The sequence below is a fragment of the Rhinichthys klamathensis genome, unplaced genomic scaffold, assembly GCF_029890125.1.
Source record: "Rhinichthys klamathensis goyatoka isolate OS25496 unplaced genomic scaffold, OSU_Roscu_1.1 h1tg000176l_1, whole genome shotgun sequence".
Classification (NCBI taxonomy): domain Eukaryota; kingdom Metazoa; phylum Chordata; class Actinopteri; order Cypriniformes; family Leuciscidae; genus Rhinichthys; species Rhinichthys klamathensis.
Window position 1 is genome coordinate 10,450,483 of NW_026606705.1, and position 63,171 is coordinate 10,513,653.

The 63,171-nt window shown below is 40.5% G+C and overlaps 5 protein-coding genes across 8 annotated transcripts; 4 read left to right on the plus strand and 1 right to left on the minus strand.

Moving 5' to 3' along the window:
* Positions 1-6,591: 6,591 nt before the first annotated feature.
* On the plus strand, positions 6,592-10,400 carry LOC130092352 (islet amyloid polypeptide). 2 transcript variants are annotated; one of them, XM_056260194.1, is made up of 4 exons: positions 6,592-7,344; positions 7,540-7,592; positions 9,354-9,488; positions 10,161-10,400. In XM_056260194.1, the coding sequence occupies exons 2-4, from the start codon at positions 7,558-7,560 to the stop codon at positions 10,333-10,335; spliced, it is 345 nt and encodes a 114-aa protein (XP_056116169.1). In that variant the 5' UTR covers positions 6,592-7,344; positions 7,540-7,557; the 3' UTR covers positions 10,336-10,400. The 2 variants fall into 2 exon arrangements, with proteins under 2 accessions (XP_056116169.1, XP_056116168.1); XM_056260193.1 differs by having other exon boundaries at positions 6,594-7,344; positions 7,488-7,592.
* A 5,770-nt stretch (positions 10,401-16,170) lies between these two features.
* On the plus strand, positions 16,171-22,726 carry pyroxd1 (pyridine nucleotide-disulphide oxidoreductase domain 1). Its single transcript, XM_056260414.1, has 12 exons — positions 16,171-16,387; positions 16,469-16,549; positions 17,137-17,256; positions 17,333-17,461; positions 17,666-17,739; positions 18,000-18,169; positions 18,911-18,996; positions 19,940-20,042; positions 20,144-20,256; positions 20,889-21,011; positions 21,138-21,275; positions 22,356-22,726. Exons 1-12 carry the CDS (start codon positions 16,316-16,318, stop codon positions 22,602-22,604), a joined length of 1,458 nt encoding a protein of 485 aa, XP_056116389.1. The 5' UTR covers positions 16,171-16,315; the 3' UTR covers positions 22,605-22,726.
* A 595-nt stretch (positions 22,727-23,321) lies between these two features.
* Positions 23,322-26,074, minus strand: LOC130092353 (protein mono-ADP-ribosyltransferase PARP11). 3 transcript variants are annotated; one of them, XM_056260196.1, is made up of 7 exons: positions 25,882-26,074; positions 25,693-25,807; positions 24,651-24,726; positions 24,345-24,417; positions 24,097-24,233; positions 23,853-24,010; positions 23,322-23,771 (listed from the first exon to the last, which is right to left on the minus strand). In XM_056260196.1, exons 1-7 carry the CDS (start codon positions 25,996-25,998, stop codon positions 23,518-23,520), a joined length of 930 nt encoding a protein of 309 aa, XP_056116171.1. In that variant the 5' UTR covers positions 25,999-26,074; the 3' UTR covers positions 23,322-23,517. The 3 variants fall into 3 exon arrangements, with proteins under 3 accessions (XP_056116171.1, XP_056116172.1, XP_056116170.1); XM_056260197.1 differs by lacking the exon at positions 24,345-24,417 and having other exon boundaries at positions 24,097-24,294; XM_056260195.1 differs by having other exon boundaries at positions 24,097-24,417.
* Positions 26,075-26,989: 915 nt separating this feature from the next.
* On the plus strand, positions 26,990-32,569 carry LOC130092368 (E3 ubiquitin/ISG15 ligase TRIM25-like). Its single transcript, XM_056260210.1, has 6 exons — positions 26,990-27,594; positions 29,978-30,073; positions 30,152-30,385; positions 30,662-30,793; positions 32,374-32,444; positions 32,542-32,569. The coding sequence occupies exons 1-6, from the start codon at positions 27,001-27,003 to the stop codon at positions 32,567-32,569; spliced, it is 1,155 nt and encodes a 384-aa protein (XP_056116185.1). The 5' UTR covers positions 26,990-27,000.
* A 4,376-nt stretch (positions 32,570-36,945) lies between these two features.
* LOC130092355 (transcription initiation factor TFIID subunit 3-like) lies at positions 36,946-39,059 on the plus strand. The gene is made up of 3 exons (XM_056260198.1): positions 36,946-37,126; positions 37,787-37,893; positions 38,542-39,059. Exons 1-3 carry the CDS (start codon positions 36,965-36,967, stop codon positions 38,654-38,656), a joined length of 384 nt encoding a protein of 127 aa, XP_056116173.1. The 5' UTR covers positions 36,946-36,964; the 3' UTR covers positions 38,657-39,059.
* The last annotated feature ends 24,112 nt before the right edge of the window (positions 39,060-63,171 follow it).

The following is a 63,171-nucleotide window of genomic DNA, read 5'->3' on the forward strand; positions in this document are numbered from 1 at the left end:
CCAATTGGGCAGCGTTTAAATGCCACGGTCTACCTGAGCATTGTTTCTGACCATGTCCATCCCTTTATGGCCACCATGTACCTATCCTCTGATGGCTACTTCCAGCAGGATAATGCACCATGTCACAAAGCTCGAATCATTTCAAATTGGTTTCTTGAACATGACAATGAGTTCACAGTACTAAAAGGGCCCCACAGTCACCAGATCTCAACCCAATAGAGCATCTTTGGGATGTGGTGGAAGGGGTTGTGTTCCACGGGTTGTGTTCCCTGGATGTGCATCCCCCAAATCTCCAACAACTGCAAGATGCTATCCTATCAATATAGGCCAACATTTCTAAAGAATGCTTTCAGCACCTTGTTGAATCAATGCCACGTACAATTAAGGCAGTTCGGAAGGCGAAAGGGGGTCAAACACAGTATTAGTATGGTGTTCCTAATAATCCTTTAGGTGAGTGTATACACAGCCAACAAAACAATAAAGCTCTTGGTCTTTACAAGAGGTATTTTGGATAGCCTGGAAATGTTATATTCAGTCCATATTTCTATTCCTGATAGAAAATTAGACTTCTGACCTTGACTGACCCATCAACGAGAGTTGTTGAGGTAATGAAGAGGATGTGTTCACCATCGCAAGTACCCATTTCATTAGCAAAGAGGCCACAGCCTTATTATCTTTGTGGGTAACATTTCAGTGAGCGGATAGGCTGGGGTCAAAGTTGATAATCACTTCGATTTTATCAACCGATTGGCTGTGAGTAGGACCCTTACAAAAAATATATAGTGTTTTGGCAAACCTCTCTGGTGAACTATTCAACATAGCTGGTTATAGTAATGGGGAAAAATTTCAGATGGAAGGATATATTTCAGTGCTTTTGCGTTTGTAATTATTGTTAGTCCGAGAAACGTTGCATCCTTTTTGCTAGTAGCAGTCAGGGTCGTAGGCAGGGTTTTATAATCACAGAGGTCCCAAATTTGACCTAGTTTAGGGGATTCAAGGTCATGCTCCCCAGAGAAAATTTTGATTTCTCTGATCTATGTGCATTATTTCAAGATGTTTGAAGGACAAAAAATGGATAAGAAATAGCTTTAAAACCATGTCAGTGGGCAATAGATTATTTGTCAATACCCGCTATCTCCTCATCTCCATCACTCTTTCTTTTTCTCTCTCAGTCTCATCATCTTGCCCTGTTTCTTCCCCTCCTAAAGCTGAGCTTTGACTGAGTCTTTCCATTTTCATCTGTCAGTAAAAAAAGTAAAGATAGGGTCAATTGATAGTTTTATTAATCCAAGTTAATTTACTGAAGGCTACGAACGCTAGGTAAATAAGTTTATTAAATTCATTCATAATATGTACACATTCATTATTAATCTTATCCCTAATATGATGAAAACGGCTACGTTAATGTTTCTTGTCCTCTAACATTTACAGTTACAAATTATTAGATTACATGAATCATATACATTATAGGCCTATTTTCAATTAAAAACGGTGAAATTAGACAAACTTTATTAGTTTGCCTGATTTTTTAACATTCTATCCTAAAACAGCTATCAAATATAAAATGTTTGGTTTAGCAACTTGCATCTTATCTCGCACTTTATGACCGTTACCTGAAGCCGATTCAGTTCCGCCCCCGTCCACTTCTTGTTACCTTCAGGACCGCAACATTTATGTTTTTTCCGCTCCCGCCCGCACATCCCAGCAACACGCTCCCATTACATAATTTGTAATTAAAAGCATCTACATTCACAAACCTCTGTTAATTTTAACAGAAAAGCAAGCATAAGCAACTGCATGTGTGATTGGCGTTGCACAAAGCGTTCAAAGATCACTAAAAAGCTGTCACTCGGTTTAGTTAATCGCAATCTCACACAGTTATATTCAATGAAGCTGACTGCACATTGAATCTTTCATAATGTCTAAGGTTTTTTTTTTTTTTTTATTAGAAGCGTGCAGAACTCGGCACTAAACAAAAACTTAGGTGTTTTGAGCGGTGAGTGGATTCTAACCTCAAACATGTCTGATTGGCCATTGCATTCAAGAATTCAACAGATATGTTTGGGATTGGCTACATTGCTCAACGCTGCAAAAACGTGTTGTAAATGGAGTATTTGAAGCTCTCCAGAACGCAAACACAGATACGCAATGGATTGCATGCCAAATCTATTTCACCAATATGCTATTATTATGGAGAAAGACCATCCTAGACCAGCAGCTTTTCCCTCTAAAAGCAATCAGAGCAGCACACTCTGCCTATGTTTGCACCTGTAAATCATATATTTTAGTTGTTCTTGTTGCTTTTGTGCAATAGATGAATAACACTTTATTTGTTTTTAGATATTTCGGGAGTCCCACAAATCAAATCATTTTATTTTCCCGCAACACGCACACACGAGTGTCTCACGAGGAGCACCTGCACTCGCCTATTACATTTTTGCATCCAGGTTATGCCCCCTCAGGGAAGAGACCATGGCACCACTACAACATGCTTCATGTCTTCTTCAAAGCCTCGAAGAGACTATGCTTATCCTGCCACCTCTGTTTTGAGGAGCGGTATTCTCCGGCTCGGTTACTACCAAATCTCCTCTCAGCGTAGCTACCAGAATGTGGCGCTCACCTTCTCTTCAAAGCATGCTTCACCTCTATGCATCAATCCCACCACACTAGGAGTGTGGTTTCTTCTTAGTGCTAGCTAAGGTGCGCCCTTCTGAGGTATTTTGTGCCATGGCAGGCCAGTCTTTTCAGCGCACATTCATAGATTTTATAGTTTGGACAATGATTTAATAAAGAAAGTTACTTCAGAGATCCTTCCAGAGGCTAACAGGCTTGTGCGTACTTGTACCACACAACATTATTGGCTGAGTATCGTCCAGTCTTAAAGCTAACAGACATTCTCCAGGGATACACAATGTACAAATATATAAATTTTTGTAACGGTAGGCCTTTCAGATTTACTGTTATTAGCTTCTGAAATTTGATTAGCTGCAAGCGGCCATATTTCTTGAAGAACCCAAGTCATATTATAGGATATGTTAGGATGTCCACCAAAGAAGACGCATACAAAATTTCAACTTCGTGGATCATACGGTTACGGACTTATAACGTTTTTTGTAGCCCTGTTGGTGGAATTATACGAAACTTGGTGTGCGTCCTCAGAATGTAATTTTGTCTATGTGTGTCAAGTTAATCTTGGATATTGAGGCTATAGGTTAACACATAAAATTGGATGTTGCCTCACCAATTAATTAACTTAAATTAACAAATCGAATTTCTTTTGATACATATTTGCCAGCACTGTCCCTAGCTGCTGTGTGCCTATTTTGGTGAAGATCGGACCAACGGCCTTAGAGTTAGAAAAAGTAGGTTTTTAAGAATTACCACCCTTTTTTTGTAGCCCTCACCTGAGAGATACCTTTCAACAATAAGATCATGTTGATCCTCCGTAAGCCATAGGTCTCAAACTCAGTTCCCAGAGGACCAAGTGAAGACAGGTAAGTACTACTATGAGCATGATGATTAGTGAATTCTGATCACAGCCACATATCCAATTATAAAAAGTGTGTGCACACTTATGGTGTCAGGGGTTGGCTGTGTATATAATTCAAGAAAGATGCATGATGCAGGATGAATGAATAATAGGCATCAACTTTTATGAACACGAAGAACGAATGCATACAAAAACTAACAATTTCAACGAGAGACAAATAACCGAGGAAGACATAAGGCTAAAATACATAGGTAATCAACAGAACTGGAACAGGTGATGAATAGTTAGAAACTATGACAACAAATGAATGACTAGAATTCAGGCAGTGACAAAGACAATGAAAACTAAGATTAAAACTAAACAAGAGTGAAAAAATAAACATGACTGTGACATGGAGTTAGGTTAACTTAAGTTGTTTTTATATTTTTTTCTCTAACATGTGTCACTTTGGTTTTCAGTGGCATTGCATGGGTTGTAATATCTACATTGAACATGCAAAATGATGATCTATAGTTTCATTGGTGGACCACAATGGGTGTCATTGCCATCTGTTATTTCTCCAAATCCCTGACGGGGGCTTACACCAAAAGCACCATCACTCAGATTGAGAGGCGGTTTGAGATCCCAAGCTCCACTGTAGGTACTGTATCATCGATGGCAGTTTTGAAATGGCTGAGTTGAGATGTGTCGAGCTGCATTGAAAATGAGGGCAGAGGTTCACCAATTAGATGAGTACTTATACCAGTGAGTCACACCACTGTGCTGCAATGTGACTGAATTACTGTTCATTCTTATGCATACTGTTCATGGTGCAGAGACTGATCGTTTATTGTATGCCATAAATCTTAACCAAACATAATAGGTTAAATAAAGACAGATCAATTTGCTTGCAGGTAATATTGGTCATTGTTGTGGTAGCTACTTCAGCGCTAATTTTCACAGACCCAAGATCATTGGAGCAGGGATCCTGCTGATGGGTAATGTCTAGGTTACTAATGTAACCCCTGTTCCCTGAAGGAGGGAGCGGTGACGTTATGTCAGAATGACTGATAAATTGAAAACAACTGGCAGTGGGACGTGTCCGGAAAGGCAAACAGGTCTACCTGTGTGGCTCAGAGGCGTCTTCGAATCAGCTGGACCACCTGGAGGTGGAGTCTCCATTCTCCTGTGATGGAAAGCTGTCGTGCGAACTCGTCGGCTGCACAATTGAGCTTGCCCGGAATGTAAATGGTGTGAAGCGACTTCAGATGCTTCTGACACCAGAGGAGGAGATGGCGGGCAAGTTGTGAAATGCGACGGGAGCGTAGACCACCCTGATGGTTGATGTACGCAACGGTCGTTGTGTCGTGCGTCCGGACCAGCACATGCTTGTCCTGTAGCAATGGTCTGAACCGGCGCAGGGTGAGTATTACTGCTAGCAACTTGAGGCAATTGATATGCCACTGCAGTCGAGGTCCTGTCCGAACTCGAAAATGCATTTCTGCATTAGCTTCTTGACCGCCTTTCTTGGGTACAATAAAGGAAGGGTTGTAAAACCTGGACTTTATATCGGCTGGAGGGACCGGCTCTATCGCCAGTAGGACTGCGATATCTGCACGTAGAACAGGAGCATCCTTGTATGCCTTATGTGCCAGTAAACCGGATGCCACTGGAGCTGGGGGGACATGAGATGAACTGATTCGCATAGCCGAGTCTGATCGTCCGAGTGAGCAAGCAAGACGGGCTGTGAAAGCACTAGCCAGACACCGTGCAAGTGGAACCAGTGGGACTACAGATGTACTCGCAATGGGGCAGCGAAGTGGAGCACAGGGTGGGAACCAACTGTGCGGTGCAACACTTACCTGTCTCCATGGTTCCCATGAGGGAATGGCAGGAGACGCATGAGAGGGCGTTGCATCCTCGAACCGCAGACTCCTGTCTACTGCCGATAGAAGAGGGGGATGAGAGTGGCAAAGCATAGCGTCACTCACTGTCAACCGACGCTCTTGGGACCCAGAGATTGAGGAAACAGCTCTTCTGTTGAAAATTTGCGTACCACTGACCGTGAGGCCAGCGACGGAACATAAATTTGACAAAACAAAAGATTCTTCGCCCGGGCCTTCTCTGGGGGAAGAGCAGCTTCCTCCATCTCCAGGTTGCCCCTCCTGGTCGCCCTTTCACCTATCGCGAAAGCTTAAATGAGCTCCACGCTTCTTTTTATACCCGTGTCACTGGGAATGGTTTGCAATGCAAATCTTAATGTCCATTGGCTTGTTTTTTTACCACTCGAAGGTGATTGGCCTCTCAGGCGAGATCCCGACACATCAGTCGTTCTGATGTAACATAAAGGACAAGGAACTGTTAATGGCTTTTCCTTATTTCATTACGGGACAGTGAGTTTAAAAATCTATTTATAGCTATAGCTAAATAACAGAATAGCTAAATCAGTTTGTATTATGATTGAACAGCCTCACAAAAAGGTCTCACAAAGAAATTAAAAACATGCATATCATAAAAGAGGTGTTTTCGAGTATGATAATGTGTGAATTGCATTTTAATGTAATTTTGAGTTAAGTAATACATGAGACAAAAAATAGCATATTTATAGCTGTCTAAACATGTGCTCATATTTGAATATTTATACTTTATATGTAGAAGTGACGTCTATTCCACCTGTGGCTCTGGGTATGTACAGATATGTATTAATCTGTAATCTGCAGTTTGATGCAATGGGTGGTTTGAAGCACATGGTGGCGGTATATTTCAAAGAAATCTACATTTTACAACAGTCCTTACCATCACGTTGATTTAGACAACAGTGGGTGATATTGTTAGGCCAGCGTGCAACATGTCTGGCACAGTTCTTGTACTGCACCTACAGTATACTCTATATTAACTGTGTAGTAATATCATAAACACTGGTAAAATCATGTCTTCATTTATGGTTGGATCAATGTAAGTACAAGTCTACAAAACAAATGGCATTTGTTATGATAAATTGCAGCTCAAAACATTTGGAAATGATCATTTGGCTAACTACTTGAGTACTGAATGTTCTAAAAGACACTACAGAAGTAACAAGAACACCCTTTAGCAACCACATAGCAATGTGTTAAACACATTCAGAACACCAACAGCATAGCAACGCCCTGGTAACCATACACAAACATGGAAGCAGAGAGTTTTGCTATCCCTACATAACTTTTTTATTCAACTTTATCCAGTCTGTTAGATTTCATACCATATCTGCTGTAGATGTTGGTGGGTTTTGGCTGAAACTTCTTTTTGTTCTCTGACTTAAAATAAAGAGTGAGTCATTTCTACTTGAATCCCTGGGAAAGGGAAAATATTGAGCTACAAGTTTTGAACAAAGTCTGGCTCTTTTAAAGCATATTAAATGAACAAGAACACAAAGGAAAACCAGGCCTGACCCAACATCTATAATATTTTGAAGAAGTTTTTTCTAGGTACGGCATTGATTTTTTTCCAGAAACAATAATTAACGAGCAAAATATCCTCATAAAAGTTTTTCCATTGCAGGAATGGCTTTTTTACTCAAAGTCATTTGATACATTATGACGTAAAGGCAATTGATGAGGATGTCCACTACGAACGTCATGACAAGCGTCAACGCCGCTTTTGACCCTTTCTGTGAGTTTGAATTCTTCAAGCTAACCCCCCTCTCCATATACCCCTGATCTCTGCTGTAAATTGAGAGCTATATTTGGAGGAGTGTGATGATGTCACAAGTGGTTGAGGGTAGGAGCCTATAACAGAGCGAATGGAGCGAGTGAGTGTGTGAGTGTTTGTGTGAAAAACAGAGACATCGCCAGCACCTTCTGGAGCTGCTGTCCACTGGTTCGAAACTGCTGGAAGTGAGTATTGTTACTCTTTCAATAAAATATCTGGAAACTTTTTGTAGGCTCAATAACTCTTCTACTCATCTGATCTGCATCTCATCTGAAATCCAATTTTACTCATGCTTATGCTCTTTTTTGTTCCATTTCTACTGCGCAAGAACATTGAAAGTATTGCAGTCTGCCATGCATCATCTGAAACTGTCCTCCCAGGTCCTGATCTTCCTCGTGATGCTGCATTGTGTCGCCACAGTCCCTCACAACAGGTATGTCTTCTAACTCATTGTACAAAGCCAAAATGTTAGGTGTCGGGATGTATTTTTGATCTGATTTTTGATCTTTTTTTTTAGGATTGCCCCTGAAATTCATTCATGTGTGTAACCTAATGTAGTCAGGCTGATTTAGAATAATATAATATAATATTATAATACAATAGATAATATCTTTCACTCAAATTAAGTTCATTCAAATTATATCATAGGCTGGCATTTTATCTGACAAACGTTTTAAAACGTAGTCTATTGAATGTTTTACTTTTTAGAATAAAGGAATTACTGAATATTTCATTTGATAGAAATTCAAATATTACATATATCCTATTTACGTAATAGATTTTTGTCTAATGAGTACAACGATAACAATAAAAAAAAAAACAACGGTAACCTAAAATGGTCACATCTAACTAATCTGGTTTTAAGTCAAACCAATATTTAGGGGTTAAATCAGGTAGAAGTTTCTCTTTAGGATAAAACTGGCAGGTTATGTCTTTTTACAATTTCTGTGTATATGAAGATATTAATAATCATCCACAACATTATTTGTTCCATAATGATAACAAATTTGGACAAACTATACTAAATTGAGGTTTTTCATGATTTTAAGAAGCTTCTGATCTTGTGCTTTAAGGGCAAGAGTGTACATGCTGTGCATAAAGTGCAACACATTCCTGGATCAACATCTTTGTTGATCCTGTAACAACATTTCAATCAGATATGAGTGACCAGTTTACAGTTCACTGTGATTTCGCCAAGTAAGACATGTTCCTGGATCATCATAGTTTGCGGACATAACCTGCAAGAAAGTAGTATAATATCAGCAATTAGTTATAATTTATTAAAATTAATTGATCTCTTATCGCTATTGGCCAGAATTTCAATGGAGCACCCTTAAATTAATTTAAATTCATTTTTAAATACATTCATTTGACGGGATACTGAAAGAAAAGCAAAGTGTGCAGAAATGGTGGCAACTTTGAAGAAGCCAATCTAAATAAAAAAATGTTAACGCGGCAACTAAATAATTCCCATAATTCTGTTTGTATTATTTTATCGCTTTGATGACACTAATATTATAAAATGTGGGAATTATTGATAAGAAAGATTAAGTATCCAACTATTTACTGGTAAGTACAAGTAAAAACGTACAGCTGTATTTCTAGTTGATTTGACCATTAAATTTGACTTTGGTTGGTGTCTAAATGTAGTCAATTGATATTGATTTTTTAATGTGAATATTAAATTAAATTAATTTAATAATGTAGGCTGATGTTACACTCCTAAAATGTAAGGTTCTTTATTAGTATTGATGATTCCACAAAGAACCTTTAGCATCCCTGGAACCTGGATGTTACAAAAAAGGTTCATTATAGTGGAAAAATATTCTTTAGATTTTTTTTCATATTCTTCACACTAAGAAAAATGGTTCTTTTAAGAACTGAAAGATTCTTCTATGGCGTCATTAAAAAACCAACAACGTATTTTTAAGAGTGTAATGGTATCACACCAAACAGATTTTAGGTTACCTGACAAAAAAGGTTCATTTGAGAGAGCAAATTATTTGGTCTATCTTTGAGATGAAACACCTGTGTTGCAAGTGTATAGAAGTGTGTGAGAGTGATATGACCAGCGGGACCAAATGATCCACTTGCAACACATCTCCACTTCAGAAGATTGTAATAGTCAGGGAGAGTGGCACTCTATAAGCAGTTCTTGATGAGATGGTGCTTTGTGGCCTCTTCTTGTCGACAGGTACTCCCTTTCGTCCAATGAGCAGCCGGATGACTTGCAAGAGGCCGATGGATGGCTGGTTGCAGATCTATCTGACAATCCCTTTGTGAGTTTTACAAGGCCACGGCCCCCAAGGGGTCTCAGTGCAGTGAACAGGTACTTGTGCTAATTAATTGCGGCAATTATGTTTAATTGTTTAAGATGTTGCCATTTTTTTAGGTAGTACCATCAAAGTACGTTTATACCATTTCGTAATCGAATTTGCTTTAGCTTTTTTTTTTTTTTGGGACTATTTTCATTGATTAATGTTATTTAGTCATTATTACCCGTTATGCCTCAGTCACATTTAGGCTGTTACTTAACAAATTTTCATTGTCGAAATTCAGTCATTTCAATTGGAATCCATGCAATCGGACGAAAATCAGGCGAAAAGGTCTTGCAACCTGCACTAACAGAAAGCTGCTTGGATTGAGAGTGACTTCTGTATGAGCTGTGATTCGTATTTCGTACATCACTACACTATTGATAAACGACAATGGACCTTATTTGCCTGCGAAGTCTGAGTCTGAAGTTTGAAGTTGCGGTAGTCTTTTATTCCCTATTGTGAAGTATATCCAATGGCTTCTTGAACAAGACAAATGTTGGGCGGGATTTGATTTTGTCAATAGGGAATTGATTGAATCTTTGTAGTTTGTAGTTACCTCATGTGAGTGACTGGTTGCCCCACACACACGCCAGTAAATGTCATCAAAAAAAATGTAAGGTAATTAATTGTGAGTTATTTAGGCATATGACTAACAACTGAATACCCTTTTCTTACCTATACAGTCATCACATGGAAAAGAGGAGGTGCAATACAGCTACCTGTGTTACTCAGAGATTAGCAGATTTTCTCATCCGATCCAGCAACACCATCGGCACCGTCTATGCGCCAACCAACGTCGGATCCAACACTTATGGAAAGAGAGACCTGCTCCAGTCACCTATTTACTTGCCCCTATAGTTCAATTGGCAACGCAATCGGGGGCTCGTCCGGGATTTGATCCGGGGAACCCCAAAGCGAGAATCATTCCCCTATAGTAAAATAAATGTAATATGTATGATAATGATGGAAATTATTCTGTTTTGTATATGATAGCATTTTTTTTTCTTCTTTTTTTTTTTTTTTTTTTTTTTTTTTTTGTGTACACAAAAGCCAGTGCCTTTTGGTGTAAATTGTTTGCAGCATTTTCAGTTTCTGGTAAACCTTGCATGACAATAAGGTTTTCAGACAACATAGTGTTTTTCAACACGGTATCATGATGGCCAATGAATTAAATGTATTATAAAAAGCACATGAATAGCAAAGACGAATTGACATATTGTTTTGATTTTTTTTGTAATAAAAGAAAAAAAAAGGATAATACACTTCTCTGCTCATATGTCATTACAATAAGGTCAATAAACCTGTAGTCTACAAGATTTCTTTGTTTATTATTGCAGGCCAGATTTCGAAGCAATACAGCAAGAAAGACTTATCTTTTAAATCTGCCATTTTAAACCACAGTCATTCATTTTTGTTAAAGATTCGCATTATATATAACCCTCAACAGAAACTGATCAAGTACCATGTATAGCAAATGTGGTTAAATATACCATTAGCCATTCGAACTCTGTCTGACACCTTCTGATTGGATGTGGAGCTTCGCTATATCTCTGTTTTGATGAGCACACATATAAGTTAATGCACACCAACATCAAGTGGTTGTATACATTGATTACTGTAGGCTATTATAGCCATAAAATACACTCAATTTGTGCACCATTATAGGTCATAATAGACCTCTGACCCTGACTCTAAAAGAGTCCTTGCTTATAACACATGTGCTGATGGTAAAACTGAGGAGGTACAAAAAAAGCATTGAAAACAGTAACAGAAAACAGTTTGGCTTTTGTACCTTGACAAAAATGTACCTTAATTTGAGCTTACATTTCGCTCAAAGCTAAAGCTAAAGATCTAGGACAAGACTTTGACCTGCTTAACGAGCATCTTGTTTCTGTCCATATTTTCTTTATCAGGAAATCGGTCAGTGGTGAAAGTTTTTGAAAATTGCGTATTATAGATTAGCACTATTGCAAAAATTTTATTGTGTCTTTAAAAATATGAAAAGGAGGTAATTTTCTCTTTTTAATCCATATAATGCATATAATTGGACTATTGGTTTCTGCTCTGATGCTGTGGAATATGTGGAAAGGTCCCATGCAATATGAATGTATTTTAAAAATTCAACATTTGATTTGATTCCTGAAAACAAATTTACAAATATAATTTTCATAATAGCATTGCTAATTGCAGCTAATTGAGAAAAATATTTGTGGGTGTACATGCCAGAGATATAAATTTTTTTAAATTCTTGTTATACACACACACACACACTCACAAAATAAAATGAAATAAAATAAAATAAATGCACCATTGTAACAAAAAAGTAGAGTGAAAATGTTGTTTAAATATTGTAGCCAACTCTAAAATAAAACATCTCTGTCATCATCAGTGACTATCATTTTGTCCACATGTTTGAACTGGCAATCACATCAAACTATGCTGTTCATGCAGTCGCACACATTCTGTGGTTGCTCTGATAAAAAGACGTTATAGAGTCTGAAATAGATGAAATACATAAATGCGGAAGGGTCAGCCGCAATACACATGAATCAATCAAGCAGAAAAATACTTCAGTGGCATTTCAGATAATGATGCATCATCAGCAACAGAGATGGACAGGTAAGGCCTAATGAAAGTTTCAGCAATACATTTTCACACAGTCCCTTTCCCATTCACAAGATGGGCATCTGTAATGATCAAATAAATGTCATGAACATAATTTGTTTAAAATACTAAAAGTATTGAAAAAAATACGACCATGTTTTTGTGGTCATAATATATATATATATATATATATATATATATATATATATATTGCTAGTTTGTCAAATATGTGTGAGACGTAGTTACACGTTACTACATGTTCTTGTATAGTAATAACAGGACATTATGCATAATTACAAGTAATTAACCCTCAACCAAATCCTAATCCTACCCTAACCCTATAGTAAGTACATGTATAATTATTATTACTCAGTACTTAAATACATAATTACACTGTAACAATGACACCTTAAAATAAAGTGTAACCCCAAACCCTAACCATAAATCTATAGTAAGTACATGTTGTTAATTAATACTCAGTACTAAATGTAACTATATCACTTTAAAATAAAGTGTAACCAAATGTGCATTTAAAATGATATCACAATGTTAACAATCTTAAATATATGCCTCATTTTCTTTAGGAAAAATATAACAATATATGTTTTTTTCGGGTTTGGGGTGAAATATGACCTGAATGTGTTTTTATGGGAATCCACATGTGAAGCACTTCATATAATTTCCTCTTAAAAACAACATCCTAATCATCCTGACGTTGTAACGAAATATGTTTCTGTCCCAGTGTGACATCATTTCTATTCTGATCTAAGCGTATCAAACAGCGTATCAAACAGGGTGATTCCTGTATTAATAAAACAGGAAATAATAGGATTGGCTGCGGTCACGGATAATTTGGCGGTTGATATATCTGTCACAATGACGTCGGTGTCCACAAAGAGGTTAAAGGCCAGCCGCTGTTCAGTGCGGTTAATATGGCTGAGATACAGGGCCATCAGATCCATTACGTACACAGACAGAGGAGATGAGAGCTTGAGTTCCAGTGTGACTCATTTAATCTGGATAATTAACTTGTACTTTTTAATTAGGCCAATGGAAAGTTACTTAGTGTGTCATTTTGTCCAGTGCAACTGATGTTTCATATCTCATCCCTGCTTTCTTAGTGGAACATTTTATTTGTTTGGAGGTTTTACTTTCAGAAAGTTTCTTTTATTTAAAGGGATACTCCACTTTTTTTGGGAAATAGGCTCATTTTACAACTCCCCCAGAGTTAAACTGTTGAGTTTTACCGTTTTTGAATCCATTCAGCCGATCTCCGGTTCTGGCGGTACCACTTTTAGCATAGCTTAGCATAGCATCATTGAAGTGGACAAGACCATTAGCATTTCTCAAAAAGAAAATGACCAAAGTGTTTCGATATTTTTCCTATTTAAAACTTGACTCTTCTGTAGTTACATCGTGCACTAAGACCGACGGAAAATGTAAAGTTGCGATTTTCTAGGCTGATATGGCTAGGAACTATACTCTCATTCCTGCGTAGTAATCAAGAAACTTTACTGCCGTACCATGAGTGCAGCAGGCGTAATGATATGACGCAGCTGGGGACTATTTTCAGGCTGTATGCTAAGCTATGCTAAAAGTGTTACCGCCAGAACCGGAGATCGGCTGAATGGATTCAAAAACGGTAAAACTCAACAGTTTAACTCTGGGGGAGTTGTAAAATGAGCCTTTTTCCAAAAAAAGTGGAGTATCCCTGTAAGCATCAACTTTGTCTCGTATATGTTTCTCATTATATCTCATCCCTGTTGACGAGCACTGATCACCATCATTTGTTGAGTTCTGGACGCTGGTGTCTTTACCAGGATTTCTAACTAATTTAATCAGCATTTTAAATAGAATAATTAAGACGAATATAATATACTTTAAGTAAGGGATAATCTACCTCCGGTCGGTTGTTATCGCAGAATAAACCCCGACAGGATGATCAGGACCCCGTCGCGAAGCGTTATTACACACGGCTACTTGCCACATTTAGTAAATAATTAGACATGAAATATGATCTGAGTAGAAATATTTTAATAGCTCTTTAAAAGAAAGCAGTTGCTAGCCCGGCAAGTTCAAACTACTGTAGACAGACATTTAAGGTATACGGTACAGTCATACCACTTATTACACGGCATTTCGCTACATAAATAATTACACAGACAGCAACATAGTGTCAACAGACTATTAAAAATGTACTTTGAGGTAAAACAGTTTGCCATTATGACAAATTCCACTTTTAAAAGTTTTCAAGTGTGTTAAAAACTACTCTAGTACACTTACGTGGCCTTTTATTTAATTTAATTATCTTTACGTATGTTTTTTTTAAAGATTTGAAGTATACAAGTGCACATAGAATACAAATATTTACAGTTATTTTCCCCAAGAGCTTACTTGTACAGCTTAACTTACTTTCAGCAGGTGCTTGTGTTTTTCTTAGTGCCGTCAAACCGATTACTCGTGATTAATCTCATCTATCATGAAAGTATGTTATGTTATGTAAGTGTATGTCACACTTTCATGAGAAATGAGATTGCAGTGAGCTCAGTTACAATGGAATATTGGCCTAAAGAATAAACAGCACGCCACACATGCAGTTCATTAGGTTAAAACAACCTGGGCATATTCCGAGAAGAGAATATGACCATGTGAACTCTCCTGTCCAGTGAACTTACGTTATCCTCATGTCCAGGGGCAGCTGTTCCTGTCTGGATCAAATGTGGGTTGATGTGGGCCAAAGTTTTAACATGTCTAAGGGGCATATCAACATATCAACATTTAAGGGGCATGGCAGTGTAGGCAGTAATTCAGATAACACTTCTGTGTCCGTGTATGTTATTCTGATCATTTTTCTCTTGTTTTGACACATTTGACACTCTTGGTTTATTTTCAGTCAGTGACTCATGAAAGCAACACTCTTCAGACATAAAAATCAGAGGACATTACATGTATTATACCGGTCACGGATATATGTAATTACCTGCAGCACTCACGGCAGCGCTGATATAACAACACTTGCTCGTGTGTTATTGCTATTAACATATGACAAATCATAATAAATTTTTTATATATATATATTTTTTTTTTTTTTTTTTTTTTTTACAATAGTCATACAATTATCCAACCAACCCCAAAACCACTGTCCCATCCCAAACCAACCTGTCGCAGTCTCGGACTCTGATATTATTTTGTGTTTTCCTTAAGTTCCTGCTGTTTAGGTTTCTGACCATGTCCCTGTTATGGTTACTTATGATTATCAGCTGTGTCTTATTTAGTTCAGTATCTCCCTCATATGCTCCCTGTTCTGTTCAGTCCTCTGTCTGTTCTCCTATGTCCATCATTAAAGTCATATATGATCAATATTTTGATCATTCCTTTCTCGTGCGTGTTGCCTGCTACACGTTACACAACCCAACTCACATTCACCATAAATGTATCACAGTCTTCAAACATCAAAATGTAATCAAAAATTTATAACAAGTTACTGTCGCTTTTGAAAAAGAAGTAAGCCTACATTTTATACTTTTAAAAATAATTCTTATTATGGAAATAATAGACTTTAAAATAATATACCTAAATGCACACTGAATGTAATGTTTTCGTAAACTTAATTGCATGTTATTTAAAATTAATTTAAAATGTATTATAGTTTAAAATTGATATTAAATGCAGTTAGTTGACCTTAAGAGTGCTTTCTTTTTTGACCAACTTAAGTACATGTTTGCACTGTAAAAATTATATAATCAATAAGCTATGACAACATGGTTTGCCCTTTAAGTGGCCCTTTTTAATTATTATAATCAGCACGTATATTTTTTAACGTATTTTTTTATTTAAAGTTGGCTACAGGGCACATTCAATTCAATTGAACACGTCTTTATTCCACAAGGGTTATCTTTATTATATCAATAAGTGTGCGTGAACAGCGGGAATGAACAGGAATTCATATAGGGCTCACTAACAGTGTACCTCGCATATCGTAGCGCAGACTGTTTGACCCTCGACGCTCTCTGTAGTCAGCTGAAAGAAGGTAAACACGGAAGTCCAGTCTGTCTAAATATAGTCGGAATGAGATTGCTCTTTATTCGTGTCTTTTTAAGTGGTTAATATGATTCTAGCTGAGACAGAGATCACAAGATATCGAGAAGGAGTCAAGAACCGAGCAGCTCAATAGTGGTTTCGTTCAGCCTGATATAAGTTCGTAGTTCGAGATCCAGACATGTGCTGAAGTTCAATGGCTTCAGATAAACAAGTCACATTTGTCATCGTAGGTGGAGGAATCGCAGGTGTAACTTGTGCAGAACAGGTATGAACACAATAAAAAACGACAATCGATGATCTAATGGCTGATATGTCTGATAATTGTATAATCTCATAACTTTTGCAGATCGCATCGCAGTTCCCATCAGATGAAGTTTATCTTCTGACAGCCTCTCCCTTAGTGAAGACGGTTATAAATTTCAAACAGGTTTGATTTTTCTCATAGACATTTTGTGTGTGTGTTTTTTTTTTCTATTAGCACTTAAAAAAATAATTGGCCTACTCAATTTCAGTTAAAGGGTGTGAAAAAAAGATAAAATGTGACGAATCTAATACAAATGTGTTCATACTTCCTAAACCAGAAAACTTATGGAAATATTAAAGCCTACTTTGAAAGAATATACTTATTATTAATATATTCAAATCATTGTCACTTGTGAAAAGGACACTTAAAAAAAGAGTACTTAATTTGGAAATAATATTCTTTAAAAGAATATGCATAAATTCAAACTGAATGTAATGTTTTCAGACGCATGTCATTGACAATTTCATGAAAATGTATTATAGTTTAAATTTACAGTATATTAAATGCAGTTAGTTGCTTTTTTTGACCAATTTAAGTACTTAAAGTACGCGTTTATATGTCATTTCATAATTATTTCTGTTGTCTTTGAAATGGTTAAAGTGTACTGACAAACTATACTTTAATGTAATTTATCCCTAAACCAATAATCTTTATATTGAATAAAAAAAATAAAATAAAAAGTTATCTGTCAACTACCTTTCTCCATGTAGGTGTCGAAGACCTTGGAAGAATTTGATATCGAGGAACAGCCATCTAGTGTTTTAGAAGAAAAGTATCCCAATCTGAAAGTCATACAATCTGCAGTCAAACTCCTGCGAGCTAAGGAACACGTATGTTAAAACGCACACCTTGTGTCTTTTTCTATATTCAAATCTTAATATTAAATCCCTCTCTCAATTTCTGCAGCTTTTACAAGCAGAGAATGGCCAGACGTTCCATTATAAAAAGTTGTGTCTCTGCAGTGGAGGCAGACCCAAGCTTCTCATCCAAGACAAACCTCATGTGCTGGGCATACGAGACACAGACAGTGCTCAGGTACGCTGGAGCTCATTAATAATGAATATAGGCTACATTATATGGACAAATGTTTTGGGGACACACCTCTTAATGACTGATTTCAATCACACCAACTCCAAATGAATGTCTATGTATTTAGAAGGCGATGTCATTACAGTCTCTTTTTGTGTAATGTTCACGTGTCGCAATGCTTTTGTCTATATAGCTTATCTATTTTCACAGGATTTTCAAAAGCGCTTATCAAAGGCTAAACGGATAGTCGTCATCGGCAATGGAGGAATCGCGTTAGAATTGGTGTAAGTATCTGTATCAACCCTAAAACTGATTAACAATAAAGAATCCACACAGAAAACACACTAACAGTACTTTTATCCAAAGGCTTCTGAATAAATGCTTGAAATGATTTATATTTTGGTGATTTTTCTGTGAATATTGTGGAAAATAGTAACAATCAAAGGATGATTAGGTGTGTCCAAGCTTTTGTTTGGAAGTCTAGGTCCAAATAGAGATTTATTGAGAAGGATCTTCTATAATACTGGCTGTCTGTTTGCTGTAGGTATGAAGTCGAGGGTTGTGAGGTGATCTGGGCTATAAAGGATAAAGCCATAGGAAACACATTCTTTGACGCGGGAGCCGCTCAGTTTTTCATTCCCTCACTGGAGGCTGAAAAGAAAGACAGGTCATTGCCATGCAAGAGGTCACGCTACACTACTGACAAGACCGGAGGTATGAATTCACCTTACACACTGCTTTACATTCTCACACACAGTGTGCACTGCTGCCCTCTTCTGCCAGTTTTGATGGAACGTAAGGATATGAGTGCTACTGTTATAAAGTAAAGGGCGAAAAAAAGCCTGTTTTCTCGCTAATAAAATACAAATTGATTTAATAATTAATACAATTGAATGAAATGTGCACTTAAAGTTGATCTTTAAAAAAATCACACACCAATAATTACATTAAATCTCACTATTGTCAACTCAGATCTTAAAATCAAAGTTTTATTCTGTTATATACTATAATGAACATTATAACGTTTCACTTAAATTCACTGATTTTAGTTTTGTTTTATTTTAAATTTTTTTAAGGGTACGTTTACGCAACAACGATGCATTTTTGAAAAGGCGACAAGTTGTCAAAACGGTCCCCGTTCAAATGGATCAGTGTATACGACTAAACATGCTGTAATATTCATGCCCGGCCAGTAGTTGGCGATGTCACTTTGTAAAGAAACACTACGCGCCTGTAGACTGAAAGCGTAATACGCACATGCATTACGTCACCGTTTTCACAAATTCACACTTTTTGTAGTTTACACGGAGACGATAGAGGTATCGTTTTGAAAAACTTGCACTTTGAAACACGTTTTTCTTTGAAAAAAATATTCTGTTCTCACATCTACTTGCAATAAAAAAAAACAATTTAAAGGTCATGAAAATCTGAATTGCGCATGTGTATGTTTCATAGCAGGCCCCAGTGGGGCTTCAGGGGAGCTTGGCAGTGCTTTGGGCCCAGATTGGCATGAAGGGATTGAATTTAGAGGAGCAGGGCAGGTTTGTATACATTTTTTTGTTTGCTTTTGTTCATTAGCCACCTTAAAGGTGCAAAAACGCAAGTCTCTGAGTTTTTGCAGAACTACGCCCCCTCTGGCGACAAGCGAAACTGCAACCAGAGTCGTGCACGCTCATGGACCACACGCATCTTTTATTGGATATGTTTTATGTTTCATGTTGTACTATTCTTTCCGAACACAATTCCTAGTTTATGAAACTGTTACTAACAATGGTAGTAAAACCAATTCTGATTGTACATGTATCTAGCTTACGCTAAAGCATTACACATTTTACGCATCGTCATTTGTTGTCATACATAGATTGGCCGTATCAAACATTAGAGACTGGGCTATATCTTACCGTTTTATCAAGAGAAAAGCCAACTGAGGATCCCGTTTGAGACCAAGAGCAGACCGGAGATCTCTCCATTTGTTGAATGCCTTCCCGAGGTTGACTCTCGTCTTACTCCGACGCCTGTCTGACTCCAATTTGGACCTTTTGGTGGCACTAGACAAAAATTTTCTTTTCTTTACTTTACGTGGAGTTTGCGTTGGGGTTTGGAATGGACTACGAGCCGGTCTCTTTGAATCCATCTTCTACCTTTGACGCACGAGTTGTCTTCGCTGATGCGGAGAATGGCGGCGCCGGCGAATACACAAACCTGCGAGACATAGCCTGGTGAGCGTGAACGCGCATGACGTCACGCCCAGTCTCAGATTCGAGCCCGAATCCCTCTTATATATTTTACTGTACAGGATTATAGAGGCAATCTCAGTGCGCAGAGAAGGGCTCATTTAGCCCATCAGGTAGTTCTTTAAGCATGTATAGGATAGAAAAACAGGTATTTTTAACATGAAAAGTTGCGCAATGCACCTTTAAAATGGTGAAAATAATCTTTTGTCACTTAATTCTCATTCTTTCTTTCTTTTTTTTCATCTCTCAGAGTTCCAGCGGAGTCCATATAGAATACGAGTGTGAGGTTGATGAGATCTTCACACAACAGGAGTTTTTGCAGTCCAAACTCAGCACAAAGAAATCTGAATTAGGTTATTCTAAATAAAATCATTCAGTTAAACAAAAATGAACCCTCAGTGTTTTACAGCTAATATATATATATATATATATATTTTTTTTTTACTTTCCATAGGGATGTGGCCAGCTTATGTCCAGTTAAACAATGGGAAGGTTTATGGCTGTGATTTCGTTGTCAGCGCAACCGGTGTCGTGCCGAACACTGAACCTTTTCTCCATGGCAACAATGTAAAATAAATATGCATCTGAATTGACACATTTATTTCACTTTTCAATTTTAAGTATATATATATAGTATTGTCTAATTATCCTTATTGGTAAATATTGGAATTTGTTCATTAAAAAATTAACTTAAAATGAATTTATAAATAGTCACTTGCTACATTTTCGAGTAATAGTAAAATCTTCAAAACCACAATATTTTCAGTCATTTAAATTTAGATTTTATCATTATTTTTACTATTATTATCATAAAATGTGCAAAATAGTAGTCATAATCAGTACGTGTCTATATTCGATTTTAGGACGTAACTGACTGATAGCGAACTAAAATATAATGATTATATATAAAATATTATATAAAACCTGTTCCCTCCTTCAGGGAACAGGGGTTACATTAGGTAACCTAGACATTAATCTTTAAAAACAAAATGCTCTAGAATTTGAATTATTGGTTTGGTGTTGTCAGTGTATACCTAATAAAAAGCATATCATATATATGCCATGCAAAGCAATGTACCTTTTCTACTTTTGTAGGGTACATTTTGGCAAATTGAGCTACTTGTCTCAATGAAATAGCATGAATAGCAAGTGGCCCATTTGTTATATCCCTTATGCATTTAATATTTTCCCCATTGTAGTTTGATCTTGCAGAAGATCATGGTCTGAGAGTGGATGATCACATGCGGACGTCCGAACAGGATGTGTATGCGGCTGGTGACGTGTGCACTGCCGGCTGGAAGCCCAGCGCTCTCTGGCAACAGGTATATATATACTTATACCTGATACTTGTTATAGACACAATGGTTTACGATTCTGGGTCAGTGATTCTCTTTACTGTAATGCACTGAAGATGAACTTCTCTAAATCGTCTCTCCTGTTCCGTGAAGATGCGATTGTGGACTCAGGCGCGTCAGATGGGCTGGTACGCGGCGCGGTGTATGGCTGCAGATGTGCTGGAGGAGCCCATAGAGCTGGACTTCTGCTTTGAGCTGTTCACACACATCACCAAGTTCTTCAACTACAAGGTGAGTACTTCTGTTTATGTCTGCTTCTTCAAAAATGTGTTCTTTTCTTGTTGGTAACTCCCCTCTTTTTTAAATTTCATATATTTTCTCATTCTTAGACTAAATGACAATCTGAATTTGAGAATTTAAGGTGAGTCCGAAATGGAATGACAGAAGGAATTTACTTCATTAAAATGTACGCAGAGGAAACTTTATATGGAAATATCGGAAATATCAGTGAAAAAGACGTTTAAAAAACTTCCACTACTTCAGTTGTTTCAGGCCATATTCACACTATTGTTTTTATGGAACCCATTCAAAATAAGTATTCAATAATAATTATTCTTATTGATTTTTTTTATTGTATTAAGTTTTTAAAATGAAACAAATCAATACAGATATACATACTATATTAGGAAATACTATAGTAATACGACTTTTGTACTATACAATACAATATGAGTTAATAGTAACAATAATATTATCAATAATAATAATTATTATTAAATTTAAAGGAACAACCGTAAAATTGCAGTACTAATATTTATATCTGTCTTAATTTCTTTGCTTTCAAATGGTTATTTTTGGTGGAAAAGCACAGGGAGTCATCAAAGCTTCACATTGCGTCCCTGAATATGTAGAACTGATTATTATGAAATAGAAATATTTTAGCACATAAATATTTGAAATGTTAAATGTTCATAATATGGCAATATGACAAAGCTTTAAAGAAATCAAACAATTTATTTGAATGTGAATAACTTCTTTAAGGTGCATGTATAATTGACTTATATGTATATATTATATAAATAAAAAAATTAAGATATTTAAATCATTGTAAAATATTCATCAGTTGTTTTTTTGTAAATCCTTCATTTGTTGTCTCATAACATGTTAATGGGTAATTTGCAGTTACATGATTTTTTAAGTAATTTTGTAACCATTAATTTATTATAATAAAAATAATATTATAATACATAATTATGCAGCGTGTTTGCTAGCTTTCTCAATTAATGAATGAATTGCACAAAAGTAGTTGTCAGTTTTGACAATCCATTTAGCACGCGTTTAATGTCTGTTGTTTGTCTGTTTGTTTTTAAGGTGGTTTTGCTAGGGAAGTTTAATGCTCAGGGTTTGGGCTTTGACCATGAGCTTCTTGTGCGCTGTACAAAAGGGCAGGAGTATGTAAAGGTGGTTCTGACCGGGGGCCGAATGGTGGGGGCCGTCCTTATCGGAGAGACGGATCTGGAGGAAACCTTCGAAAACCTCATTCTCAACCAAATGGACTTATCCCGATATGGCGAAGAGCTTCTTAATCCTAATATTGACATTGAAGACTACTTTGACTGAATCTCTCTGGTTAGCCAATCACAGAGAGATGAGTAAGTTATATTTTAAAGCACTGTGTGAATTCTGTTCCACAAGCAGCACCAAACAGAATTGCAAAAATGATAAGATTTGTCCCACCACAATCTTTAGCCTTTGGATGAGCCAATACTGTCATGCTGGACTTCCGTTTCCCGCAGAAAATACACATTGTGGATTTAAAAGAGTAGTTCACCCAAATGTGAATTTCGTTATTTACCGAACAAATGGTTTTGTTATTAACTGATTAATTGAAAAGATCCAACTCTAGTTCCAATTCATTGTATTTGCATGGAAAAGATTGACTGGTACATTGTTCAAAATTTCTCAGTTTTGCATTCCACGAAAGAAAAAAAAAAGTCACACGTGTTTGAAGCGACTGTGAAAGTGAGCGAGTCATTCGGTCGAAATTGATATTTTTGGTTGAGCTTTTCTTTTAAGGAAAAAAGAACATTTAGAAGTGAATGCACATTGAGATAGTGGAAGAAAAAACATGACATTGAGGTGATAAGTAATATACGTTTATTTGATTCTTGATTTTGGAAGTAACTGTCCCATTTTTTGGGGGATATGTGTCTCCCAAAATGAACATTTGGTGATCAATTCTGTGATTGGATTGATGATGTGAATAAAATCCTCTTGATTTCATCAAGATTGTGAAGCTCTGTTCTCTCTCAATTATTTTATTCTTGGCCAAAGCGTAGCAGGAAAACAATTCTTCATGTGAGGTTCTGATGCGTTTACTGTATCTGGATGAAAATAAAACAGCAAAATACCTCTAAAATGCATAAAATCCCAAATATTTCCCCAAAGATTCCTTTATATATACTACATTCTGGCATTTTACACACATTTCACCAATTCTTCAGCATTCATTGTTGCGGTGATACGTTTATCTTCAGCGATATTCAAGCACATACTCGGGATATATCTGATTGGAATCAAAGATAACAAAAATCCTTGGACCGATTGCATCATCTACACAACTATCATGTATGTTTTCATCCTGGTCATCATCGGGTGTACAATAATCTTGATGGCCTGTTTTGTACTTGCCGACGAGAACACGGGCGACCAGCATTACTTTGGTACTTTGGCTGCCGTTTTCACTATATCTGGTAGCTAAGGATGCGTGTTTCGCAAAGTAGGTTCCTGCAACAAAAAAAAATCAGTTGTTATTATAAACTTTCTTTGAAATGTGAGAAGAACTTAAAAAAATATCAGAACCACCACCTTTCCCTAATACGTGTCCCCGTCTCCTCTTGTCTGATAGTCTGCAATTGAAATTAAACGTGCAAATAGAGTGCACGTTTTTCGCGCTTGTGCCGTGAAACAGCATTTGCTCTTCGATATCTGATTGTCCTTTTATCCTCATCAACTGGGTTTTTTTCCTAGGAATCCAAAAATGCAGGCAAAAATTTAGGGTTTTTGTGATATTCACTAAATGGTCCTAGATGGAGCAAGACATTCTTATTACCTACAAAACAATTCCCAAAGATCCACGTTTTGTATTCTGTTGATGGATACGATCATGGGATCACGCAGTAAGCCGACATCCCTGACATATCTCTCCATCTTCTGATATTCGCTGCTCTCTTTTCTCAGAGAGATTAACTGATTGGGATAAGAGAACATTTTCAAAGAGAAAGTCACCACAGTTCCCACAACCCATAGACTGTAAAAAAAAGAAAAGAATGTAGCACTATGATAAGCACTTCCTGTCACCTGATAAGGTTTTTTGGGATCAAAATCCTCCCAGTGTGCTGGTAGAGATTGGGAAATGTCATCGCATTTGCATCTGTCACACAAAACATACATCTTATAAGGTTGGCTTCGCTTCGTTTCGTTGAAAAAGAAATGGAATGGATGCACCACGAAGTATTACTTTCACCAAAATTTCTCTAAATTTCTACAGTATATCTATTGCTTTTTATGATTTCATTCCCAAACTGTTTCTTTTTGTCAAATGTGTTGCTTAAAACGTGTGGCTTAAGTGTCCAAATACTGAATAATGAATTAAAAATATCTCACCTGAAGCCAATCTCAGTCAGAAATGAGCGTTTAATCTTCCTTGTTTTCCCAGTTTTTAAGTTGGACTGTGTCCTTGCTAAATTTGAATACATATTATTAATTAAAAATAAAACAATGACTGATATTAGTTTAGATATTGATATTCGTACACATTTATGAGCAGTGTTGGGGGTAAAGCATTACAAGTAACTCGAGTTATGTAATCAGATTACTTTTTTCAAGTAATTAGTAAAGTAACTCATTTTAAATTTATAACTAAATATCTGTTACTTTTTTCAAATAAGTAATCAAATAAGTAAAAAATCAGGAGTAAGTGCAGAGGCGTTGTTAAAACATGATAGTTATTGTAGTTCTAGACTAAATGTGAGCGTGCATTTACTCATCTCACTTGCACAAAAAAAGATTCAGTATTCCTCAAAATGAATAAAATCAGAATACTAAGCAAACCTGCAATAATTAATGTTAAATGAAACATACATTTTTATGCATATAATTTTACTTTATTGACCAATGTACTTGCTTCTGACCTTCGATGATTCAGTTAAACCATAAGCAAAATTTACTTTAGATTTTTTGTTTTTATTGGTGAAGTAAGTTAAACTTTCTTCTACTGCAATCCAGCTGAAAGGTTTGTTTGAGCGGCGCACTGTACACACGTGAATTTGCATTTTCTTCAGACTTATTATTTACATTTTGGTGTGAAAGGGCCTTTACATTTGCCCAAAATGTAACTTTTTTGTTATTTAAAAAACCCGAAACAAGCCCAGGTGAGTAACGCTAAAGTAAAGTAACACGTCACTTTTCTTAAAAAGTAACTAAGTAATGCACAATATTGTAATGCATTACTTTTCAAAGTAACTTTCCCCAACACTGTTCATGAGGTCTGTCAAGGGTGTATAATTCAACAAGGCTATGTAGTTATTTGATTTACATTATATGTTGCTACTACTACAGTTAGTATTTCTAAATTTGTTAGTTGAAAATGTCCTAAAGTTATCCCCCCTAGATATGAATAAGGTTATCATCTGTAGAAACTGTTTACCTGCAAAGTTGATCTGTATCTGAACTCCAGCTGCAGTCATGTTTATAACCCCTTGTGGGTTTCTGAGGTAATATCTCTCCAAATCATCACTGAACATAAAGTTTTCTGGGTCATCCTACAACAAACATTTGTAATATATTATGAAGGCTATCAGTTGCAATGGAACACACTGTATAAATAAGACATTACCTCAACTCTGTGCCAGACACCACAATTTGCTTTGTAATACCAGTACCATTGCGTTTCAGATGTGTCCATATATTCCACTTTATCCTCCAGTGTCAAACCAGCAAACTCACCTAACATTGTTAACAGGTAAAATGAACTACAACATGAAACAAGTGGTTTTAATTGAAAACTCAACTAGAAACCCATATTTCTAGGCTGTAAAAAACCCCCAGAGTTTATCAATATAAATACGAGACGCATTTTTAAAAAGACACAAACTGAAAGCAAACGGCGCACACATCGAAATCTCACATCGTTATTATGCACTTCAGTGACGTGGGAGTAGCAGAGAAATTGAAACTTAGTGGTAGAATGTGAACAAACCACACCTGGCGATCATTGTAAACATTGTGAGACCAAAGTCACGTGAAAAGTTGTAAATAGCATTACGCGTTTAAGTGCGTCATATCTCGGAGAGTATTTATTGTATTTTGGCCGAGGGGCTTGTCTCGATTTTTCTGATTGGTATCTCGGCATTTTTAAGTTTATGCTATGAAACTTTGTAAAATAATCAACTGCTCCAATTCTTGAGACTATCTGCAAAACATAAAATATATGCCTACATTAATTAAGGCTTTTTTTATTACTCGAATTGATTTATATATATATATATATATATATATATATATATATATATATATATATATATATATATATATATATATATATATATAAATGTTTGTTTTAAAAAATAAAGCAAACTAAATTAACCATGGCTTTAGTAAATCATAATAAAGAGATCACATTAAAAGGGTACATTATATTAGATATTAAGTCATACTTATGAGATAAAAGTCCAAATGATGGTATAAAAAGTAAAAACTATAACATAAAAAGTCGAAATTAGAATATAACAAATGATAATTATGAAATCAAGTCCAAACGTAAAAGTATAGGCTTCCATAGACGTTTATAGCATACAATCATTGGCAGAAGTAGAAAATAGTGTTTGAGACTTGAGCGCCCTCTATCGGCTGGCTGCAGTTCTGCACCCTCACAGTTTCACTTTCCCAAAGACGAAACCAGGAAACTCATCAAATCACGGAAAGAGATTACTGAGCTTCTTTACGTCTCGGTAAAATGGCAGAAGCCAGCATTTCCGTGGCTCAGGACCAGTTGAGCTGTTCAGTTTGTCTGGATCTACTGAAGGATCCAGTGACCATTCCCTGTGGACACAGTTACTGTATGCACTGTATTACAGACTGCTGGAATCAGGAGGATAAGAAGGGAGTTTACAGCAGCTGCCCTCAGTGCAGACAGACCTTCACTCCAAGACCTGTCTTATGTACAAATGTGGTGTTTGCTGAAATGTTGGAGAATCTGAAGAAGACAAAACTCCATGCTGTTGTTCCTGCTCACTGCTACGCTGGACCTGGAGATGTGGAGTGTGACATTTGCACTGGAACAAAATGCAAAGCCATCAAGTCCTGTTTAGTGTGTCTCAACTCCTACTGTCAAAATCACCTCGAGCAACACGAGAATTTTTTTAAAGGTAAGAAGCACAACTTGATGGATGCCACCAGCAAACTACAGGAGGTGATCTGCCATAAACATGTTAAACTTTTGGATATCTACTGTCGTACTGACCAGCAGAGCATTTGTTATCTGTGTGGAATGGATGCACACAAAAACCATGACACTGTAACAGCTGTAGAAGAGAGGATGGAGAAGCAGGTATGATGAACACATTCTAATGCAAACATTTATTTTAGCTGTGTTGTGGCGATCGTACCTCAAAAATAAAGCCACTAGAGGGAATGTGAGGTCATCTCCAACGCGTGATGGTGCAAAATAATCAGGTCTGCCATGGCATGCGGTTAACACTTTATTTTGTACATAAAACTACTTGAAAAACCCCTGCTGCTTGCACTTCTGAAGCAAGTTGAGTTCGTACATCAGCAAAAGACAGTAAACACCATACTAACTGCAGGACACACCAGAATCCATCAAGCCATCAACACACATGCACACAAGCACGGTTGAAAAACTGTGAGCTTCCTCAGATCCTAATTCCCTGCCGCCATTCACCTGTAACTTCCTTATATAGTCTCCATAAGTACTGTGATTCCCCCGCTTATGCCCCCTGGTGAGAATGAGAAGGTGACGTCACGCGTATCACTCCGCGTTGCATTGTGGGAAGGATTCGCCATCTTGGTAGGATACGCTATCCGTTGTCATGGTTACTTCGACCGTGAGACCGAGAGAAATAGCGACAGAAAGAGAGCAGCTTGATATGTGTTTGCATTTTTGCGATAAGGGACAGTTTCTTGGGAATAAATGAAGAAGGGGGAAGCAAAAGGAAAGGGGCTCTATCGGGAGAGACTAAATAACAACACCAAGCAGCGTTAGAGAAACTACTTGACATCAACATGGACCCGTACGACCTGCTACAGAATGGACGAAAGACCCAAAGCACTACCACCTTTCACATACGCTGACATAGTTAATTACCTGGTTTGTTTATGGTATCAGTGACTTACGTTACTGCCTACACAATGCAAGAGTTCAGAAGGTTTAAGTCATTAGAAGCTGAACAAGTCTGCTGCGGCTGGGTGCAAGACTTAGAAACCCCCAAACTTGTAACGTTAAACTGCGAGAGTTCAGTCATACTTGATGTTTCAGGCCTCATTCATATGTGGAAATAAATCTGATATGAATCAGATACGTGCATTTGCACCTGCCGTGCAACGTTAAGCGAACAGTTCGGACATTCCCCTGTCAATGCGAATCGTACGTCATTAAAAAAGTGTCTTTTTAAAACATTTCGCGGTACAGATATATCTATAACAAATGCTAAAGCAAAGCTAAAAGCTATGCACTTTCCCCATAGACTTTTGGAAAATCGCAAAAAATAAGATCTGTGTTCAACAAAGAGTTGTGACCCTTACACGTTTTGTCTATCAAGATAATAGTTAATCAAAAATGTATACATTTTGAAGCCTATATTAAAGTTTTTAAAAAATACAAGCAGACACAATAAAGTTTAAAAAACCACAAGCAGAAAATATTAAGAGGCTTTGTTCACCACAGACCTTATTTCAGGCGATTTAGCAAAAACCCATTAAAAAACCCCATAGACTTTAGGGCGAGGGAACCGGGAGTGCTAAAATGCTAACTCACTTCCGCGTTTGGCCTACAAAGTGACGTCATAACTTCGGCACTCAGAGGCATTTGAGCGACGTCCGTTGGTGACGCCCTTTTGGAAGTGAGCTGTCACTGTAGCAACTTTACGACTGAGAAGGGTCTACTTTTTTATGTATACAATCAATCAATCAATCAATCAATCAATCTATCTATCTATCTATCTATCTATCTATCTATCTATCTATCTATCTATCTATCTATCTATCTATCTATCTATCTATCTATCTATCTATCTATCTATCTATCTATCTATCTATCTATCTATCTATCTATCTATCTATCTATCTATCTAATATACTGGGTTTATTAGCTTTTTAAATATAATAGCCTATCTATCTATCATCTATCTATCTATCTATCTATCTATCTATCTATCTATCTATCTATCTATCTATCTATCTATCTATCTATCTATCTATCTATCTATCTATCTATCTATCTATCTATCTATCTATCTATCTATCTATCATCTATCTATCTATCTATCTGTCTGTCTGTCTGTCTGTCTGTCTGTCTGTCTGTCTGTCTGTCTGTCTGTCTGTCTGTCTGTCTTTCTGTCTGTCTATAAAGATAAATAGATTTATAGATATAGAAAGGATTTGTGGTAAATAAAGACAAAGTAATTTATGACCTAAACCACAATAATGAGTGCGGATTTTATTAATTTTATTCAATTTTCTTTGTTCGTTGTTCATTTGTTCATTCATTCATTCATTTACTCAAGTATTGCTACTGTCATTTCTGAAAATTATATAGAGAAACCTATTAAAAAAACTAACAATTATAGACTTTGTATTGACTTATAGATCTAAAATTCTTTATATTCCACTTTTTTTCTAACCTCAAAATAAATAGAGTATTTTAAAATATTTGCACTATACTATAACTTGCACATTGCATTTTTGTCCTGTAGGAACAGCTGACAAAGACACAGACTGAGTTTAAAAAGAGAATCCAGCAGAAAGAGAAAGATGTTCAGGAGCTGAGAGAGACTGTAAAGTCACACAAGGTGAGTTTTGAGCACATGAGAAGAACACCATCTGTGTTCACTGTTGGATTAACGTCAGGACTGTGTGTCGTGTTACAGCGCTCTGCACTGGCAGCGGTGGAGGACAGTGAGAAGATCTTTACTGAGCTGATCCACTCCATTAAGAGAAGACGTTCTCAGTTCACACAGCGGATCAGAGATCAGGAAAAAGCTGCAGTGAGTCGAGCTGAAGGACTCTTGAGGCGACTGGAGAAAGAGATCGATGATCTGAAGAGGACAGATGCTGAGCTAGAGCAGCTTTCACACACAGCCTATCACAGCAATTTCCTCCAGGTAATGTTATTCTTAAAGCAGGTCTTTAGTTGAATTCTGATTTGCAGGTAATGTTTACTAAATTGCTGATTTGATGCTCAAAAATAATTGCTAAATAAAAGTATGAATTTCTTCAAAAAAAAAAAAGAAAAAAAGGAAAGCAATGAACATTACTGACCCCTTGCTTTTAAACGCAATTTATAAAAATGGCTGGGAAATCTGGTTGCATTTATTGTTTGTTATGTGAAAAGTAGAATTAATGTGTCTACGGTGTGTTATGTTTGTCTTTGTCTGTAGAGTTTCAAGTCTTACTCAGTTCCTCCCGAATATTCAGATGTACCCATTACTTCCTCCTCTCCAATTTCCTTTGATGGTGTGGCAAAATCTGTCTCCTTGCTTAGAGAGAAACTTGAGGATTTCTACAAACAGGTGATAGAAATGATATTGGGTAGAGGTGAAGTTCTTTCAGGAGGACTGACCCTGGTGCTAGCTAAACTGGATTAGCAGGACACTATGTTGTCCATGTTGCCGTGTTAAGTGCGAGTGTCTGAGGTGAGGCCATGTGCTCTTATCCCTATTAGTAGCTGATTTGTAGTTTTATAGCTGACTTTAGGTTTTCACGATTATGTAAAAACTGTAAGTTTTGGGAAAGATAACCTCGGTTTTAAGTATTCGTTCCATGTGTATGAGGAATACGGTGTCCATCCAACTACCCTAAACCACTTGTACCAACATTTGTATCGCTCTGTCGTCTTGCAGCTGTTAATTAAACATGTATTCCAACAGTTTGACCTGTTTGGTGATTGTTATTTTAGACAAAAGTGATATTAGCTACTTTTGACATATTAATATCCGCCAATTTGTGTCTGTCGTAACCTGAGACACCATGTTTTGAGCATGTAGAACTGATACTGAAGCAGTTGTTTGGTTCCATACACACACTGTGGATTCAGTAAAAATTTGGTTGTCAGTACCTGCATTTTTCAGTTCAATTTTAGAATGCAGTTGCTTATCCTGTAAACGATCCTGTAAGAACGGTTAGAAGGCACTCAAAAGAGGAGTGACAACTGCATTTAGCTGCACAATGTACAAAACTGGCTTGAAAACTGACAGTTATAAACCATTATATATAATCATAAAGGCCCGTTCACACCAAGATACCAATGATAACTATAAAGATAACTATTAGCATCCACACCAGCGGAGGATATCGTTCTGTTTATTTTTAAGCACGTGCTTGTCTGTCGCTTTAAATGCTCGAGCTCGTTACAGCAGGATGGATTCTGATTGGCTGTCAATGTTTTTATCATTCATCAGCTGGATAAAATCGTTCTGAAAGTGATTCCAACAATATCGGGTTTTTTTGTGCCGTTATCGTTAATAGCTGAGGTATGAACTCTGCTATTTTTTAATTTTGAGAAATATATCTTTATGGTTATCTTTATAGTTATTGTCCTTGGTGTAAACAGGCCTTAATGCCATTCTTTTGAATTTTGTAATATAAAATAGTATTCTTTTAAAACTCAGTTAAAGAAAAAGAGATTATAGCTTATTTTAGAACTTTTATGCTATACATTATAATGTTTTGTCACCTTATTTCACCAAGAAGCATGTAAAATTATCATTATCACAGCTTTAATGTGATTGTTTCAAAATACAGGCAAAATGGAATAGATTTATTACATTGAATAGAATATCGGTTACCGTGAGATTATCGGTAATTAGTATAACATTTGTGAATTCCTATTGGATAGACAACAGCATTAAAGAAAGTTAAAAGAGGGCATGGCGATAAATCAAAATTAACATTTGTAATATACATACTTTTTCAAATAAATTGCATTTTAGAAGATTACATTTTTGAAGTTTTATAAATTTATTTTATTAGATACTGTTTTTGATGATAAATTTGTATTAAATCATAAAATACAGAGACTTGAAAAACAGAATTTGGGAGAAAATAAAATGGGAATTGCTATATATTTCAAATGATTTCTGTCTCTGTTCAGGCTGATATTTCTCCCGCTGTCCCACTGTGTCCTTTCATGACCGTCAGAGTGGGCGCTGGACAAGACAAGATGTAAGTACCACACACACACATACACGCACACACACATGAAGAGTTGAGACTATCAGGCAGCTCTCTGTGTGGTCAGAGTCTCTGAGTCTGTGTACAGGTGTGAGTTTCAGGCTTTGAGTTTGTGACCAGTCCCAGACGGCCCATGAGGTCTTTGAGGGGGGCAAACACACACACACCCTGCATCATGGCCCCCTCCTGCACATTCCTATCAATAGCGCTAGTGTTCACACCACTTAACCCCCTCACACACACATATCGCCATACTACAGGTAAGACGATTACTGATTCCTGAACGTCTACATGTGACTGATGTCGCTTCAATGGCCAGTGCGATTTCGACTCAGAAAGTATAGTGTCTACACTGTGTTTTGACTGTGCTTTTGAATTTCTACCTCACCTCTTCAGTTCCACCTGCATGCAGGACAGGAAGCAGTATTGTTTACGTCTGAGCGTGTATCTGTTTGTACAGCATGGCCTTTATTCTCAGTGCGTCAGGCCTCTGATGTTGCCTGTGTTCGTGCACCTGTAGTCTGCTGTGTGGAAAAACACAATCAGCAGTCCTTTCAAGAGGAAAATGTGTTTTTATGTCTGTCCTTGTGTTTTATTTCATTTACATAAGCACAAAGCTTTAGATGTTGTTTATGTTTAACTTTTTTTTTTTATGTTGAAAGACTTGTGGGATGCACTGTTTATCTGTGATGAAAGTAAGAGATTAAAGAGTACCGATTTGTATCAGCAATAACAAAAAATAATGATCGGTAAAGTGTACATTTTTGCGAGATCTCAACTGCAGCTCCTCTGATGCACGTGAAAACATGGACACGGGTCAACTTTGACCTCTGAAAGATTTTGAGGTCACATCCTGGACATGGCATACCCCACAGATTCAGATTTTCAGATTCAGATAATACCCCGTCACAGGCCATTCTTGAGATTCGCCTTCGACGATCAGGTTTATCAATACACCGTCCTGCCGTTCGGCCTGTCTTTAGCACCCCGTACATTCACGAAGTGCATGGACGTGGCTCTCGCCCCCTTGAGAACTCAGGGCATGCGAATTTTGAACTATCTGGATGACTGGCTGATTCTGGCGCAGTCAGAGACAGAAATATTATCTCACAGAGCTGCGCTCCTCAGTCATCTGGAAAGCCTGGGTCTCACGGTCAACTGGACCAAGAGCTCATTACTGCCCAGCCAGTCAATTTCCTTTTTAGGAATAGAACTGGACTCTGTGGCCATGACGGCTCGCTTATCAACACAGCCCGCGCGCCGTGTTCAGCGACTGGCCGCGTCTTTCCAGAAGGGCAGCACCACTCCTCTGAAGACATTCCAGAGGTTGCTGGGCTATATGGCTTCAGCTGCTGTGGTACTTCAGCTGGGTTTGCTGCGCATGCGCCCTCTGCAACGCTGGCTGGCCGCTCGTGTGTCTCACCGAGCTCGGGAGTCCGGCTGCGAGCGGATCAGAGTGACTCAGAGCTGCATTACAGCTCTGCAGCCCTGGTTAGCGGCCGACTGGTACCAGCGGGGAGTGATTATGAGAACTGTCTCATACCGACAGGTCATCTCGACAGATGCGTCCAATTCGGGTTGGGGCGCTCTCTTCGAGGGCAGACCGGCCTTTGGCCTGTGGTCAGACCAGGAGAAACTCCTCCATATAAACTGTCTGGAAATGATAGCGGTCGAGAACGCGCTGGAGCGTTTCCTCCTGTTCATACAGGACCACCACGTTCTAGTCCGTTCGGACAACATGTCTGAAGTGTCCTACGTGAACTGCCAGGGCAGTGTCAGATCCAGAAACCTCTGCAATCTGACAGAACGCCTCCTCGCTTGGTCTCAGCACCATCTGCGCTCGCTGAGAGCTGCGCATGTGCCAGGCCACCTGAACGACGGCCCAGATAAACAATGTTCCCCCGGGGGAATGGTCCCTGCACCCCCAAACAGTCCAGTTGCTATGGCGCCTTTTTGGCAAAGCGGAAGTCGACCTCTTTGAGTCACAAGACAACGCTCACTGCCCAAAGTTCTTTTCAAAGAACGAGGATGCGCTGGCCCAAACCTCGCCCAGCCGCCCACCATATGCTTTCCCTCCGGTCTCTCTGTTGCCACAGGTTATCAAGAGAATCAGGGAAACGTGCCACTCAGTGCTCCTCATAGCCCTGCGATGGGTGAACCAGACTTGGTTCCCGGAGCTGACGCGGCTGTCACAGACAGTAATGAACACAATCACGCAGTCTAGAGCTCCTTTTACCAGAAGGCTCTACACGTCTAAATGGTCTGTGTTCTCTAAATGGTGCGCTGACAAAAACCTGGACCCACAAAGGTGTGGGGTCTCGCGGTTGCTTAGTTTCCTTCAAGAGCTGTTGGACAAGGGCAGGTCCCCCTCCACGCTTAAAGTATATGTGGCGGCCGTTGCAGCGTTCTCAGAATCGACGCACGGCCAGTTATTAGGAAGGAACGAGCTTGTCATCTGCTTCCTTAGAGGAGCTAGGAGGATGAATCCCCCGCACCCCCCGTCTGTTCCTATGTGGGATCTTTCCTTGGTCCTCGAGGCCCTGAAAGCATACCCCTTTGAACCTTTAGACTCTGCGGATCTAAAATACCTGTCACTCAAAACCGTTTTCCTGATCGCGCTGTCATCAGTCAAACGTGTGGGGGACTTACACGCGCTGTCTGTCAGCGCTGCGTGTCTTGAGTTCGGACCGAATGACTCAAAAGTCATCCCCAAACCTAGACATGGATATGTTCTAAAGTGATTGGCACTCCGTTCAGAGCACAGATCATTTCCCTATCGGCTCTGCCTGCATCCGATAGTGAGAGCGATGTTAATCTCCTCTGCCCGGTCAAGGCGCTGAGGGTTTACATTACGCGCTCCGCCCCTTTCAGGCGCCCGGAGCAGCTTTTCGTTTCGTTTGGAGGGCGCGCCAAGGGTCTCGCCGCCTCGAAACAGAGTCTGTCCAGATGGATAGTGGACGCTATTGCGGCTGCTTATGCATCAAAAGGTCTGCAATGACATATGTGTGGCGGCGGGCTGGGCCTCCCCGTCCACCTTTGTCAGGTTCTATAACCTGGAAGTTCCCGCCCTGCAGGCTGAGAGGTCAGTGAGAGGTCAGTTCTGTCCAGGTATTATCGTGCGCAGGCTACTCTCATATGACTCAGCTCTTCTGGTTGAGCTATATGCTTATACATTGACCGGCATCGCCGCTCTGTATTCCCTGCGAGTGCTTATGTGCATGCGCTTATTCCCGCTCATCTGGGTTCCCCGAGCTTCTCTGGGACTCATGTGGATGCTGGCGCGCACGGCATTGACAAAGGGTTCCCGTAGCGTAAGCTAAACTTACGCAATACGAGAGAACCTCTCGTAAGAGAACAAATCGGTTACCTAACGTAACCTCGGTTCTCTCTAGATGAGGGAACGAGTATTGCGTAACCTGCCATGCTCGCGCAACGAGCGCTTTTTCGCTTCAGTCGATGAAAACCAGAGATTCAGCCTCCGAGCCCCGCGTATATACGCAAAGCCATGCCCATTCTGGCGGGCTAGGACGCGTTGAGGGCGCGAGCGCCCTTCATTGGACGTGACGTCACGCCGGGCTCACTGGTAGGCTGCTGCAGTTGCCGCAGGGCAGCCAATGGGCACGCTAGACAGCCTGCTCTAGGTCTGCTAGCTGCTGCACTGCATTGACAATAGATACAAAATTGGGTGAAAAACTACATAGTGCTGCTTTAAGAACACCAATTTTCTTTGTGAATGAATAATGTATCGTAAATAAATAAATGTTCATCCTTAAAATACAGGTTGCATATGTCAGGACACCCCTATGTTAAATTCCCATAGAGGCAGGCAGATTTTTATTTTTAAAGGCCAGTTGTTTCATGGATCCAGTATACTATGCATCCTGATAAAGTTCCCTTGTCCTTTGGAATTAAAATATCCCCACATCATCACATTCCCTTCGCCATACCTAGAGATTAGCATGGGGCACTTTCCATAAGATCATCTCTCAATGCAAATCAAACCAGCTATTAGGCTATTAGGGGTGTCCTCACTTATGTACCCTGTATTTTAAGGAAGAACATTTATTTATTTACGATACATTATTCATTCACAAAGAAAAATGGTGTCCTTAAAGGTTGGATTTTCCCTCATTTTTTTAAATTAAGGCATTAAGATCAATTTCCAAAATATAATTTTTTATTCCTCTTTTTAGTCAACTTTAGCATGGGTGTGTTCACTTATGCTAAGCACTGTACATATAAGGGCATAGGCAAACGTAAAATATATGTATATAATGAACATATATAAGCTACATATCATTATTAATTATATTTAACAAACAGTAGTACAATAAACTATCAATTCATGTAAATAAATGAGATGATATGGTATGTAACCCTTTCTCCCTCTCTCTTCCTTCACCAGTATGATCAGTAAGGTGTTCCCAGAGTCAGAACCCTTCCCTCCTCCACCACGGACACTTCCTCCACTTCCCTCCTCCACCACGGCCAGGTCGGGTCCGGGAGCTCGGATGCGTTCCCCTCCAGCTCCTCCTCCACCTGCCCTGGCACCTGTAGCACCTCCACCCCGCCCTCCTCCTGTCCTGCCCCCAGCCGCCCCCATTCAGACGCCACCCAGCCAGGCCAAGTCACGGGGGTGCAGCGTCGTCACACAGACCGTCAGTGCATACGTGGTAAGTCTCAAATATACACACGAGAACACTATTGGAAATGAATTACTGGATTCATTTTAAATATAATTTGTATTAATAATCATATATATTATATTAATATTTTTTATATTCATATTCATTTCTTAATTACACAATCAATAATTCTAGTTTTAGGCTATTTACAGTTATCACGCAATTATATAATACGGCAATATACAGTTCTACAGATGTGTATCATGCTTTGTGTGACTTCCAATCAGAATTTAAAGATGAAACTTTCCATTTTATAATTGAGCTAAGGTACAAGAGGTTATTCGTTTTATATAAATATCGTGTCACTTTCTTTATCAGTTTGACCTTTGCTTTGACCAAGAAACACATTTAGAATTTTATGCACTGAATTACAAATTGTTGTCGTTAATTATTTTCTAGGCATTATTTGATTTAATTAGATTTATTCAAACATACATTTCATGATTGAGAACGAAATGCTTATAAATGCATTGAAAACGTTTTTCTAGCTAAAAGAACGGCTTATTTTGACCTTCAACTTGAAATGATAGAGGATGTGACATACATATAATAGCACTTGTTTTTACTTTCCTTTTTGACCAATGCCAGATGTAACACTTCCAAATTCCTTTGATTTAATATATTGATTCTTGTGTTTGTTCATCACAGATTCTAGATGAAAGGGGTAATAAGATCTGGATTTGTCCAGGATGTAATAAACCTGATGACGGCAGTCCCATGACCGGATGTGACGAGTGTGACGACTGGTATCACTGGTAAAAGCTCTTTCCAGCTTCTCTTACGTTACACACTCACCAAACACTGATGTATATTTTTTTCTGTAATGTGATATAATTTCCAAGGAAAACAGATTGTGTTCTACAGAAAGAACTGTAGATGGGATGTTTTATCTATAAGAAAGTTGTCTCAGTTTTGATTTCATCTTCTCCTGAAGTCATACAATGACTTGTGTGGTGCACAAGACACTTCCTTTTTTTGACATACAAGCTCAAAATGCAGTATGTTTTGATTAAATAAAGTTACATAGTTGTTTCATTTCAGTTTCATTTCAACACAAAGTAAATCAGAGGAAGTGCCAATAAATAAAAAAAAGAGCCTAGATTGCCTGGTATTACTGTAACGCTTTATGGGAATCATCTTTTTGATGCGTTTCGCTTACAGATCACACACATAGAGAGAACAAATTGTGTCTATTTCATGATGAAAGCGGATAGATATTTTGATGCTGAGAATGATCAAGTAGTTTTATATGTAAAAGACATGCTTTTTTGAATCTCCATTTTGAATTTATGTACCAATATATGAGAAGTGCAAACTTGGCACATAAACTTGAATGATATAGATCGGTATCATGACAAACAACTTGTAAGTGAGACTCGTCGATCTCTTTCTCTCTCCTTCAGGCCATGTGTGGGTTTTTTAGCCGCCCCTCCGGATGACCAGTCGTGGTTCTGTGTGAAATGCGCTGGCAAGAAGAAAGACAAGAAGACAAAAAAAAGGAAACTCGAAGCGCACTGACCTACATTTCTTTTTTTCTTTTTTTTCTCCTGTCTCCGTGCTCATCTGTTTTCGCCTTAACACTATTTTGCTGCATTTGTCTGTTTTTTTTGTTTTTTTTGTTGTTTTTTCACCCAGCCCTTCTTTTAACTTGGTTAACTTAACTCAGTGTCCGGTATCATAATGTATTTTTTAAAAATGAAAATTTCAAATGTTGTATATGTTACTTTTTTATGTGGAGGATCGTACAGTATGTCTATATGATCTTTGTACCGAGCTCATGATTGTTCAGTAGATGTGTGTTGAAATGAACCTCTCAGTTCGCCCTCGTTTAAAGGTTGTTCCATGTTATGTGCTCATTCATCAAATCACCCAGGAGAAGAAAAAAAAAACGTTCTGTACTATAATCTGCCTTTTAATATCGTTCTTCTGATTGATTTTGACTGGAGGTGCAGTTTCATTTTACTATTAAAAGATTTAATTAAAATTTGCTTTTTCACATCTTATTGTTTGGTTGTCTTGTCGTTCGTTTGGGTGGGAGTGTACAGACAGGTAGTCCACTCATTCAGAAAAACAATGCTAAATCAGTGACTGTAATCTCAACATAAGATTTTCATAAGCACTGTCAAAATAATAAATAAAAGGTTAAATGTATTTTATTTTTTTACCTAAGTGATATTTCTGTATATTATTTTCAGTTGGTTGGTTTTGACTTTTTGTAATTTCTCTCAAATGGTCTTTGGGAACCATAGTGTAAATGTTTTTTAGTATTGCCATAAAGGTTGCCATGAGTTAAATATGATAAATTAAGTGTCAGTTATGCAATGAAATGTTTTTTCAAGAACACATTGAATAAAATAAAAAAACAGATAACCAGAGAGATGGGCATTGTTTATTGAAAAATGATATGTTGCGTGTACAACATCCTCAATCCTCGCAAGGTAAGTGTCATTTCATTCTTGTCCTAACAAAAAATGTAATGGTTTCAACTTACAGTGGCCCCAAAAAGTATTTTGACAATTTTAAAAGTTGCATAAAATCTCAAAGAAAATTCCATTTATTTCAAACAAAGATGAACAAGTGAACTTTTCACGTGTAAACACTAAAAGGATAAAAAATTATAATTTGCAGCATTTGTTTATAGATACCATGGGTTTTATGTCGAACATCACATGAACAAACAGGAAAAAAGGTCTCATGGAATCCGCTTGTTGAAGCAGTGAAGTGACGGCGATATCTACGAACTTTTAAGGTAAGCTAACGTATCTAGTTATTTATTTTAATTGTTGCCGTTTTTACAAATGTTAGAGAGAATTATTATTATTATTATTATTTTTTTTTAGATCTGCATGCGATTGACATCGGTTATGCTCATTGGTAGCTCCTTTGAAAGCATCTTAAAATAGCTGGCTGCCAACACTAACGAATTCAGCATCAGACATTTGACATTGTTCTCATGCCATACATCCATATTCTCACTTAGTAAAAGAAAAAAACCATCGCGGAGCAAAGACGGACAACGCGCATACAGACAAGACAGAGCAGGTTACTTTTGATATGAAAGTCTCAGCTTTCACATTTTTAATACGAAAACGTTTTATTACGAAAGCCAAACAATATACCGTATTGGCGTAGTAATATGATGTCAAGCGAAGCGGTAGTGCACGTGAATGATCATCTCTTCCTCTACTACTAGTTACAGTACAAAATAAACATGATTCATCATCAAGGGTATGTTGAAAGAACCATTTAATGTATCATGTTTCTTGTAATCGCTCAATCAGTTTTTTCAACCACTGATATAAAACAGATTGTAAACAATGTCACTTTACATTTACCTCAGAAAAGCCATTAAATGTCCATTAGTTAGCGAGACAAATTTAGGCAGGCCAGAGAGGAGTAAAAAAAAAAAACACTATTACATATTAATTATAATTTTACTCTTATATAATTAAAAGTTATTATTAAACTTTATTTTATCATAAAAACTTCCTTATATCATGCATTTTAAAATCTGTTGCTTGTTAAGCTACCTTTAATAATAATATAGGCTACCAGATGACAGGACTCCCTGTATAATTTACAAAATTAGTTGAAATAGATTTTTTTATGGGGGTAATGCACAGACAAAGTCACTGATTTCTATTTGAGAATCATAAAGAGTTTGTTTGCGGATTTTAAATCTATTTGTAGATCGTATTTTATATTTGTATGTCACGAAGAGTCTGTTTGTGGATTTTTTATCTATTTGTAGATCTTGTTTTACATTTGCGGATCATGAGGAGTTTTTTTGCAGATTTGGAATCTATTTACAGATTGTGTTTTGTGTTTACAAGTTGTAATATCTATTTGTGACTTTTAGTCTGTGCATTTTCAATGGTTTTGGCATCAATTTACCCCCATATTTTTTTTCCTTGAGAAAAATTAACATGTAGCTACTATATCCATAAATTATTCGATATTGAATCGAGATCAGAATCGAATCCCAAGCTCATGAATTGAATCATGAAATTTGTGTCTATACCTCTCACTCCTGAACTCAAAAGTTGGCTGCCCAAGGCTTTATATTTAACGAAGCATGTACAAAAAACACCTGAACCGGAAACACTTCAACCTGTTTTACAGAATACGGATGTTTGTTGCGCATTCTGCGTTAATATTTTGCTGCCTGGTTTTGCCAGCCTACAACAGTTACAGTAGTTTCGGGGCTTATATGAAGTTAGTTTAGGTAGACAGCCAGGTATGTTTCAGGTTAGTTTGCGCCAACCCTGGGTTTTAGGCACCATGAAAGTGGCTCTGCTTTTAACGGTGTTCATCGCTATAGTCTAGGCTAACTTGCACTCCATGGCTAACCTGCTTTGTGTTAAAAGTCACTAAAATATTTTTAAATACAAAATTGTCTGGCTTTGACTATTTATTATAATTATTTTATATGATTTATATATTGTTTATGTAATATTATTCCCCTAATCAATCACACGTGAGCCATTTTAGTGTAACAATTATTATTAAACATTTAGGCTACAGATAATATGTAATATAAATATGATTTGGAATCGGTAGATAGGCTAAAGTTTTAAAAATTACTACATGTGAGCTTACATGTCTCTTTATATCTATATCTAATATATATATATATATATATATATACAGGTCCTTCTCAAAAAATTAGCATAATGTGATAAAGTTCATTATTTTCCATAATGTAATGATACAAATGAAACTTTCATATCGTCGCTGCCCGATGAAACTCACGTATGTCCAAAACGGTTACTTTTCAGGAAGTGAAAAAAACACGTAATTTCAAAAGCAGTTGAACTAGCGTTGTCATACTTGGTACGACAACTTTAAATGTAACCATATTCTTGCCAGTGTAATGATATAATCCACATTTGACCAAAATTGAGTTTAAATGGACATACGTGCATATTTTACAGTAACGGTGGTCGATACGCGTTTTTCCGATCATTAATTAGAATGACCCAGTCGCGTTTCATATTGACAGATGAATAGGCTACGCTCAGTTTATTAAATAGTATACGTCTCAGTTTATTAATACGCTCAGTTTATTATATGTCTCTTGCAAACTATGAAGGGACAATGAATCAATACACTGACATGGCAATGATAGAATGATACTTAAAATGAAGATACAATTTATACAAAACGAAATTTTCAAGCAAAAATAATATTCGAAGATCGCTGGTGTAACACAGGTTAAATAAAAGTAATTATTTAATTTATACACAATTTAGCAATATCCTGTTCCCTTAATAAAAGTCGATATGTAAAAGTTACGAATAAAAAATAAATAAATTTGCGAACTATCGTATCGTTCGTTCTATCGTTTTAGATAGAAGCTTAGTGATCAACCAATGAGAGCTTTTTGTCATTTGCGCCATGGGCGTCAACGAGCATGCGCGATGACAGAAGAGACGAGCTTGATTGAGAAGAGCAGACGCAATCTGATCGTCGTGATCCGTTTTTATACATCTTTGATTGAAAATCTTTGAAATAATACGAGAAAGCTTGAGAATTAATTAGTTTGATTCATTCTGAATAAGAAGCCGACTGAATTGAGGAATACATTCTACTTGTTCACCGACGCCATTTTATGATCACGCACGCCTGTAGCTACGCCTGTGTGAGAGCAAAAGAAAAATCGATCACAAAGAGTTCACCGTCGCCATTGTTGGCCACGTGTCTGTATTAGAGAGAAAGCTATTGATTCAGAGGCCAGGTTTTTTCTCTCTCCTTTGTTTTTTTTTCCGTTTTCTTTTCTTTCTTCTTGATACCTTGGAGACATGATGACTGCACGACCTTCTGTGACATCCTGTAGACTCCGTGTTTGATGGCGAGCCAACCCAGTTTCTAGAAAGGGAGAAGACATCACTTCGTGGAGAGGAGGCCGTTATCCTTTCCTTGAGTTTTCAGGGCTACTCGTGGAAACACGACAACTTCGATCTTAAGAACTTTTTTTTTTCCTTTTCTTTTTGAGTGTTGAACTGACTATGTGGGTACATATTTGAAAACACCGACAAGAGTGCACTCGTGGTGGAAATTTTCATTGTCAATTTTATTGTTTATGTGATCTTGTAATTTACATTTATAAATTTTCTATTTTTTCCTTTCAAGTAAAACCAATTATATTTCTAATTCAATCTTGTATCTGTCTGTTACTTCTCATGTTAACCCGCTGTCTCCTTAGCGATCCTTGATTCTTCTGATGGAATTCAAATTTTATCTGTATTATAACAGTAATATAAAAAGTCTATTAAATTACTGCAGACGAGTGCTACATAAACTTTGGCGAGCCAGCCAGGAGACAGCGCTGTTGTTGAGAACTAACAGCTACACACTTTATATCCCTTTTGCTTTCAAGCAAGCGACGATAATGGAGATTATTGAAGCTGAAGGGATTATTATCCCAAACTCTGTAATAGTCAGTGGTTTAACCGACGTTGCGAGTGATGATGAATTGTTTGATGCTCTGAAACGACACGGGTCGTTTGTCAAAACCGTGCGCATCGACGACAAAGAATCCGAGTTCTACCAAAACGTGATCGTTGAGTACAACAGTAATAAAGCGATGCAATCACTTGGACCAACATTGCCGTATACTCATCAGCTGTCAAGCGAACCCGGTGCTAAGTGCCATGTGAGAGCGTTAGCCAGTGTGTTTACACAGCAACTGGGTAGTAGCATCACAAAGTCCTACCTGGACAGATTAAAAGAAATAGCGGAACTGAGCGGAAACAACTTTGAGTCTATACTGAGTGAAATGCTGTCGCAAATGAGTGCTGACCTCCCACCAGAGCCCGCTGTTTCTGGTAGTACTGGTGAAAACACCTGTGAGAAACCATATTGGGCATCTCCTGATGGGAACTTCGACCCAATTCGTAATCCACCGAGTCAGATAGATGACGTAGCGCCACAACCTACTCCTATCGATTTGATTGAGCCGACCCTTCGCACGTCGTCCAAATTTCTCAACCCGCCCGAGGTCCAAAAACTAGTAGTTGAGCATGTTGTGCGGAGCAGTGAAATGGTTGCTCAAGGGCATGTACAGCCCAGGCTCAGAGTATTTTCAGGAAAATGCCCCAGGCCTGGCAACGAGGTAGATTACGACATTTGGCGTTCTAGTGTCGAATTCATTTTGAAAGATCCCTCTTTGTCCGATTTGCATGCGTCTAGGCGAATACTAGACAGTCTTTTGCCACCTGCGGCAGACGTTATAACGCATCTGAATCCTGAATCTCCTCCTTCCGCTTACCTCCAGCTGTTAGACTCCGCTTTCGGGGCTGTGGAGGATGGGGATGAATTATTAGCCAAATTCATGAACACGTTGCAGGATGCGGGTGAAAGGCCGTCCACTTATCTGTACAGGCTACAGTCAGCTTTAAATGCAACTGTCAAAAGAGATGGTATCGTCCCAGGAGAGGCAGACAGGCACCTTCTGAAGCAGTTTTGCAGGGGCTGCTGGGATAATGATTTAATCACCGAACTACGACTAGAGCAAAAGCGAAACAATCCTCCTTCCTTTGCACAGCTTCTGCTTATGCTTCGTACAGAGGAGGATAAACATACTGCGAAAGCAACTCGAATGAAGCAACACCTTGGGTCCTCTAAGCAGAGAGCGTTTATGCACTCTCAGAAAGCGTGGGTTTCTGCTGAATTAGAACAAGACGAAGGTCCTAGAGTGAGCTCTCTTGAAACTGAAACGCGCGAGTTAAAGAAGCAGATTGTCAAACTTCAGAGTCAGTTAGCTTATCTCGCAGTCCGATCTAAATATCCAAAGAAAACCCCGTCGCGAGAGGTAGTCAACAAGCTTGCACCACCTGACCAAAGGAAGTCAGGGGCTGCTGCGAGTGTAGTTCCAGTCAACAGGAAGCCAACTGATAGACCTAGGCCGTGGTACTGTTTCACATGTGGTGAGGATGGCCACATTGCATCGTCCTGTAGTTCTGAGCCAAATCCCGAGCTTGTCGCTACTAAACGTAGGCTGTTAAGGGAGAAACAGTTACAGTGGGAGTCACAGAATCTCCCTACTAGCTCTGATTTAAACTAGAGGCAGTTCCTGTCGTGGGACATACAGGAACTGAGTTAAAGTCAAGTGGTCCCATTGTAAATCGTGTCTTCAAGAAATGCCAAACTTCTAGGAAGCAGAATGCAAACCTACCTAAGGGCTTAGTTGGTGCTAGGTGTGTTGCCGAAGTCAGCATAGCTGGTAAGAAATGTCATTGTCTACTAGACACTGGATCCCAGGTCACGACTGTGCCTAAGTCTTTTTATGAACAACACCTCTCAGAGCAGCCGATTAACCCTCTTGACGATATATTAGAGGTAGAAGGCGCAAATGGGTTGTCCATTCCGTACGAGGGTTACGTAAAGGTAGACATCACGTTCCCTGAAGAGTTTTTGGGTGTGACTATTGAAGTGGCCACGGTAGCTTTAGTTGTTCCAGATGTGAAGTCTCACGCTCAGCCGTTGATCTTAATAGGTACCAACGCTCTTGACATCCTTTATGAGCAGCAGTTACAGGCAGAATCCCAGAAGCACCAGCCATCTCTATTTGGGTATAGAGTGGTTTTGAAAACCCTTGAAACGAGGCGAAAGCAGAACACGAGTGGCGTTCTGGGTCATGTGAGATTAAGAGGCAACATACCGGAGGTCATGTCCGCTGGTCAAACTGTCGTGGTGAAAGGCTCTGTTGCGGTACCTGTTGGGATAGATAATTGTGTAGTGGTAGAACACCCGTCTGAATCCTCCTTGCCTGGTGGTGTGTTTGTGAAGCGCTGCTTACTTACCCCTTCTAGTAGTCAGTCTGTCTGGTTGCCTGTGGTACTAAAAAACGAAACAGAGCATGATATAACCATTCCCCCACGATGCATAATAGCAGAGCTGCATGCAGTTGAGTCCGTGCTTCCTCAGTCGAGTGTTTCCCCGGCTAGTGAGCACTTACCTACTCAGGAATCCCATTTTGCCTTGAATTTCGGTGAGTCCCCCGTGCCACAAGAATGGCGGGACCGCATCTCAGAAAAACTCAGAGAAATGTCTGATGTTTTCAGTCAGCACGATCTAGATTTTGGGCATACACAAAAAGTGAAACATCGTATACAACTTAATGATGAAACTCCCTTTAAACATAGGGCGCAACCGATCCATCCGCAAGATCTGGAAGCCGTCCGCAAACATCTGCGCGATCTTCTTGCGAGTAACGTTATCCGAGAGTCTGACTCGTCCTTTTCTTCACCTATCGTAGTAGTGCGGAAGAAAAACGGAGATGTACGGTTGTGCATAGACTATAGGAAGTTAAACCTACAAACCGTTAAAGACGCATATGCATTACCCAATCTCGAGGAGACGTTTTCCGCCTTAACCGGATCAAAATGGTTCTCGGTACTCGACTTGAAATCTGGGTATTACCAGATAGAGGTGGAAGAAGCAGACAAACCTAAAACCGCCTTTGTCTGTCCCCTGGGGTTTTGGGAGTTTAATCGCATGCCTCAGGGGGTCATTAATGCCCCAAGTACTTTTCAGAGATTGATGGAGAAGTGTATGGAGGATATCAATCTCAGGGAAGTACTTGTATTCCTTGACGATCTAATCATATTTTCTGAAACTTTGGAAGAGCATGAAAGACGGCTGTTAAAAGTTCTTTCTCGGCTCAGAGAGTATGGGCTAAAACTCGCCCCTGAGAAATGTAAGTTCTTTCAGACGTCCGTTCGTTATTTAGGGCACATTGTGTCTGAGCACGGCGTTGAGACTGATCCGGAGAAAATACAAGCCTTAAAAACCTGGCCGAGTCCCAAAAACCTTAAGGAGTTAAGGTCGTTTTGGGGCTTTTCGGGGTATTATCGCCGTTTTATTAAGGATTACTCTAGGGTTGTGAAACCACTCACCGATCTGACCGTAGGGTATCCGCCGACTAGGAAAAGTGTTAAACGGAGTGAGAGTAAGGGTTCGTACCATAACCCTAAAGATTCGTTCGGAGACCGTTGGACCCCACTTTGTGAGGAAGCGTTTCGGTCTGTTATCGACAACCTGACTACTGCGCCTGTGTTGGGTTTTGCTAACCCTAAACTTACCTACTTCCTGCATACAGATGCCAGCACCAAGGGTTTAGGAGCAGCCCTGTATCAGGAACAGGAAGGGAGGATGCGAGTCATTGCATATGCAAGTAGAGGGTTATCCCGCAGTGAGTCCAATTACCCGGCGCATAAGCTTGAGTTTCTTGCCCTTAAATGGGCAGTAACTGAAAAGTTTAGGGATTATTTGTATGGTAGCCAATTCACCGTTGTTACAGACAGTAACCCTCTAACGTATGTTCTAACCACGGCGAGACTAGATGCGACTAGCTACAGGTGGCTTGCTGCCCTTTCCACTTTTTCATTTAAGTTACAGTACAGAGCAGGCAAGTTAAATGCTGATGCTGATGGTCTATCAAGGCGACCGCAGGAACAATTGCCTGAAAATCCTCAATCGCAAAAAGAGTACGAACGAATTCAACAGTTTATGCAGAATCATCTCGCGGAAGCTGCAGATTCGTGTGACACCGCAAGTGACGTAGTTCAGGCGATATGTGAGAAGCATCTGGTCAGACCGCCAACGGACGTTGGGTCTGGTGCTGCTTTTGTTGAGTCTCTTGCACTTCACCCTGATGCAGTACCTGATAGTTACGAACAAGAAGGTGATTTAGAGGGGTTACCTGTTGTATCTTACCTGTCAGGGAACCTCTGTGACGAGCAAAGGGCAGATCCAGTCATTCGAGAAGTAGTGTCTTTCTTAGAGTCGGGAGAAAAGCCTCCGCCAACAGTCAGGAGGGAACTCCCAGATCTTCCTTTCTTTCTAAGAGAGTGGAACCGTCTTGAGTTAAAAGATGGGGTGCTTTATCGGAAGCGGCAAGTAGAGGAATTAGTTACTTACCAACTCGTGCTACCTGAGAAACTGAGGCCCTCTGTATTGAGCAGTTTGCATGACAGTATGGGTCATATGGGGGTAGAGAGAACTCTAGATTTAGTAAGGTCTCGTTTCTATTGGCCAAAGATGGCTGCGGAAGTAGAACAAAAGATCCGAACATGCGGTCGTTGTGTGAGGAGGAAATCATTGCCTCAAAAAGCTGCACCGCTGGTTAATATCCAAGCCACAAGACCTTTAGAGTTGGTCTGTATGGATTTTCTCTCATTAGAGCCGGACAAGAGTAACACGAGAGACATCTTGGTAATCACTGACTTCTTTACCAAATATGCTGTGGCAGTCCCCACACCCAACCAAAAGGCAAGGACGGTAGCAAAATGTCTTTGGGAAAATTTTGTTGTGCATTATGGGTTCCCAGAGCGTCTTCATAGCGACCAGGGCCGAGATTTTGAATCACGTACCATTAAAGAGCTCTGTGAAATGGCAGGTGTTAAAAAATCCCGAACCACCCCTTATCATCCCAGGGGAAATCCGGTCGAACGCTTCAATAGGACCTTGCTCAGTATGATGGGTACCTTAGAAGAAAAGGACAAGGTTCGTTGGAGAGATTTTGTAAAACCTTTAGCTCATGCGTACAATTGCACGAAACATGAGGTCACTGGGTTCACTCCCTACGAATTGATGTTTGGACGTCAACCCAGGTTACCCGTCGACCTTGCTTTTGGGTTGCCGTATCAAGATGGTCTGCGACAGTCTCATTCCGAGTATGTCAAGCATCTAAAAACCAATCTGAAAGAGAGTTATTCGCTTGCGTCACGTGGTATGTCAAAAAGTGCAGAAAGAAACAAAGCTAGGTTTGACAAATCCGTAACTCATTGTTCTTTGGAGATTGGTGATCGAGTGTTAGTGAGGAACGTTAGGATACGCGGGAAGCACAAGTTAGCAGACAAGTGGGAGTCTGAGGTGTATGTTGTGGTGAGTCAGGCAGCTGAATTGCCAGTTTATACTGTTCGTCCACAGAGAAAGGACGGTCCTCTGCGTACTCTTCACAGAGATCTGTTGCTCCCGTGTGGGTTTTTACCGTCTCCCGAAGTTGAACCACCCACTCTAAACAAATCCATCTCAAGACCTCGAACACGACAGAATCCTAAGGTTCCGTTAATTGATGACACTTCTCTCTCTGATCCTGAAGAAGGAAATTCGTATTGTGAGTACAGTCATACTCCAAATGTAGAGACAGTACGGTTCTCTACAGTTCATGATATCTGTGCGGAAAAAGAGACCGTGAGCGCTGATTCTGCTGATACCTCAGCCGAACAAACTTTCTCAACCGGCGAAACTTTGCAGGGCGACCAGAGTAATAATTTACTTATTGAAGCCTTACCAGTCGGTAATCCTGATGAATACTTACCTTTCGATACACCTGGTGAACACTTACCTCTTAATGTTCCCGGTGTCCTTGAACAAAGTAACTTACCTGATAAGGGCCAAGTCGATGCAGGGCTCTAGAGTGCGACCAATTTGGTCGCACATGCGACCAAAATTTGTAAGGGTGCGACTAAATTTTTTCCTAGGTCGCACCAGTGCACCTAATAACGTTCTCGCATGATCGCATCCGTTGCCTCTCCACAAACAAGTCTTTTGTTCTCCTTGCACGCATGGTTGGATCATATCGTGGTCTAAACCAATCAGAGATAGAGATTGGGAGGGTGTTTGCCTCTGATTGGCTGTGGTTATGCTCCGTGCTGAAAATGCTCTAAAATGCTCCGTGCTGCTGTGTGATTGAAATAAATTGTGACGTGAGCACCAGAGAATCAGTTACGGCAATCAGCAGCATCAGCTAAATAAACGCAAGAAAACAGACGACGAAGAAACTTTTAAAAATGTAGGCTACTTGAACTAGGGCTAGGTGAAAAATATTGATTTCTCGATTTTAATCGATTCTCATTTTTACGAACCGGTTGGGCTATGCTGTTTTCAGTTGATGAATGAATGGAACATTGTAGCGAGCATCCCATCCAATAAATCGCAATAATCTTTGTGCTTTGTTACTATTGATATGAAACAAAGTCTCAGATTTCAAATTAGGTCCATTTTCTTATGAAATTCAAAAACATAAATAGTGTATTGAGTAGACGCTGTTGCGTGAGATCGCTCTGGCTCAGCTCAGCTCAAGAGAAGCAGCAGCGCGGCGCGCATATGATCTTCTCTTCCGCCTTAAAGGACAACTCCGGTGCAAAATGAACCTCGGGTGTAATAACACATTGGTACAGACTAAATCGTTCCCTGAGATTTGTTTTCATGATAATCGAATATAAAGAGTTTTATCTCTAAAAACAGTTTAGCTTATAACGCTAGTATATTGGGCATCGAGTAAGCAAAAAGAGATCGCTAGTTAATACCATTAACAAGGCTCAAATTAGCCCCACACTAACACGGCAGCATAATGAGTGTCCTTACATGCAAACCGAAGCATTGAGAACTTTGTAAGTGTATAGACAGTTTAATAAGAAGATACTTTACACAGACAGTACAGCTAGCGCATACAGACAGGACCCATCTTGGAAAAAAGTCTCGATCAGTCAAACCACGAAAACGGTGATACGTGAGCTGAACTGTGACTTGGAATCTCATATGGTCCGTTGTTTCCGGAAGAAAGCACTGAGCGCATAAGAGAAGCACTGAACGCAACAGAGAAAATAAAAAAATAAAAATAATTTATCTTATCTTCAATATCTACACTTACTGTTCGCTCACCTTCGTGGTTCAATTGATCGAGACTTTTTTCCAAGATGGCTCCTGTCTGTATGCGCTAACTGTACTGTCTGTGTAAAGTATCTTCTTATTAAACTGTCTATACACTTACAAAGTTCTCAATGCTTCGGTTTGCATGTAAGGACCCTCATTATGCTGCCGTGTTAGTGTGGGGCTAATTTGAGCCTTGTTAATGGTATTAACTAGCGATCTCTTTTTGCTTACTCGATGCCCAATATACTAGCGTTATAAGCTAAACTGTTTTTAGAGATAAAACTCTTTATATTCGATTATCATGAAAACAAATCTCAGGGAACGATTTAGTCTGTACCAATGTGTTATTACACCCGAGGTTCATTTTGCGCCGGAGTTGTCCTTTAATAATACCAGTTACAGCGCGAAATAAACATGAAAGAGCATCTGAAAGTGTGCTAAAAGATAGAGTACAACTTATCGAAATCCGTATCATGTCACATGGAATCGCTCAATCAGTGTTTCAACCGTGGAAAGACGTCAGTAAAACGCTTGTAAACAATGTAATATAACGTCACATTTAACTTACCTCAGAAAAAACATATCCAGTGACCATGAACTCGTTAGCTTGTGTCACGGGTGACAAAATCGCTCGGCAAGCGGAACCCCCTTGAGAGTCCTAAGTTTCCCAGGGGAAGGTATTGTGTGCAACACGCCCCACCCCGGTGATGTAAACATGCCCGCACTGATTAGCGCTAATGCATTGCAGGTGTGAGAGAGAGAGAAGCGGCGCTCACACAGGCTTCCTGTTACGCAAGCCAGGATAAAAAGGGACCATTCAGAGAGTGTTGGTCGTTGATGTTCAGTGGGTTCTCGTTGTTCAGTGGGTCCGCGTTGCTCAGTGAGTTGGAAGTGTTGAAGAGCCTAAAGGGTTGACTTGGAGCAGAGTTGGATACAAGCTTCCTCAGGAAAACCGTTGTGGTGTGGAGATCGCCCAGTTGAGTTTGCTGGATCAGAGTGATCGTTTGTGGGAAGTCTGCTGAACTGAGCTATCGTCTGGATTGGCGCTGTGGAAGGAGAGAGAAGAGATAAGTGAACTGATTTCATCTTATGAGCATTCAAATTGCTGGAAGAGGATGCAGTAAATGTGGATCTGATTGTCGGAAGAGCTATGTGTTTCAGAGTGTGTTGAGGAGGAATTGAGAGAGAAATCCCTCGTGGAGCGAGCGCAACAAACGGAGTGGGGCCTCTGACCAGCCTTAATGTGTGAGTGAATTGCAGTGCTTTTGCCTTATTGATACACATTGATTTGTGGCTGTGGAATTGAAGTGAACACAAGTGTGCTGTGCCTTTGCTGAGAAGTGGCCCTAGCCCCATTTACACGTTTGTGGAAAGTTACTATATCTGCTCCCCATTGGAAGTCCAGTGTGATACAGCTGCACTGAAGAGGGTACTCTGTACTGTGAAGGTCCTCAATTGTTATTTACTGTTTTGAGCCCAGAAACCTACTGCATCACTGGAGAAACGATCTTTTAACCCACTGTCTCCTTACTGTGAATTGAAGAGAGCACTGTGCAGATCCTTACCTGTTTCACTTACTGTTGAGTTCAGAGGCATGCAGCATCACTGGTAACGTACCCTTTTTAACCCATTGTCTCCTTACTGTGCACTGAAGAGAGTACATTGTACTGTGAAGATTTTTACCCGTTCTACTTACTGTTTGAGCCCAGAAGCCTACAGCATCACTGGTAACGTACCATTTTAATTCATTGTCTTCCTGCTGTGTACCGAAGAGAGTACGTTGTACTGCGAAGATCCTTACCTGCTCTACTTACTGTTGAGTCCAGCAGTACACTGCATCATTTGGGAAGCAACCTTTTAATTCACTGTCTCCTTACTGCGAGCTGAAGAGAGTACTGTGTACTGTGAGGAGCCTTACCTGTTCTACTTACTGTCCGAGTCCAGAGGTATACAGCATCACTGGTAAAGTACCCCATTTAATCCATTGTCTTCCTGCTGTACATTGAAGAGAGTATATTGTATTGTGAAGATCCTCACCTGTTCTACTTACCGTTTGAGTCCAGAAGGACGCAGCATCATGGGCGAAGCAAACCTTTAACTCACTGTCTTCCTCCTGTGGACCGAAGAGTACCGTGCGCTGTGAAGAGTCCTTACCTGCTATACTTATTGCCCGAGTTCGGAAGTCGGCAGCACTGCTGGGAAAAAGTAAGCTTCCAAACCATTGTTCCATTACGGTGTGCCGATGAGAGTTCTCGGTACTGTGAATATCCTTACCTGTTCTACTTACTGTTTGAGTCCAGAAGCATGCAGCATCGCTGGTGAAGCCGTCTAGTGATTCGCTGGCTCGCCCCCCTGTGAACGGAGTCCCCAAATTGCCGCCCAGGGGACACCGTGACAGTTGCAACACGCCCGCCCGTGACAGAAGGATATCTAGAGGACAGTGAAGGCTATCCAATTGATGCCCCTTGTTTTATCGTTCAATAAAGATTGTTCCTCCTTTGAAACGTACCTGTGTCTCCGTAGTCCTCTGTTGTGTGCCTGTGGTGTCGGCTCCCCACGGTGGTGACTCAGTAAGAGAGGGGGGGGCGGTTGGTCATCCGAGCATTCCTCCCCTCGACCTGTGTGACATCAAGTGGCGTAGTCGGCAGGATACACACCGTGAGTTGTAGCGGCCACAGGTACGCGATGGCGGACGAAGAGGCACCCGCGGCTCGTCCACAAGTCATGCCGATCTTCATGGGAGCTCCTTGGGCGCAGCGCTATGGAGGACCGGGGTCGGAGTTAAGTTTGCAGGATTGGAGGGCGCAGACGGAGTACCTGGCTGGACTACAGGGATTGAGTGCCGCGCAGAGAGTACAGTTTGTGTTGGGGTCATTGGAAGGAGAAGCAAAAAGGGAAGTACTGGCTGCACCGGAAGCCGCACGGGCTACTGCGAAAACTATCTTTGATTTCTTGTTTGGATTGTATGGAGACTCTACCCCAGTGGGCACTCTTCGTGCCCAGTTCTTCAACTGTCAACAAGGACCTACGCAGACACTTCGGGCATACTCCTTGAAGTTACGGGAGCAGTTTGGCCGGCTGAAGGGGCGACCGGATCATGGACTGGGTGAAGGGGATGCCTTGCTACGAGACCAATTCGTCTTGGGGCTGCGTGAAGGGCCGGTACGCCAGGGCATACGACTCCAGCTTCGACGAGACCCCACTATGACGTTTGAGGCTCTGCGACAAGAGGCCTTGGCGTTGGAAGTAGACCAGGGAGAGGTAACTCGTACCCCAGTTTGTGTGGCAGCAAGTAGTGCTAGTGGACCTGCTCCTGTCGAACCGGACGATTGGAAGCAGAAACTGAGGACCGAGCTGCTAGAGGATGTCAAGGGACAGATGGCGGAATTATCGCGGAACCTGCTGGGTGAACTTCGTCGAGGACGAGTCGAGGGCGGAGCAGTGGTGAGAGGGAGGTCGTATTCAGAGGAGGGGCGAGGCCCTGTGCGCCGCCCCCTACGTCCTGTGGGCCCCCGGTTCCAGTGGGATGATCAAGGAAGGCCCATCTGTATCAATTGCGGAGATCCGGGACATATCAGCCGCCAGTGTGGGCTTCGCCGGGGTTCTCAAGGGGGTTTTTAGTCCCACCGGCCACTGTGGGTCAAGTGGCCGGGACCCCTTTGTGTGACCCTCCTTTTCCTGCTGCACGAGATAACTGGGTGGGACATTGCCCCACCGTGGAGGTTCAAGCTAATGGAGTCACGATAGACTGTCTGGTTGATACAGGGTCTCAAGTTACGTTATTCTCAGAGAGCCTGGCCCAGGAGTTGTTCGCAGATCATCGGCTCCAAGCAACAGAAGCTTCCAAGCTGACCTTACGGGGGGCTAATGGTCTGGACATCCCTTATACTGGGTACATCGTGGTAGACTTTCTTGTCCGAGGGGTCCCCGTCCCACAAAAAGGGGTAGTTATCGTCCGAGATCATTGCTTGGGCATTCATCGAGCACTGTTAGGGATGAACGTTATACTGGATTGCTGGGAAGATTTGTTTCGGGACCGGCCGGCTCGGACGTCTCCGTCACCGGCGAAACAGGACTGGGACCGAATTATGGCCGATTGCCGAAGAGTGCACACAGCTAATCACATGGAAGAAAGGGAAGACATCGGTCGAGTTACCTGTCGGTACGCTCTGTCTATCCCAGCCCAGAGTGAGACCGTTCTTTGGGTCCGTGTACCCGCAGGACCCCGTGAGGCAGGTACCTGTGTCCTGGTAGAGCCTCATGAAGATTGTCAGCCAGTTGAAGTGGCTCACGGGCTGGCGGTTGTTCGCCGTGGGCGAGTCGCAGTCAAAGTACGGAATACAAATCCTTACCCTGTGCTCCTTCGCCGACACCAACGTCTGGCCCGAGTTTCCTCAGTACGTCCTGTCCAGGTGCATGAGCACCAAGACGTCTGCTTCAGACAGGTGAGCCCTGCGGTGGTGGAAGTTGCTGTCCGTCCCGTCGAGGTAGAACTGGGTTCGGTTGGAAGAGGAGTGCCGGCCCATTTGATGGGAGAGTCCCTGAAGGGTGAGAACCTGGAAGAGGAACAAGTGGTACAGCTTCAGGAGCTGCTGAAGAAGTGGCAACATGTGTTTTCAACACACGAAGAGGATTATGGCTGCACAGGGGTGGTGAAGCATCAAATACCCACTGGTGGGGCGACACCTAGTCGGGAGCGCTACCGTCCGGTGCCTCCCACTCTTTATACCGAGGTCCGCACCCTGTTGAAAGGGATGCTGGAGGGAGGAATCATCCGAGAAAGCAGTAGTCCGTGGGCTGCGCCCATCGTTCTGGTGCAAAAGAAGACGGGAGCTTTGAGGTTCTGCGTTGACTATCGCAAACTCAACAGCGTAACGAAGAAAGATGCATTTCCATTGCCACGGATTGAGGACTCGCTCACCAGTCTCACCCAAGCGGCGTGGTATTCAACATTGGACCTGGCGAGTGGATACTGGCAGGTGCAGGTGGACGACCGAGATAGGGAGAAGACAGCTTTCACCACCCCGTTTGGGTTATTTGAATGGGACCGTATGCCATTCGGTCTGTGCAATGCTCCTGCGACCTTTCAATGCCTGATGCAGCGCTGCCTAGGAGGACAATTAGTCGACTCCACGCTGGTCTACCTAGACGATGTGATCGTTTTCTCCCCTGATTTCCGCACCCATCTGCATCATCTGGAGGAAGTGTTCAGGGCCATGGAGAGATATGGGCTGAAGCTTAGGCCAGACAAGTGCCAGTTGCTGCGGAAGGAGGTGCAGTTCTTGGGACATCGCGTCAGTGCTGCAGGGATCTCCCCTGACCCGGAGAAGGTGGCGGCGGTCCAAGGATGGGACCCACCCCGGACAGTGAGACAGGTGCGGTCATTCCTGGGGTTCGTGGGATATTATCGGCGCTTCATAAAGGGATTCTCTGGGCTTGCGAAGCCATTGAACCAACTCTTGGCTGGTACTGGACGTGCCCGTGGTAAAGGCTCCCCCTCAGTACACTGGGATTCCACCTGTGAGACCGCCTTCCAGAACCTTAAGCAAGAACTTCTGAAGGCCCCTATCTTAGCCTATGCAGACTTCACCCGGCCGTTCCTCTTGTATACCGACGCCAGCAACGCAGGGTTGGGGGCCGTGTTGGCCCAAGAGCAGCAAGGAGTGGAGAAAGTAATAGCCTACGCAAGTCGAAGTTTACACCCCGCCGAACGAAACACGTCAAATTATAGCTCCTTTAAAATCGAACTGCTGGCGATGAAGTGGGCCATGACGGAGAAGTTTAAGGACTACTTGTGGGGAGCCAAGGTAACGGTGATTACAGACAACAATCCCTTAGTACACTTGCAGACCGCTAAGTTGGGGGCAGTAGAGCAGCGCTGGGTGGCACAGCTAGCAAATTATGATTACCAGCTTAAATATCGTCCCGGCAGAGAACACGTGATTGCAGACGCCCTGTCTAGACTCCCAGCCACCCGGAGAGACGATCAAACACCCCTCTGTAACCCTGGTGCGGAAGACGAGTTGTTGGTGGCAGTGGTGGAAGCCCCTGGGGCCCCGGAGCCTGTTCCGTCCAGTTGGGGGTGGGACCCCGGACGGTGGAGAGGGCTGCAGCAGAGAGATGCAGATCTGGGTCAGCTCCTGTTGTACCTCAGACAGGGAAACATGCCGAGGGCAGAGGAAAGGCGGGCTCAGACGGTGGGGGTACGACAGCTTCTGGGGCAGTGGAAGAGGCTGCAACTCCGAGAAGGAGTAATCTGTCGTTCAAGACGGGATCCCCGCACACAGGAGATCATACATCAGGTTGCTGTACCGGAGGGCCAAGTTTCGGAGCTATTGACTGCATATCACACCCATACGGGCCATCAGGGCCAAGAGAGGACACTGTCCCTGCTGAGGAGGTATTTCTACTGGCCTAGGATGGAAAAGAAGGTTGAGGAGTTTGTTCAGAGTTGCCCACGGTGTACGTTGTTCAAGCGCAGGAAGGAAGTCCGAGCTCCATTGGTCCCCCTACGACCCAAAGCACCTCTGCATATTGTAGGGATAGATTTCCTGACTCTGGGTCGGCCGACGGACCGATTCCAAAATATTCTGGTCATGACCGACTTATTCACCAAATATGCTTGGGCTGTCCCCACCGTTGATCAAACGGCAGTTACCACGGCCAGCGCTCTTTGGAGAGCAGTGATACAACCTTTTGGCTGCCCAGAAACTCTACACTCAGACCAAGGTTCAAATTTCGAGTCCCGGGTCATCCAAGAGCTGAGCCACCTTTATGGGTGCCGAAAAACCCATACGACCTCATACCACCCTCAGGGTAACGGGGGGTGCGAAAGATTTAACCAGACCTTGTTGGGGTTATTGGGGACCTTAGAGATTGAACAACAGGGCCAATGGGCCGAGAATCTTCCCTCGCTGTTACAAGCCTATAGCAATAGTGTGCACAGTGTCACCGGGTATGCTCCTTCCTACCTTATGTTTGGGCGCCATCTCCGTCTGCCTGTGGACTTGCTCCTGGGGACCGAGACTGCAGAAAGAGGGTATAGTACCACTGACTGGGTGAATCGGCACCACCACCAACTGCTCAATGCCTACCGACGAGTCTCAGACCATCTGAGTGCAGCAGCCGCCAAGAATAAGCGGTTATATGACCGGACTGCCCGAGAGGCCCCGTTGTTACCTGGGGAGCGAGTACTGGTAAGGGACAACCGGCGCCCCGGGAAGGGGAAGCTCAGCGATCGCTGGGAGTCGACGCCATATGTGGTGGAACAACGACAAGGGCCCGATGCTCCCGTTTACTCTGTACGCCCCGAAGGGAAGTCAGGACCAATAAGGGTGCTCCATCGAAACCTGCTCCGTCCATGTCCGAACTATCCGCAGCTAGAGGCTGAGGCTCCAGGCGCGCCACCCACCCCAGAGGTGCCCATGATTGGGTGGGCTGTGGTCCCGAGGGACCCTGGAGTTGAAGCCAGAGCGGCTCCGCCCTCGCCACCGCGACGATCTCAGCGGGACACCCGAGGACAACCACCTGCGAGGTATGGCGAATGGGATTGAGGAAACGCCGGTTCTAGGGACTAGAACCGATTGGCAGGGGGGGATGTCACGGGTGACAAAATCGCTCGGCAAGCGGAACCCCCTTGAGAGTCCTATGTTTCCCAGGGGAAGGTATTGTGTGCAACACGCCCCACCCCGGTGATGTAAACATGCCCGCACTGATTAGCGCTAATGCATTGCAGGTGTGAGAGAGAGAGAAGCGGCGCTCACACAGGCTTCCTGTTACGCAAGCCAGGATAAAAAGGGACCATTCAGAGAGTGTTGGTCGTTGATGTTCAGTGGGTTCTCGTTGTTCAGTGGGTCCGCGTTGCTCAGTGAGTTGGAAGTGTTGAAGAGCCTAAAGGGTTGACTTGGAGCAGAGTTGGATACAAGCTTCCTCAGGAAAACCGTTGTGGTGTGGAGATCGCCCAGTTGAGTTTGCTGGATCAGAGTGATCGTTTGTGGGAAGTCTGCTGAACTGAGCTATCGTCTGGATTGGTGCTGTGGAAGGTGAGAGAAGAGATAAGTGAACTGATTTCATCTTATGAGCGTTCAAATTGCTGGAAGAGGATGCAGTAAATGTGGATCTGATTGTCGGAAGAGCTATGTGTTTCAGAGTGTGTTGAGGAGGAATTGAGAGAGAAATCCCTCGTGGAGCGAGCGCAACAAACGGAGTGGGGCCTCTGACCAGCCTTAATGTGTGAGTGAATTGCAGTGCTTTTGCCTTATTGATACACATTGATTTGTGGCTGTGGAATTGAAGTGAACACAAGTGTGCTGTGCCTTTGCTGAGAAGTGGCCCTAGCCCCATTTACACGTTTGTGGAAAGTTACTATATCTGCTCCCCATTGGAAGTCCAGTGTGATACAGCTGCACTGAAGAGGGTACTCTGTACTGTGAAGGTCCTCAATTGTTATTTACTGTTTTGAGCCCAGAAACCTACTGCATCACTGGAGAAACGATCTTTTAACCCACTGTCTCCTTACTGTGAATTGAAGAGAGCACTGTGCAGATCCTTACCTGTTCCACTTACTGTCCGAGTCCAGAGGTATACAGCATCACTGGTAAAGTACCCCGTTTAATCCATTGTCTTCCTGCTGTACATTGAAGAGAGTATATTGTATTGTGAAGATCCTCACCTGTTCTACTTACCGTTTGAGTCCAGAAGGACGCAGCATCATGGGCGAAGCAAACCTTTAACTCACTGTCTTCCTCCTGTGGACCGAAGAGTACCGTGCGCTGTGAAGAGTCCTTACCTGCTATACTTATTGCCCGAGTTCGGAAGTCGGCAGCACTGCTGGGAAAAAGTAAGCTTCCAAACCATTGTTCCATTACGGTGTGCCGATGAGAGTTCTCGGTACTGTGAATATCCTTACCTGTTCTACTTACTGTTTGAGTCCAGAAGCATGCAGCATCGCTGGTGAAGCCGTCTAGTGATTCGCTGGCTCGCCCCCCTGTGAACGGAGTCCCCAAATTGCCGCCCAGGGGACACCGTGACAGTTGCAACACGCCCGCCCGTGACAGAAGGATATCTAGAGGACAGTGAAGGCTATCCAATTGATGCCCCTTGTTTTATCGTTCAATAAAGATTGTTCCTCCTTTGAAACGTACCTGTGTCTCCGTAGTCCTCTGTTGTGTGCCTGTGGTGTCGGCTCCCCACGGTGGTGACTCAGTAAGAGAGGGGGGGGCGGTTGGTCATCCGAGCATTCCTCCCCTCGACCTGTGTGACACTTGCTAGAAAAATTAACTCTAGAGAGGAGCATTTTGCCAAATATATGCACCATATTGCATATTCATTATAATTTTTAATGTTTTTCAATATTTAATGCATGTTGTTTGAAAAAATCTGGCAAGTTTTTATGCAGCCACCATTTAAATGTTTATATTTCATATAACTTTATTATTATAAAAATAAATAAAAGTGTAATTTAGGTGTTTGTGTACAAATCAGGTCATTTTTACCTTCAATATTATAGTAGGCTAATGAAGCATAGTAGGCTACAACTGACTCCCAATTTACAGCATTAGTTAAGAGATTTGTTTTCCTTGAGAAAATGTGCCATGTATTGTACCTGATATCCAAAATAATCAATATTGAATCGAATTGTGAAATTTGTGTCAATACCCTGCCATAACTTGAATAATGTAAAAACAGCACTTTAAATGTTTTTTTTTTTTTTTTTAAAGATTTATATTTTTATATACAGTATAATTGTGCTAAAAAAAAAAAAACCTACACCTTATTATTCTTATTCTTGTTTAAAAGCATTTACATAATATATATGAATGTATATGGAGCGTGATAAAAAGGTGACCTTGAAATTGTGGCGTTAAAGGCGACGCGAGACGAGGAAAAATTTTAGTGCACCTAAATTTTCTGCTGGTGCACCTAAATAAAAAAGTTAGGCGCACCAGTGCAACCAAGGCAAAAAGTTAGTCTGGAGCCCTGTAATGGGTAGTTCTGTTGATGAAGTTGAAGTAACCAGTGTTGTTGAAAGTTCAGATGTTCCTGTAAAAGCAGAACAACAATCAGAAGATGAGATAGACACCTTACCGAGGCGTTTTGTTAGACAGAGAGGAGAACCAGAGCGACTTACTTATTTTCAGCCAGGAAACCCATTAATATATGTGGTCCAATCTTTGTTCCAACGTCTGAATTCGGCTTTTGTTAAATCTCTTGGTGGAGATGAAAATCTGAATGTCCTTCCCTTGCTGCCTAATGGTTTACACAGTGTGGTCACCAGTCAGCCAAGCAGAACATGCAAAGGGACTTGCATGATTTTAGGAGGGGAGAATGTAACACAGGTTAAATAAAAGTAATTATTTAATTTATACACAATTTAGCAATATCCTGTTCCCTTAATAAAAGTCGATAAGAGATGTAAAAGTTACGAATATAAAATAAATAAATTTGCGAACTATCGTATCGTTCGTTCTATCGTTTTAGATAGAAGCTTAGTGATCAACCAATGAGAGCTTTTTGTCATTTGCGCCATGGGCGTCAAAGAGCATGCGCGATGACAGAAGAGACGAGCTTGATTGAGAAGAGCAGACGCAATCTGATCGTCGTGATCCGTTTTTATACATCTTTGATTGAAAATCTTTGAAATAATACGAGAAAGCTTGAGAATTAATTAGTTTGATTCATTCTGAATAAGAAGCCGACTGAATTGAGGAATACATTCTACTTGTTCACCGACGCCATTTTATGATCACGCACGCCTGTAGTTGCGCCTGTGTGAGAGCAAAAGAAAAATCGATCACAAAGAGTTCACCGTCGCCATTGTTGGCCACGTGTCTGTATTAGAGAGAAAGCTATTGATTCAGAGGCCAGGTTTTTTCTCTCTCCTTTGTTTTTTTTTCCGTTTTCTTTTCTTTCTTCTTGATACCTTGGAGACATGATGACTGCACGACCTTCTGTGACATCCTGTAGACTCCGTGTTTGATGGCGAGCCAACCCAGTTTCTAGAAAGGGAGAAGACATCACTTCGTGGAGAGGAGGCCGTTATCCTTTCCTTGAGTTTTCAGGGCTACTCGTGGAAACACGACAACTTCGATCTTAAGAACTTTTTTTTTTCCTTTTCTTTTTGAGTGTTGAACTGACTATGTGGGTACATATTTGAAAACACCGACAAGAGTGCACTCGTGGTGGAAATTTTCATTGTCAATTTTATTGTTTATGTGATCTTGTAATTTACATTTATAAATTTTCTATTTTTTCCTTTCAAGTAAAACCAATTATATTTCTAATTCAATCTTGTATCTGTCTGTTACTTCTCATGTTAACCCGCTGTCTCCTTAGCGATCCTTGATTCTTCTGACGGAATTCAAATTTTATCTGTATTATAACAGTAATATAAAAAGTCTATTAAATTACTGCAGACGAGTGCTACACTGGGTATTATTTGATTATTAGCATGTGAGCAAAGCGGAGCGGTGTGACGCTTATAAGTTAAAAAACTTAAACATACGTTAACGTTTCATATTTATGTTTAAATAATACAATGTTATTTTTTTTATTTCATCTATGTTGATTATATGAAAACGGAACCGCATGAGATGAGTAAGATAGGATCATAAGATGACCAATTAGGCCTATATCGGAAAACATTTGGAATGGGTCAGATTTTGATCTACTAAGTTTTGTTTTGTAGAAAGCCTTTTCTTAAATTTTATTTCGTTTTGTATAAATTGTATCTTCATTTTAATCAATGTTTCATCAACAAATTTGCCTGGATTAATAAATAAGCACTTTATATGAAGTGTGCATTTCTCTCTAGGAGCGTTCACTACTGCGAAGATGGCGAGTCTGCATCGTCAACTTTATCAACAATTCAAATGTTTCATGCATAATCATTACCTTCGCCGGTTCTTTGTGGCAAGCTTTATTTCAGGTGTTGCATGATATCTCTGTGCCCAAGTAGCAGTGCTTCAAAACTTCACGAGACCGGCGAGATGCATCCAGGGTGGGAGATACGCGGAGTGATTGACAGCTTTGACACCAAATGGATATACATGAAAATTAGATGACACAACTTTTCATTGGTCATTTAGATAATGTGAAGCATGCTGTATACTGAAATGAACCTGGACATTATATCCGTCAAAAAATCTCAAAATCGGCAAAATGGACATACGCGGTTTTCATCGGACAGCGACGATATATTTTAGATTCATTGCACACCAACTGAAATATTTCAGGTCTTTTATTGTTTTAATACTGATGATTTTGGCATAGCTCATGAAAACCCCAAATTCCTATCTTAAAAAATTAGCATATCATGAAAAGGGTCTCTAAACGAGCTATTAACCTAATCATCTGAATCAACTAATTAACTC

Coding starts and splice junctions, on each gene's coding strand:
- LOC130092368 (XM_056260210.1), top strand. CDS start 27,001: ATGGCAGAAGCCAGCATTTCCGTGGCTCAGGACCAGTTGAGCTGTTCA. Junction 30,386..30,661: donor ATCACAGCAATTTCCTCCAG/GTAATGTTATTC, acceptor CTTTGTCTGTAG/AGTTTCAAGTCTTACTCAGT. Junction 30,794..32,373: donor TTGAGGATTTCTACAAACAG/GTGATAGAAATG, acceptor GTCTCTGTTCAG/GCTGATATTTCTCCCGCTGT.
- LOC130092353 (XM_056260195.1), bottom strand. CDS start 25,998: ATGTTAGGTGAGTTTGCTGGTTTGACACTGGAGGATAAAGTGGAATAT. Junction 25,808..25,881: donor GTGTCTGGCACAGAGTTGAG/GTAATGTCTTAT, acceptor TGTTTGTTGTAG/GATGACCCAGAAAACTTTAT. Junction 24,011..24,096: donor CTTTGGGAATTGTTTTGTAG/GTAATAAGAATG, acceptor TTGGATTCCTAG/GAAAAAAACCCAGTTGATGA.
- pyroxd1 (XM_056260414.1), top strand. CDS start 16,316: ATGGCTTCAGATAAACAAGTCACATTTGTCATCGTAGGTGGAGGAATC. Junction 16,550..17,136: donor CGGTTATAAATTTCAAACAG/GTTTGATTTTTC, acceptor TTCTCCATGTAG/GTGTCGAAGACCTTGGAAGA. Junction 20,257..20,888: donor CTTTTCTCCATGGCAACAAT/GTAAAATAAATA, acceptor TCCCCATTGTAG/TTTGATCTTGCAGAAGATCA.
- LOC130092355 (XM_056260198.1), top strand. CDS start 36,965: ATGCGTTCCCCTCCAGCTCCTCCTCCACCTGCCCTGGCACCTGTAGCA. Junction 37,127..37,786: donor AGACCGTCAGTGCATACGTG/GTAAGTCTCAAA, acceptor TGTTCATCACAG/ATTCTAGATGAAAGGGGTAA. Junction 37,894..38,541: donor TGTGACGACTGGTATCACTG/GTAAAAGCTCTT, acceptor TCTCTCCTTCAG/GCCATGTGTGGGTTTTTTAG.
- LOC130092352 (XM_056260193.1), top strand. CDS start 7,513: ATGCATCATCTGAAACTGTCCTCCCAGGTCCTGATCTTCCTCGTGATG. Junction 7,593..9,353: donor GCCACAGTCCCTCACAACAG/GTATGTCTTCTA, acceptor TCTTGTCGACAG/GTACTCCCTTTCGTCCAATG. Junction 9,489..10,160: donor GGTCTCAGTGCAGTGAACAG/GTACTTGTGCTA, acceptor TTACCTATACAG/TCATCACATGGAAAAGAGGA.